General features: G+C 39.2%; 1 pseudogene; it reads right to left on the bottom strand.

Annotated features, from left to right (window-relative positions):
* Positions 1 to 30,332: 30,332 nt before the first annotated feature.
* On the bottom strand, positions 30,333 to 30,722 carry LOC100769046 (annotated as a pseudogene).
* Positions 30,723 to 72,089: the final 41,367 nt, after the last annotated feature.

Raw genomic sequence — 72,089 nt, 5'->3', positions numbered from 1 at the left:
AGCTTGGATATTATAAGCATTGAATGCCTGTTTTACTGATGAGGAAGCTAAGGCTCAGAGTTTAGGAATTTGCCAAAGGGTTTAAAATGTAAATACTAGAAACCATTACTTAAATCCAGAAAAACTGGGTCCAGAGTCATCATTCTTAATCACAAGTCTTTGTGGTAAGCCTCTGAGGATAGATGCCTGTGAGCCAGCCTGTAAGATTGACCACATGGCTTATCATTCAAACCAAGACACTGTTAAGAATACAGAAGAGTGAAATTAATAGTTAAGCAGATCCCTTACATAAACTGTTGCTCCCTCAAGCAAAACAAGGCTTAGTGCTAACATACCCTACCTATACAGTTCCACCAGCCTGTCTACCCACATTTTAGCTCAAAACTTGTTTGCTGTCCTACTTATCCCCTTGAGTTTCCTCCTTTAGATGCCCCTCCATGTTGCCTATAGATACATTATCTTTGTACATGTTCCCCTTCCTACGTTATTCATTCTCTGATTATCATACATATGCTCACCTTTCAGCCTCCAGCTCATGGTGCTCCTTTGATATGATTAGGAAAACATTTATGCTCTGATTTTGGTAACGTCAGTCTCCTTTGCCTCTTGAGTGTGTCATCATTCCCCAACAATCCCAGACATTGACTAGGTTCAACCCTTCTCCATCCCAGTTAACCCAACCTGGAATAGACTAAATATTTAACAAATGCTTTTCATTTTTTTTGGTTTTTCAAGACAGAGTTTCTCTGTGGCTATGTTGCCTGTCCTGGAACTAGCTCTTGTAGACCAGGCTGGTCTCGAACTCATAGAGATCCACCTGCCTCTGCCTCCCGAGTGCTGGGATTAAAGGCATGCACCATCAGCTAACAAATTCTATTCAAAGGAATAGAAAGGGATGAAACAAGAAAGAGAAAATGCTTAGCTTTGTCTAGATTGTATAGGTATATAATCATTGATTCATTTATTGAACAAATGTGTACGAAGTGCTTCTATTCTTGGTAAAGTTCCAGATGTTCCAGTTATGGTTGAAAAAAGAAGAGTTTGCTTCCCAGAGTATACATTCTTGGTAATAGCCTGTTAATAAAGAAGCAAGGCCATTCCATATAGTCTGGAAAGCATTAAAAATAAAATAAAAATAGGTTAGAAAGAGATCAGAGAGATATTTAAGTTTTGTAGTTTCAGTCCCCCCAAATTCACATTCTGAAACTTAATCCCTATTTTGGTGGTAAAAATGTTGAGACATTTGGGGAGGTAATCATAGATTATTGTTTAACAGGCCTGAAGGGAACTTGTTTAGACATTTGCAATGAGCTCTTCTACCTCTTCCAGCATGTGGATTCATTCACTCTCTACATTGAGTTCCCCATCTGGATTATAATGATTAGGAGCTCTGTTGTAAGCAGAGCCTTATAGGTGGAATTTTATGTCCTGTTCAGTCCTGCAGCCATTCAATCACAAATAAGCACGCAGAGGCTTATATTAGTTATAAACTCATTGGCCTATTGCTCAGGCTTATTACAAAAAAATTCTTACAACTTAAATTAACCCACAATTCTTATCTAATTTTAGCCACATGGCTTGGTACTGTTTCTCAGTATGGCATTCTCATCTTGCTTCACTTGTGACTCTGTGGGCCTTTCTCTTCCCAGAATTCTCCTAGTCTGCTAGCGCTGCCTATACTTTTTGCTTGGCTACTGGCAATCAGTGTTTTATGAAACCAATATGAATGGCAAACATTTACAATATACAAGAACATCATTATCCCACATCAAAGCCCTCACCAGATACCACCCTGCCGACACCTTAGACTCCCATTCTCCAGAAGTGAGAGGAGGCATATCTCAATTTTAGAGTCTTGCATTCTTGTCAATTTTATGGATCAGCACAAATTACCTAATACACTACACAGGAGTAGTTCTTCCTGGGTGATATTTGAGATGAAACAGAATAAAATATCTGGAAGAGCAAAGAAAATTTTCCCAAGAGCACCAGGTAGATGGATATGTTTTACTGGATACGTTATTTAGAAAGGCTCATGTGGTTGGAAATAGACCAGAAAGGTGGAGATTCCTTCCTCTAGGTGTCTTAAGTGATGGCAAGACATTTGTGTTTATGGAACATGTAGCATACTGCTGAGTTTTAAAAAGCCAGGGAGTCCATTTTCTGTTATTTGTCCCCTTTTTTTTTCCCCCAAAGACTACTCTGGTGGCTGAACTGAAAGTAGACTACAGGAAGATAAAGCTAAAGACTGGGGACAATGACATAATCCAGGCAAGTGCTGCACACAGAGAGATGTTTTCCAGCAATGTTTCTCAGACTTTAACAGGCAGACGGGTCACTGGAAGTTTACTGTAAAGCAACTCTAATGCTTCAGTCTGAATTTCAAATAAGTTTTCTAATGAGACTACCATCGCTGCCCTGAAAACAATAACAGAGAAGCAAAAACAACAGCAACAAAACAAAGTGCTCAGAGGTGGCTGTTGTTTTTTTTGAAAGAAAAGAATCATTGACTGTTCTCTCTGTATTTGGAAAAGTACATAGTACAATGATTGAAATAGAAGTTTCATTTCTCCCCCTGCTTTATAAACCATCTTACTCCCTTCTGGTGGGACCAGAAAGCTTTTCAGGATGGATGAACATTGGCACACTCTGTGAAAATGATGAAACATGATGGTATCATGATAACACAGCACATTTAAGGTACAAATGGAGTAAGATACACACAAGCTCTTATGATTCCTAGCTCTTGGCTCTTAGTGATCATTTTCTGGTAGTTATATCTATGCATTGATAATTTTATTGTTTAAAATTTATATTTTATGATTTATAGATTGTTCTTTCCTAGAGATATCAAGTGCCCTTAAAGAGTGCTGAAAGTAAGATGGCTTGGGGGAACCGGTTGCCAGGGGTAGGAACAAGAGGGAAAGGGAACAAATGAGAGCAAAGTAAAATAACTATGTATATGGAGATTTTGTTAGGAAATCCATCTTTTTATATACTAAGCTTAAAAAAATTTAACATACAGTGTTTGTTAAAATTGCAAAAGAAAAAAGGTGGGAGAACTAAGGAAATAGTTCAGTCAGTAAAATGCTTGCCTCACACTTACGAAGGCCTGAGTTCACACCTCTAGCACCCAAATGAAAAGATGGGTAGGGCAGTAAAAGCCTATAATTCCAGTGTCAGGAAGGGGGAGATCAGAGGTTCTCCACCCTTACCCCCCAGCCAGTCTACCTTACTTGGCGTGCTCTTGGTCAATGAGAAACTCTATCCCCTAACACACACATATACATACACTGAGACACACAGAAACACACAGGCATGCCCCCCCCCCCAAGTAGAGAGCCATAGAGAGTAATAATCAATGTCAGCCACTGGCATCCACAAACATACACATACAAATATACATTCACATGCATATACATAGTATAAATGTGTCTCAGCATGTGCAGGATAAAGGTTACCATTCTTATACATTGACAGATATTGCAGTACAGTTGTCCACTTGTTCCTAATAAGCCCAAAGTCCATCAGGGAATCCCTTGTAAAACTCCAAAACTGGCAATTCTTTTGCTTTCCAGAAATTGAAGCCCAGCAACTGAGCTGTGAAGTTGCTCATAAAAGAAGACTTTTTCTCTTTAGGAATCTGAAAGCTTTCCTGGAAGTCCCTGCTTTGCTCAAAGATGTATAATGCCAACTAGAAACCATCTGGCCCAGCTGCACATCATAAAGTGATCTGACTTTATAGACCATATAGGGCTTCAGTGGTTGCTCCTAGAAATGGAAAAACATGACAAGGCCAAGCCTTCCTTTAGTGTCATCTCCTTTTCTCCCCTTTCATCAGCATCTATTCATCTGATATCTTAGCACAGCGCATACTTGGTGTTAAAGATGCAAACAAGTCTGCCCTCTTGGGATTTTCTGATTTTGGATGAACTATAACCTGCAAAATATGATTTTCCAACTAGAACACATTCCCATAAGGCCCTTTGGACACCAACAAGCTCTTACCCAAGAACACCAAACAGATGAATCTGAAACATGTGGGTTAAGTTCCTCCCCAATTAAGGGTGGGCACTCACAGTGGGTAGGGGCAAGAGTGAATACAAGCAACAGTGTGTTGAAATGGTTTGGAATCTTTGTTAAATCAAAACCATATGAAAAACCCATTTTTAGAAAGAATTTGAATACAACTTAGATTTCAGTTCATTCTCATTTGAAATGTTAAATTTATTATAGTTTAGACAGTTGTTCTCCAGTCTTGATTTTTGACAGTGACCTAATACACCAGACAGAAAATCCAGTTTTTCTACATTTCTCTAAACTGTTCCATTGGGTTCCATTCACTAATTTCTGTGAGGAACGGTAATCTGTAGGCATTATCTCTTATTAGAATAAAGGTTAGAAAGTTTTGTTTATTCTAAGCAAGGCATCTTCTCTAGTGCCATAAAAGAAGAATCAGTAAGTCACCTTTTAAGAGTTTAACACTTGGGGAAGAGATTTGACATCTAAGACCTACTCTAAGCACCCAGGACAGAACATAGATCAAGAAAGCCATGATCCACTATCCCTGGGGAGTAGTTGGGGGATGGATGGGGGGGGGTTGGTGGGGAACATGGGAGGATGGGAGGTCGAGGGAATGGGGGGATGGATATGTAAATATGAGTAGTAATTAAAGAATAAAAAAAGAAAGTTATGGTCTCCATTTACTTCTTGATTCATTTTAATACCAATTACAGTAAAGCAAACTAACAAAAATGTGACCTTGATAACTCTCCCTAGGCAGAGTCAAGGTCCATTCCAACTTGCATTCTTTTCTAAAAATGCTGTTTTATCACATTGCCAAGGACAAAGGAAGGTTGAGTCCAAGTGTATATCTTTTAAAATCTTGGCAATGTTTTAACGAATGTTTAACAAAGCAAGGAAAATTTCTCATAATTACCATATGAGATGTCTTTAGTTCAAATACCTGATGTGCTTCTGAAGTTTGAAAAGCTGAGCTGTCTTTTAATCTCAAATTTTCCCCTTGCTTTTTCCATGTTTCATCCAATGGACAATGTTAGACAAACCCAAGGCAATGCCTGACAACTTGCCATCATATCCGTCTTAACACAGAGTAGGGAATTTCTTCCATAGCTGCATTGTTAACGTCCCAAACCTCTTATAAGGTTGGATCCCTATGTACTATGTACTTTGCTTTTAACTCTTAAGTTGACTATAAGTGCTTGGATGTTGTTCTTACATTCTTGTGCAGCTTGATGCTTCATGGCATCTTAGTCTCTGTTTAAGTGCCCGTCTCTGACAACCACTGATCCCACCCTCACCTCATTCTACAACCTATTTTCAGTCTCTCAAGTTATTTTGTTGTTACAGTTAACTATTAGTTTGTTTTTGTTTTTGCCATAACCATAGACACATATGGAGACCTAATATAGGTATCTGGTTTGTACGTTGCACCATCTGAGGGACTTCACTAAATATGTTTGACATGGATGGACAGCTGAATTAGTGCATGATGCCATGTGATAATTGCATGTTGCCAGATCTGTCCACCATCTCTGTTCATCTCTAGCAACTGTGTAGTTCATACCACTGAGGATTCATGCCTGCAACACTATCAGGAAATCCTCTTGGACAAGCAACCCATGAAGCTAAAGGGATGTCAGCTTAGGTTGACAAGTGATATAGTCATCCTTTAAACTGGAGAGTGGGGTCCATCTGAACCCCATGGACATTTATACAAGTAGGTACTAGATAAATCACCCTTATGCCCAGGAGAAGAAATTAAAAATTTCAATGAATTATGTCATATGATTGACTGGTAGAAATAAAATCTTTTATTTAATCTTAAAGATACTTTTTTCCTTGATGCAAAAACCTCCAAATTTTTGTCAGTAGGAAAAAATACCAATAAATAATTATACTGCTAATATTGTGCAAAGCAAACTCTTTGAGGATGTTCCATCATTGTACATGGCTACCTATCATTATTATGATAGATGTGCTAAGTGTTCTGTGTAGATCTGCTTGTTTGTTCTGGGCACTCATCTCATGGCTATTCAAGCAGAGGCTGCTAACAGCACTTAGCCACATCTTCCTTTAATAAGGGGGCCTCACATGCTCTCCAGAGATACCTGGAGTCAGGGTGAAGACACACCTTTGCCTGATTATCTCCTGTCCCATCTTACTGCCCTTGATACTTTGTGGGTTTCTCCATTGAGCTGCCCCTCAACATAGCACTTGTATCAGAATTCCCATCTGGGTTCTACTTCCCAGGAACTGACCTCATATAACCACAGACACATTTCTGTGAAGTTCAAGGGCATTCAGCCATTCTCCTCTAAGATCTTTGAGGGGTTTGGGGAGTGCCAATTGCTTTCGAGGAATGGAAGCTGAAAGGATGCGAAAGGCAAAGATGGGCTTAACTGGCCCATCTGCTTTGCTGTGGGCTTGCCCTGTTTGTTTTCTCTGAAGTCCTAAGTGCCTGCCTGGAATTCCGTGGCTTACGCTTTGCTGAACAAATATCCATCGCTATATTATACTTTGGAACTTTCTTGGGAAAATCAAGGCCTTTTATTTGCAGTTTTCATAACTTGTGTAATCCTGCCCCCCTGGAGCCTTGGGACACAGAGGAGAAAAAGAACATGCCTTTTCTTTACAGTGTTTCCCTGTAAAGAAAAATAAAAGCCTCTTAAAATCAGACAATCTTAATATGGTGCATGTGGTTATGTTTTAGCTCAAACCAAAACCAGCCATGCAAATGCCAATGATATTCAGATTCTACTTTTTGTTTCAAAATATATTTCTGTTGCTGAAATTAATTGGATGGACTCATTTACCTGGTTTTGCAAGTAACTGGGAATTTTGTAATGGTTGCCTATGGAGTCTCTCTGAATGACATGTTTTAAATCACAGTGCAGCTGGACAGGTTATTATATTAAGTAACAAACGATAAACAGCAAGATCCTGCTAAGTCCCCCAAATATCATAAGCTAAGGGCTTGTTTATTCAGTCACTGTATGCATTGGGACTCTTCTGATTTGGCCTCAGAATTCCACTTTTCCCTGTATAAGGGGTATCATAGAGGGAAAGTTGAATGAGAAGGGTTGTCCATGCTACCTCTGACCTTTGTCTGGAACCTCAGTGAAGTTTTACAGTCTGGCACTCTGTTTCCTTAACAAAATAATTACCAAAAGGGAGTTTAGTCTGCTTTAATTTCCACTGCAGGGCAGGGATTTGGAACTGAGAAATATCTGGAACTGGAAATAGCTTCCAGCAAAGTTATGTTCACCACAGAATGCTTGTGAATCCAGAGAACCCCCCCCCCAAAGATATGCTTCTTAGCCAGGTACTGGGGTGATTATGAAGAAGGGTGTGAATCACGGGAGGAATTCCTTGCGTCTTATGTAACAATGCGATCTATGCATCATCGAATCTGCTAATAAAGGCTTTGGTGTATTTCTGGGCCACACCTAACTTTGTCTCTCTGCCATGTGTGGTTACACCCTCATGCAATTTTCCTAGTGCCCTTTTCCTTGGAGTACCACATTTTAAAAATTCTTTTGAAAGTATTTCTTTTTCTCTTTGGAATTTTATTTTTTCTATCCATGCTGAGGCTGCATTTCATTTGTCCTAGGAGTATATGCTGATTCCAATCTGAAACACCATGTTTGTTTCTTTCTTTTGTAGTATGCATCTTACATGGAGAGTTTTCCAGAAGCACAAAGGGAACTGAAGCAAATGGGCAGTCATGTTGTTTAGACAGAGAACTTAAAGGTAGATTACTCCTACACACACACACACACACACACACACACAAAAAAAAAAAAAAAATGCGGTCTTTAAATTTTGATTTTGTGCTAATTTCCTGAGTTTGGCATGCGGAAGATACAGTTTATCTTCTTCCCTGAGTGGGAGGGATGGTGGTAAGAACAGAGGTGGGCAAGTAGAGAATATTATTTTGTGACAACAACCCAAGAATTATTTTAAAGATTTGGAAGATAAATTACACAGAGGGAAAAAATGTAATGATGAGTGCAGCTTAGCCAAGAAAAGAATGGTTTTTCAAATATTAGGATGAGGGTTCTAAAAAATAGAGTATACGTGGTAGAAAAAATACAATAGTGAGAAAAATAAATTTAACAAGATTGCCCTGTTTGCTTTTTATTGCTGCCATAAACATTATGACCATAAGCAACTTGGGAAGGGATGGAACCCTTTTATTTAGCTTACACATTCACATCCCAGTTCATCACTGAGGGAAGCCAAGGCAGGATCTCATGGCAGGAGCTTGAAGCAGAAACCAATGATGGGATGCTTCTGACTTGCTTGCTTTCAGGCTCACATTTAATTACCTACCATATACTCCCAGCATCATTTGCTCAGGAGTGGTGCTACCCAGGGGAGGCTGCGCCCTCCCACACCAATCAATCCCAGGTGACTCTAGTTCATTTGAAGTTGACAAGAAATAACCATCATATAAGGTTTACCCAGAGATGAGCACAAAGTTGAGAAAGGTTATGCAGAAATGAATGCACCTGTAGAACTGCAAATCAGTATGCTAATAGGTGGCCTTGCTTCATAGGTCTGATGATGGTTAACACCGCTGTAGCATCAGAACAAGGAAATTGTCAGTTTTCACACACTGTCTTGTGCAGTTGCCTTCACTGTGATATGCTACCCTATTTCTTAATAACTTCAGGGAAGTGCTCCCCCTATTCTTGCTTTTTAATTTTTTTCCCTTAGGACAGGGCCAATCAAATAAGTATTTTGAGTTCCTTGTTAAACATGCATCCCTGAACTGAGTTAACATTTATATTTTGTAGGTACTTGAAATTTTAGGTTTTCTTTTACTTTAAGGTTCTGTTGGTCCTTGAAATAGAATTCTCCTGGGAAGACATTGAAAAGCTGGAGAATGATGTCATCTTGATCATTTCCATGAACAACTTCTTTTAGCTCGTGCTGAGCACTAAGTCCAACTAAATGAATAGCGACGTATTACCTAGGAATATAAGTATGGAACTGCATGGCCAGATATACTCCCAAGGTACTCAGCACATTTTATTGACAATGTTAGTGAACTAAGCCAAAGAAACACTTTGGAAACTTTACATAGGGGTTGGCTTAGATATCCCAGGGAGAGAGAAAAGACTGGGAAATGGAAAGTGATGCAAAGATGCATTGCAGGGACCTGAACTGTGGGACAAGTTGTTTAGCAACCCCAACACTTTTCCTGTTTCTATGTTTAATCTACATTTGTGTTCACCAACAAGTGATTTTATTAATTTTTAAAAGTTAGAATACAAAGTTTCATTGTGGCATTTTCATATACAGGTGTCATTATGCTTTGCTCTAATTCATCCTTTACTCTTGTTGTTCAGGTCATATCTACTACCCACCTGGTAGGTCCCCAAGCCTAGATTGTCACTTTTTCTTTCTGTTTCCCCCTCCTTTAAGATCTCTTCTACCTGTTCAAGACACCCTAGAAAGTGTTATATACATATGTATTACATACATATACTCAAAATATGACACACATATGTATGGCTTTAATTAGTGCCACACATAGGAAAAAAAATACACGATTTGTCTTCTAGAGTCTGGCTTAATTTGGCTTGACATTTATCCATTTCTATTAGTTTTCTTATAATGCCATGACTTCACTTTTTCTTTATTGTTGAGTAGTGTTCCATTGTTGTAGGCATACAACATCTTTATCCATTTATCTGTTGATGACTATCTGGGCTAGCTTCATTTTCTGGCAATTGTGAATAATGCAGCAATAAATGCAATGTCCCAGTATGTCTCTGATATATTGACTAGAATCTTTCAGTATATATTGAAGAATAACATACCTGTGTCATATGGCAGTTTTTGCTTTAGTCTTTTGAGGAGCCTCCATAGTGATCTCAATAGTGGCTGGACCAATTAAAATTTCCACCAGCAGTGTGCAAGGGGGTCTTCTTTCCCTACATTTTTTCACTGGCATTGATTGTTCTCTTTTTTCTTGATGATGGCCTTTCAGACCAGGATGAAATGGAATTTCAAAACAGTTTCCTTATGGCTAAAGACATTGAACATTTTCCCATGTATTTATGGGCCATTTGTATTTCTTCTACTACATCACCAAAATCCATAAAGTAGAAAGTGACAAAACTATTGTAGAGTGTATTTTATAAACTTAAAAGTTATTTAGACTTAAGTGCTGAGTTAGTAAGTGAATGAGAGAAAGAAAGCAGGACAAGGAAATAAACAGAAGAAAAACAAAGTTAAATAAAAGAAAAGAAAGAAAGAAGACTATAAGAGAATATGATGGAGGGGAAGGAAAATTAGTAAGAAATTTAAAAAATATATAAAAGCACAAAAGCAAAATTGGATAAATATATGATGGAGAATTTTAAGAAAGACAAGAGACCAAATCAAAATTCTAGTAACAGTATAAGGGGGAGGAATAAAATATGTAGATTTGGGGTATGGGAATAAAGGAATAAAGATTGATAGATAGCAGGAAACAAATAATATTAGATAAGTGTATATAAAGAAATATAAAAACATTAAAAAGCAGATTAAAAAGTTACATAGAGATTGCTAAGTGGTTAAGCATTTGTTATTCTTATAGGGAACATGGGTTTGGTACCCAGAACTCATATGGCAGCTCACAACTGCCTGTAACTCCAGTTCCAGAGGACCTGACACCTTTTTCTGGCCTCTGGGAGCATTTCACATATGTGTTGCACAGACATACATGCAGGCAAACCAGCCATACAATATAGTAAAATAAAAAAAAATCTTTTTATAAATACAAAAGTTAAAAAAATACTGTCAGAATGATAAAAAAGTAGTGCAAGGGTCAAAGAACAAATTAAAGGAAAGATATGCTAGAGTGATGGGAAATTGAGACTGAAGTTAGATTCACAGGTGGGGAACAGTTGAACACGTGGACTCCTATTTCCCTATGGTTTATGGTATTACTAAGGCTGTTAGACAAGTCTGATACACACCAGATATCTCTTCCTATTGGGAGATTCTCTTCTTTACATTCCAAAGGGTTCTGTTTTCTACACTTAACTTTGCAGACTGGGCTGGGCTAAGTCTCCCATCCTCTGGAGATTCCCCTAGTTGCTGCTCCTTTGGATGACTAGTATTCGAGGCAGGTGGGCACTGCTTCTCTCAAGTTCTTTGAGTGTGTCAGCACAATGACAGCACTGAGGCCTATCCTGCAGAAATCCTTCAAGACCTTCTAACTGCCAGTCAACTTTCTGGAAGCATGAAACTACAGGTGTCACTTGCCCTACTACAACTTTAGTGTTCTCAGTATCTGCATCAGTGAAGGGCAGATAGGTGGCTCTAGGATTGTTACACTCACTGACCTCAGGCTTAGAGCAATCAAATTCCAGGGTTAGTCTCAACTGATAAGCTCTACTCCCAGAAACCATGGCCAGGCCCATTATCCCTATGCACTTCCCAGCTTGAGCCAAGCCTTTTGCTGCTTGCATCTTGTGGCTGGCCAACATCTTCCCTTCTGCCCTCCAAACCTGTCTCCCGGGTTAATCCTTCACTCTTGGACTGTGGTAGGCCATACCAGATTCTCTGGCCTGTTGTGATGTCCTGCTCTCATTCCCCTGGGGGTATGTCAATTTTGAATTCTCCAGACGGGGCCCAGCTGATTTCTCCCACTCATAAAGCTTGAGCAAATGAGACTTCTCTGAATTGCTGATCATTTGCAGGGAGAAATTACTGTCTCAGCAAGTCCCACAACTATATTTGATGTTTGTGGGCTTGTGTTACAAGTTGTCTTTTTCTTGGGTACTTTTGGGATGGGGTTATGCTTCTCCTCTCCCCACCAGGTGGAAACTGGAGCTGTTCTGGCCTGTCTTTTCCTGGATACCTTCATGATTCTCATGACTCTTTTTTACTTTCTCCCAATAGAATAGAGTCAATATATATTTTTTTTCATCTGGGCTCCTGTCTCCAGCTTCTGACCCTGTTTGAGTTCCTGTCCTAATTCCTTCAATGATGAACAGTGAAAGTATAAGCCAAATAAGTCATTTCTTCCTCAAGTTGCATTGGTTATGGTATTTCATCACAGCAATAGTAAACCTAATTAAAACAAGACCCCATGGCAAGCCATTCTTGCCTGGCATTCTAAGATGCTACTCATAAAATGAAATAACTACTAAAATTCTTGTATGTCTTGCATTCTTCAGAAGGCAAAATGAACATATTTTACATGAAGTTTACAAGTATCTCAATTTCTAACTCATAATGTTAGTGACCTTTCTTCCCTCATAGTCTAGTCTGGCCTGCTTTATGATGATCCTAATTCTGGACAAATGTGTAGAGCACAAGAAAGAAAATGAAGATGATAGGTGATTAATCTTCAACAAGATACTGCTTTTGTGACTAATTTATACCATGTGTCTCAATATCTAGAGGGGTTAACAACATTGCCATGTTAAATTTGGTTTTTCTTCCCACTCTTTCTTTTGTACTAGACATTGAATCCAGCGCCTTAGACATGTCAGGGAAGTTCTCTAACATTGTGCTGTGTCCTCATCCCTAAGTTTCTCTGTTCTTTTAGGCACACTGTCCACAAAACAAATATGACTTGGCTTACCTTTTTTTACCTGGCCGTTGTCTACCTTGAATATAGAGAAGGACATGTTCATGGAGACTGTGTGGAAGTCTTGTCTGAGAGCAGCATAAGCTCAACAGATCATCAAGGCTCACATGGTGAAAAGAAATTCACACAAAGCTGGCATTTATAGAGTAAGTTGCTTCTGCAATGCTTTGACTTGTTGAAAAAAAAATTTTATTTGCTAAAACATTCTATGACAAACCTTTTTCCAATCGAATATTGGATGATGTAGCACCAACAATTTGAATTGCAGATTAAAGTAAAAAATAACAGGAGCAACAGGAACAGTTGAGAGTTGGAGACTAACTGGTAACTTATTATGTAAACTAGAATATGTTTAAAAGTGAAAGCAGGTTATTACTAATGATCAAGAAACCTTAGCAAGTTTAAACCTGAATACCTGATAGTTCTGAGTAATAGGGAAATTTAATGCATTCATTCATCTGTACCACAATAGCTCATATCACTTAGGAAAGGACTAATGTGTGCACATGCATATGTATGCACACAGACACATCACAATGCTCAGACACACACACACACTTTTGTATTCAAGAAGAAATTGGATTATTTGCAATAGTTAAAGTAAAGAATCAGCCTGAGTATCTGTTGGCAGATGAGTGAGTAAAGAAAATGCACCAAAGTGTGAATAATATAAGCAGTGAACAATGTTATGCATGAAAGAAAACATAACAAATCATGTTGTTGGAATATTAACATATACATATATATGAGATTAAAATGTAATTTATCACATTTTTCTTCTTTTTCCTCTCTTTTCATATACCCATTCTTTTTTTTTAAATACATGGCCTCTTTCATTTATTGTTATTCATGCATATATGTGTATATATTTCTTACTATAAGTAGCTCAGTCCATATAATGTTCCTTGTACATGTGTTTTCAGGGCTGACCATTTGTCACTAAATAGCCAGTCAGTGTATTCTTTCCTGGGGAAGTTACTGTTCCTGTTCTCAACTTTCTCCAGTTGCCTATAGTTCTTTGTATAGGGATGAGGTCTTGTGGGCATGTCCATTAGCATTATCTTTGTTCAGTACATGTTTTGGTGGTTATATTGGTGAGACATTGTGAGTGTAGCTTCTAGTATTACTAGGAGACACAGTTAATTTTAAGAATAAAGAAGTTGGTCATTTATGACAACATACAATGTCTAGGAAGACATCTTGCTATGTGTTAGGAAGCCAATCTCAGAAAGCAAAATACTACATGATCTTCCTTATATGTGGAATCCAAATAAGTCCACCTCATGGGAGCAGAGAGGAGAGGAGTAGTTACCAGGCATTGGGAGTAGGAGGAAAGGAAGAAGTGGATCAAACAATCAGCTATGTAGGAAAAATGCATTTTATGATATGGTGATCCTAGTTAATAACTGCATTTTACAGAAGAAATTTGCCAAGATAATAGATATTAAATGCCCTCATTATAACTCTAAAACCATATAACTGTGTGAAGCAGTGGATATGTTAATTAGCCTGAAGGCGGTAACCATTTCACAATTGAATACACCAAATATGACATTATACTCTACAAACATAAACAAATTTTGTCACTTACCTTCAATAGAACTGGAGAAAAATAAAATTGGAAATAAGTCCTTTATTTACACTTTGTAAGTGCTGTGGGGAATATGAAAATACACCCTAAGAATATAAGCTCAAATTTCATTTTAGCAATTTTATCATGTTTCCCAGCATATCAAAAAAAAAATGCTTCTTCTCAGTGCCCCTTATTTAAAGATTCTGAACTCCGCTTAGCTTGGACTCCCCCCACCCCATGTCAATTCTGTAACACATAAGCCCCAAATATCTCTTTGGCAAGGCCATATTCTTCTGGGAGAAAGAGGGGGGAAGCAGAAATTAAGCTATTCCAGGCTAATACTTTTTACTAATCAGGGAGTATGCAGGGAGGTTGCTATTCATCTGATAATTGTCTTGGTCCTGTACCAATACCTTGCTGAAATCAGAGAGTTTCTCTGTGCGCCTGGTGCTATGATGAAAACTTCAAACCTCATTTGTATTTTATAACGATCTTGGGTATAAATGCTCTTGATATCTTGGATATGAATGCCCTTTCAGGGAAAAAGACTTAGCTGGTCAACGCTTGAAACTTGTTAAATTGTAGAAAATTGTATCGTTACCTGGTAGATTAAGTGTAGATGCTCTGCCAATTTCAGCTTAGTCATTGGAATTGCTTAGCAGTCATAAACCCCCTCTTTAGATGTTCTATAATAGGGTGTGTTCAGCTGTAGGTTCATAATCATGTTAGCAAATGTCCTTCCCTGCTTTGCAAATCACTAGTATGAATGGACTGTCTATAAATCCCTCTGAAAAATGAAGCCAATCCAAAAATAAGTACATATGAGTATAGGCTCTTTGGCATCTGCACAAAAGTGAGCAGAACACACAGTGAGATTGGGCTGTTTTTCATCCAGTTGGAAAGGTCTGTCATTGGCTGAGCTTAGGTGCTATTGCCAGAAAGACATCAACCATTTCTAATACACAGACTACATTTTATGGCAGCCTGAGAGATATCAGATGAACTGTCTGTTGTAAATCAATAACAATTTGCTTTAGAATAACGAGGAACTAAAACTGTTTCTAATTACTCTCCAAATGCTTAGCATACTTTGGAAACCAATTATTTTAAAAATTTAGGTTTCTTCTCTGTCTTTAGAAAGACCTGGGGGTGGAGGATGGAAGAAAAGGAGTGAAATGTTTTGGAATGACAAAGGCATGTGAAAGCAGGGAAAGAGTATAGGCATTCCAGGCTGTGTTTTGTAATTTGAGAAGCAGTGAATCCTAATACCACACCTTACAGCCAGGAGGATGTTTCTTTGCTCTCCTGGTTCCTTTAAGCCTATTGGCTGCTTAGTGGTTGGCTAGTCTTCATTATCAACTAAGGATTATGACTGGAATATATTGAAAATCTCTGCTTTTGAGTCCAAAGCATGGTCTTTGCATGCTGGCAATGCTTTGTAGTGATTGGGTAACTAGAGCGTGTCTTGGAATGTGGATAGATGGGTCCTGCTTTCTGTCTAGTCTTTTTTCAGTATTTAGACTGCATCATGGGAAAAGAAATATGTAGGCTCAATTCATCCATTAATTTGATACTGTTATAACGTCTATTTTTCCCGAGGACTTTCTTATGAAATTGGAAGGGGAGAAATATCTGCTTTGGTGAAGAGAAGTAAAGAATGTTTTTCCCTCTAAATGTATCTGAGTCTATCCAAAGTTAAGCCAACATTTTAAGAGTAAGCTAGTGGTTAATAAACTGTTATAGTTGCTATCTGTTAAAAAAAAAAGAAAGAGAAAAAGTAAGTAAGTAAGCAAGAAAGAATGAAGAAATGGTTTTTTACTTGTAGACTCTCTGTCCTCTAATCCCAGGCTTATTTAGGGCAGGAATGAAAATCCTGCAGAATATTACAATAAGACAATAGTGCATTCTGAGCTGGGTTTTCTGCCCTAAGAGAACTTTTCTTTAGTAAGTTGCCATGAATGTGGGAATTTCAGCTTCTGGGTGTTCTAATGTGTGCAAAGCATTTTTAATTATCTTTTATTCAGTAATGAATGCAATATGGGTGTATTCTTGTGTTGGTCACTTTTTGAAATGCAGTGTTTTTTTTTTTTTTTGATGTTGTTTTTTTCTCCAGAAAGTGCTTAATCTCCACATTTTGATTCTGTAAAAAATATGCTCAGAGTCTGTGGCTAAAATTTCTTCTATTTCTGCTATGGGGGTACAGCTGCATGGTCTCCCCTTTACAGCTTGATGTGGTCGTCTTCCTATGCTTTGTTCAATGCGATGTAGGCAAAAATGATAGCTGTGCTCCTAGGCCTGGCTCATAAAACCCTTTTGTTCACATTTCTTGCTTCTCCTTGTCTGTGTGTAGGCTGAATGATGAGGACTCCTAGGACCTAGAAGAGAGTACATTCATGATTTGGAAGGAGCCTGAGTCACTGAATAGCCACTTTGAAGACCACTCCACTAGAACAAAAAAAAAAAAAAAAAACAAAAAAAAAACCAAAACCAAAACCAAAAACAAAACCTATGCTAGACAGTGAGCAGCATGAAAATGAAAAGGCTGTAGTTTTAGCCACTGCTATGTGGATGAAGTTTTTATAAGCAACTGGTCCCCCTTCCTTTGCTTAATGTAATGACTATGGTGATGATGTCACATGTTGAGGTGATCCACTTCTCTATCAGGCTGTTCAGATTCCTACCTTCACCTCTGCATTTCAGTGTGATTTAAAAGAAGATAACAAGGCTTCTGCTCTGGCTGCAGTTTTCCATTAGAAAAATATAGTTTGGACCAAGTGTTCAAACAACTTACAGTTACACAGTAAGTCGGAATAACTTATACAAAAAAAAAAAAACAAAACAAAACTTTTTATGAGGATACAGTTGACTGATAGCATCAGATGTGCTGTTTAAGAATCAATCAGTTCCAGGGATCCAGGTGTCAAGAATATTGTCATAGGTACCAAGTATCAGTTATACCAGAAGAATAATTTGTAGTAAGCTATTCCATGTCATAATCACAGTTCATGATAATGTATTTTATGTTACAAAATAGCTAAAATAATCAAATTTTAATACCTTCATCTCAAAAATATGGTAATTGTTGAGCTAGTAGATATATTTATTAGCTATCTGTAATATCTTCTTAGATCAAAATATTGTATTTTACTCCATAAATACACATAACTATTAGTTAATTAAAAATAAACTAAATCCTGTCACGGGCCTTCTCAGAGGTTTATCATGTTTCTTTCATCTTTATCTACAGGTTAGAGTTTTTAAAACCTGTACAATTTTTTTTTCGGTTTTTCGAGACAGGGTTTCTCTGTGGCGTTGGAGGCTGTCCTGGAACTAGCTCTTGTAGACCAGGCTGGTCTCGAACTCACAGAGCTCCACCCACCTTTGACTCCCAAGTGCTGGGATTAAAGGCATGTGCCACCAACGCCCAGGTAGACCTGTACAAAATTTTAATAACTTTGATGTCAAATATTTTAACTTCAAAACATTTAATTTTTTTTATAAAACAGCAAAAATACATCCTTACAAAATATGTTTTTTTTCTTTTTTGAAAAATGGAGGTCAAGCAAGTATCTACAATACTAAGCATGGCACCAAGAGTCTGTGGTTCAACAGAACATTTGGGTAGGTCACTGTTTTATAAGTTAGAAATTTAGATTGGGCTCAACTGAACTTCTCAGTAAATCAGGGCCAGGAAGAGATCTTTCATGCAGCAATCATCAAATACCATATTAGCTGTTCAGTTGTGAATGGTCCACCTGGACGGTGTATTTCACTATCAACTTCTGTTGGGTGAAGTTTGCTTACATGTACGCTAATCAGGATGATCAGATCTGATCATTCCACTAGGATGATGTGTTTGTATTTCTGTGCCCTGCACACTCTCTCCTTCCATCCAGTGGATGAGAACTTGTTCACCTGGCATTTGAGCAGGGATCTAAGACCATTTTGCATATCTGCAAGATGTCTTGAGGTCCGGGCTCAGAAGGTTGTTTCCCTCATTTTCTATTAGGCCAAGAAAGTCAACTCACAAATCCAGCCCAGATTCAAGAGACCAGGAAATGGACCCCGCTTTTTCATGAGAAGAATTTCACATTTCATATTGAAGATGGAAAGAACCTTGGCCATGTTGTAGTTCATCTAGTCTATCTCAGAAGATATGTCTGCTTCTTGGTAGGGGACAGCTGATTGATTTCAAGCTCTTAAGAAATTTGGAGGAGGTTCTTCTCCAAAGCATCCAGAAGGAGGGGCATTGTCTGAGCCATAAAGTCCTGATTTTGAAATATATCATCTTAATTGTATTTTACTCCATAAATACACATAACTATTAGTTAGTTAAAAATAAACTAAATCCTGTCACGGGCCTTCTCAGAGGTTTATCATGTTTCTTTCATCTTTATCTACAGGTTAGAGTTTTTAAAACCTGTACATTTTTTTTTTTTTCGGTTTTTCGAGACAGGGTTTCTCGAAAACCCTTAGAAAAACACAGCAATGTTTTGAAACTGTGTTGCCACCTATTAAGTGGCCTAAGTTATTCTTGCAAGGTTGTGGGGCAGAGATTATGAAAGTGAGATCCACTAGTTTTTACCTGAGTTGACAGTGGGAAGACAGATGTATATATTTCAGAGAACATTTCCTTTTGGTTCCTCAAAAAGAACAATGCAGTGAAGCTCAAGCTGGGTTTATTCTTCCTGTAACAGTTAGAAGCATTGAGAATGCCTTCACCATCAACCAATGACTAGCTTTAAGCAGGTTGATAGAGTTCAGGTGAACTCTCCCTACATACAGTAGCAAGGCAGTGCAATGGGCGGACTCTATTTGCTTGGCATCCCTTGAAGTCAGAGGCAACAGATAACTGGATTTCAGCCAATAGAATGCTAGCGAAGCAATGTATTTTACATCCGGGAATGGCCCTGAAATGTTTTACAGTGTCTTCCAGTGACCCCGCTTTCCTTCCTACCAGCTTCTCAGAAATGGATTTCTATGAAAAGGGTGTTTTAGAGTAGACCAAGTGGGTCCTGATCAGATTCTTGGATGACTAGCAGCCCTCCCTGCAGAGTTGATTTGAATGCATATGGATGTGAATACAATGTATGTGTAACCATGCCTACCTAGTGTTAATCCATTCTGATGTCTGATGCAAGTGCTGCTAACCACCATTAGGACTGTCTGTCCTAACTGGATTATCATCCCACTGTCTCCCAGGAAAACAAATCTCAGGAGTTTTCTTTGCCTCATTTGATCTTTTTCACTTTCTATGTTACTTAACGCTGCTTTGAGAGATTTCTAAGGAATAAGGAACATTAAACCAACTGATTATGCAAATAATTTGTGTCTTTATGGTGTATGGATAAGTAGGTATACAGTTATCTTCTGGGCCTATTTGAATTATGCTCTTGCAATAAAATGTATTAAAGAAACAACTCATGTTAAACATGATAGCTGTATACTGGTATATGCAGCATGAACTGTGTCAAGAACCTGCATAAGCACAATCCTCTAGGGAGGTTTTGACCTAGAGGATTTATTAGCTTCCTTTTTATAACTTGGGACACTGGGGCTTCCAGAGCAGAGAAAACATGCCAAAGTTCACTCAAGTGAAAACAGTAGAATAAGCATTTGCACACATACATATTTGCCTCCAAAAGCTTGATCACTGTATTAGTCACATTTCATCATTAGTCCCAGGACAGGATCTTGCTCTATTTCTCAGGTTGGCTTGGAACACATGATCCTCCTGCATCCATCTCCCTAGGTCTAGAATTACAGGTGTGAGCTACCACACCCAGACCAAGACCTCTCAGATCTTACTATGACTCATAACTCACGATGATGATGACTGACATTTTTGCATACTCACTCCTGAGCCATGGGCTTCTCATGGGATAGTTTAAATGCTCATAGCAATTGTCTAAGATGGACATTATTATTGTCTGTTGTGTGTATAGCCTGTTTCCAGTGCTACCAAAAACACTCATAAATATAAATCAGTTTCTAGCTTACAGCAGAGAAAACTGAAGTGAAGCGTGAGTCACTGGCCATACAACCTTGTGAAAGCTTTCACAGAAAGTGCCTTAGGCTTCTGAAGTCTGTCTTCCTAGTTTGAATCTGCTTCTACACACACACACACACACACACACACACACACACACACACACACACACACACACACACACACTTACACTTTCCATAATGCCTCTGTTAGTCACAGAGAATCTGCTTTTGCTGAAATCGAGGAGGCAGCAGTGTGGCTTCCTGAGACTGGCCAGTGGCTTCCCAGGAGCTCTTAGTAAGAAGGAAAAAGCAGCAGACACCAGACCAGGAGAAAGCACACTCCCTGTCTGGCTCAGTTTTCACTATGTTCAAAAGTGATGAGGAGAAAAAAAAGAGGAAAAAAAAAAAGGTAGAAAAACAAAACCGAGACAGAAGGTAGGAGGAGACAGGGCAGCTCCAGCTCCAGCTAGCCGGTTTGGTTCAACTTCCTTTTGATTGTCCAGGAAAGCTAAGAAAACGAAAAACAAGGCTGCAACTTGGTGGAAACAGCCCCGTGGAAGCCTTATGTTAAACAATTAGACTGTGGGTCAATTGTGCAGGGCGTTAATGTGTGAGACCCCGATAAAGAGATTTGCACGAATGGTCACAAAGCATTTTGTATTTAAATATGGGCTTCAGGTTGTTCTGCCCAACAGTATAAATACAACTAAGGTGGGTGGGGAAGGGATTTGGAAATCAGCCGATTTTAAGGACGCCAACACAAACACTCTAACAAACGCAGCATTTCGCCCAGCCTTTGTGCTCATTTCTAGTTGTTGGCATGCACTCATAGAAACAAAAAGGGGCCATGAGCAGAGTGGTAGAGACTGTGTATGCCCTGCTGGTAAGAAAGCATGTGGTTTATCGGCAAACAATCTTCTTGTCACGTATGTTGCATTTGCTGAAGGTAGCGGGATTGCTTGTTTTGTTTCATGGTGGTCGTAAAAGCTTAGAAAAGACTTCAATAACTTTTTTTTTTTTCCAGCAGCATCCATCTAGTTGTGTGGTAGCTCAGAGAGACCAAAGAAGGCTTTTAAAAATGGGTGTTTAATATAAAAGCATATATTTCAGCCTTTCTAGCAAATCTATTCTGAATAAAAGAGTACTTTAGACTAGACCAGCCAGGCCGTCTAAAATTAGGCAAAGCTGGATGTGGTGCCTCCAAATATTTGGCAGACTTCCCTACAAAGCCACATTTGAACATGTTTGATATATATTATGAGATAGAAAAGAATAATTATTTTCTACTGAAGTCCTCAAGTGAGAGAAATGTATTTGTATAACCCTTTCAAAGAAAACTGTTGTATTGTGAAACTGTTATGTTTGGGATTGTGTCCTCTACCTGTGGTTTGTGGCAAGCATGGCCTAGCCATTAACCCTTTCTTTCATGAGACTGCTATCTTGAGCAAGGTGTTTTGGCCAATAGCCTTGAACCTTTGGCTGAGAGATTTCCTGGATAAATAATTTTGGACCCTTTCAGTGTCATACCGTGGAGGACTTGGAGGCAAAGTATACTTTGGGTGACACTCTCTCTACTTCATCCCATCCTGGGCACTTGGGTTAGAGAACATTGTGTTTCTTTCCCTCTGCTTTCTTTCTCTGAAGAGTGGCATCTTTCACTCAGTGCACCCACATGTGCCCATAATATCACTCCTGGCTAGTCTCTAGTTACTGTGGCATGCCTCAGAGATCCCCAGATAAGAATTTGGGTGTTGGAAGATTATTTGGGAATAGATCTGGAGAAACAGACTCAGAGAGTTGGGAGACAGAGGAGGAAAGGAAAGATAACTAATAAAGTGTTTTTTTTTTTTTTTTTTTTTTTTTTTTTTTTTTCTAGACAGGGTTTCTCTGTGTAGTTTTGGAGCCTGTCCTGTCACTCTGTAGACCAGGCTGGCCTTGAACTCACATAACTCTGCCTGCCTGTGCCTCCCAAGTGCTGGGATTAAAGGCATGCACCACCACTGCCCAGCTTCAATAAAGTGTGTTAAAGATCTAAATGACTTCCATAGAGCTTAATCCTGCTAGGGAATGTATGGGTCACCTGCCATAGAAGACAGCTGACAATTTTCCCCCATAAGTTAAAGCAGCTCAGGTTTTCCTTCTGTGACTTACATTCCACTGTGTAGGTGACTAGTGAGGTGTTTATTTTCCATTTGAAGCTGTCCAGCATGCCTAAGGTTGACAGAGCTTCCTTCAAAGCCAGGAGGTGACTTTAGACCAAGACATAGAGGAGACTTGGTTGTATCTTAATGGGACTCTGCAGTTTCCCTTGAGAATAACTCAAGGATTTTGGTTATAACTTGGGACATTAGCAATAGCTGCTATCTTCATTTCCTTTCCTATTGCTATAACAAGAATACTCTGATGGTGGGGGCAACTTGAAGGGGAAATGGTTTGTTTGCCTTACCATTCCACCTGTGGGCCATCCTTGCAGGGATGTCAAGGAGGCAGGCACTTTCAGCCCACGCTAACATCATAGTTATAGTCAAGACCAGATAGCAATGAATTAAGTCACACATGTTTGCTGATCAGCTTCCTCTTTCATCCAGTTGAGGACCCAGCCCATGAAATGGTGCTGCCCACATTTGGGGTAGGTCTTCCCACCTCTACTAACCAAATTAAGAAACTCCTCCATAGGATCAAGCACAGGCCCATCTAGATTTGGTCTGGTTGACAGTTAACACTGTCCACCATAGCTACCATCACTGGGGCAAAGACAGTTCCTTGTAAAGGGAAAGTCCTTATTTTTCATGGGCTATCCCATCTGATTGTATGTTCTCATACAAATAGTTCGAGTCTTTTGGAGTAATTGAAAAACTATAGCCTTTAGCAGCATTAAGTACTAAAAGAAGTAGTAATTATTTATCATTTAGTGAGTGACAAGCATAGTAAATGCATGAATTTATCTAATTCTCATAGCAGCAGTATGATATAGGCATTATTATCTTAGGTTGGCCAGTAGAGGAAGTCTCAGAGAGTGGTAGTTCCCACAGGATAGAGTAAGGATTCAAACTCAGGTTCTACCCAAATCCAAGGTCCAAGGCTTAGCCATTGAAATTCTACACCATCACAACCAAATTGAAAAACAATATCTCTCTAGGTGGCTAGGTGTAGGGTCTTATTGGAGGGTGGAATGACTGCATGCAAAGCAGTTTCCAGGATGAGCTGTAATGGTGGCAGTTGCCAGATATCCCACTTCTATGAGAGTATTTCAACACTGAGTCAAGATTTTCTTGCAAAGTCAACAAACAGCTAACAAGGCTACAAGCTGGGATTCAGAAGAAACATGGAAGCCTCTTGGTATGTTTGAGCAGGAGAATGCAGCTGACATGTCAAGAGGACTCTGAAGCTGCCTTGTAGAAATACCACATAGTAAGAAGCCAAGGCTTCTGCCAGCCATGGCACCAGCCTGCCAACCTGCAGCCGAGGTACCTTGGAAATGCATTCTCTAGTTCCTGCTTGGGATATTTTGTTGACCACATCCCTAGGCAATGTATAGAAAACATTGCTAAGAGAAATAAAGAAATATCTAAATATTAGTGGCTAGTTGAAATACTAGTCAATAATGTTAAGTAAGATACCTGTAGTCTCCAAATTGATTTTAATAAAATCCCTATTAGGCTTTTTACTCAAAATTGAAAAACTAAAGTTTATATGGAAAAACAAAAGACATGGAAAAGCCAGGTGTCTTGAAAAAGAACAAAGTTGGAGAGCTTACCATATCTGATTTTAAGACTTCTAACGGCACACAAACTCACGGTGCAATATTACTGTTTCAGGAGCCATATCAATTAATTGAACATATTAGCAAGGGCAGGAATGGGGACAACAGATAAGTAGTAGAAACTTGTTAGACGTGTGTGAGACCATTGGTTGTTCTCTCCAGCATAGAAAGGAGACAGAAAGAAAATAAATTAAAAAAAAAGAAATAAAAGAAGCCCAGAAATGCCAACTGAATTTTGACAGAGGGGCTACCATATAATTCAAGGAGGAAAAGAGACTTATCAACACTTCCTTCAGGGACAACTAGATATCTGGACAGAGAGCAAAATGAATATCCAATCTCCCTCTCACACACACATAAACAGTAACTCGAGTAAACATTTAGACCTAAATATAAAACATAAAAATCATAAAACATGGGGCCCCCAAGCATAAAATTCTGGAAAGGATCCTTCAAAAGGCAATCAATATATGACTTTCTTTAATTACATATATGCCATCAAAACTGAAACCTCTCCTTTTCAAAAGATATTATGAAGAATATGTGCAGCTTACATGCCCTGACTAAATAAAACATCTTAATAAATGTCTCATGATGGACTTGGTTCAAAAATATATAAATGATGAAATTCAATGAGAAGCTAGACAATCCAATACAAAACAGGCAAAAAAAAAAAACCCACCATGAATAGACACTTCAAAAATGAAGTTAAAAAAATAGCTGGTGTTACAGACTAAATATTTGTATATGTCAAAAGTTTTTATAATGGAACTCCAATCTTAATGCAGCTATAATTTGGCAATGTGAACTTAAGGAGGTAAAGTTATGGTTAATTTAGTGCCCTTACAAATTCTCTCTATTTCTTTTCTGCTCTCCTTTCTCTCACTCTCTTGCGAGGATACAGAATGGAGGTCATCATCTGCAAACTAGGGACAATTACCTTCTAGAGTTGAGCATGGTTGGCTTCTGATCTTGAACTTGTAGCTTCCCATTTGTGAAAAAAATAGACATCTGTTGTTTAAGACCCAATTTTATAGCATTGTGTTATGGTAGCCCATGCAAAGCAATACTGCCAGTAAGCCTCTTGATAGATGGATAATGCTATTAATCACAAGGGAAATGCAAATGTAAAGCTTAATGAGATTTCACTATATACATGCTAGAATGATAAATTACTAAATCCTGAGGATATCAAGTTTTGGCAAAGACCTAAAGGAACTACATGTCTCATACATGGCTGGTAATTGTGTGACTGTTTGGAAAAATAGCATGCTTTTTAAGAAGTCAAACATCCGCCTATCTTACAACCAGAGAGGTTTCCCTTGGCTCTCTTCCCAAACAGAAACAAAACTTTAGGTTTGTACATGTTTACAGCAGCTTTATTTGTAGTGTCAAAGGCCGATCATAGGCCAATAGAATGGACGAAACCTTATGGTATGTCTGTCTGAAGGAACATAAGCCAGCAATAGAAAGAACAAACTCTTGATACATGCAGTAGTATAAATAAACCTTGCAGACGTTTCACTAAGCAAGGGAATCCAGACAGAATACAGTACATTCTTTAGACTCCATTGAATTAGACTTCTAATACATATAAAATTAATCTGTGTGATTGAACTAGATTGGCATTTTCACAGTGAGAGGAGCAGCTGATTAAATGGGAGGATAAGGGGACTCCCTAGAGTGATGGGGTATTTTATATTTGATTGAGGTGGGTGTTACACAGGTGTTCTCATTTATCAAACTTAAAATTTATATGTTTTATTTTCAATAGCCTATTCCCTGCAGTGGGGAGAGAAGACTGGTCTAACCCAGGTGCAGAGAGCTCAGAGCAGGGAGGCACCTGCCTAGGGGAATAAGCTTTTGTCCTTCCCTAGGACAGATGGAGGCCTGGCAGGTACCCACATGGTTACCGTAGTGCTTTAGTGCTTTCACCCTGTGGGAGTGTGCATTGTCTATGCAGGTCTGCATACATGCCGGAAACGTTCCCAGTGTATTCTGGTGGTGTCTAGTTCTCTTGAGACTTACTCAGAGACTTAGTCAGAGGGTTTTAGACATTCCTATCTGGGTATGAAACATTCACCTTCTAGCTGAATTCACTTTCTCTAGCTAAAGGAAATTGGCTCTTTTTTTCCATCATCTGGCATGTTCACAAGTTGCTGCTATAAGATCTGTGATGCTTTGGCATGCCATCCACTCCCTCACTGTACCTCTGCCCTCACTGGAATGTATTAGAGTGCAGTGGGAGAAAATTACTAGAGTCATTGCTTTATTCTGTTCTCTATGCTGTTCCACACACAAAGAAGAACAGAAAATTTGGGCCTTTCTACTTCCCTTTTTGCCCTAGTTACCACCTTGGTGGCTCCCAGTGTGATTAGCTCAAAGACCAGAATTCCTCAAGGGATTCTCACATGCTAAGACCTGGGTGCCCTCCCTGGTTTCAATGGGTTGGATAGGCTACACATTTTGATATTGTGTGTGTGTGTGTGTGTGTGTGTGTGTGTGTGAGAGAGAGAGAGAGAGAGAGAGAGAGAGAGAGAGAGAGAGAGAGAGAGAGAGAGAGAGAGAGGAGAGATGCACTTGAAATAGTTCAGGCTTGAAAACCAGTTCGTTAGGAAATATAAACTAGATGAAAACAAGCTATAATGAAAGTGAAAAATAAAACTGTATCAGTTAACTGATGATTGAAAATCAGGAGGACCAAATGAGCCTGTGAGGCTTGGTGCATTTAATTTATGGGAGGAATTACCTGAATGGTTAAAAAAAAAAAAGCCTATCCTGCGTTGGCTGCCTTGAGCAACATGGTTTTTGCCTATGCCTTTCCTCAGTGTGTAGAGCAAAATAACTGGCCCATTTGAAGTTCTTTGCCTTTCTATGTCATGACACATTTCAGTTCCTTATTTCATCTAGGATGAGAAGGCAAGGGACATCAGTAGGCAACCTGGAAGCTAAAATTTGCCTTCATGAAAGCACTACAAGCCAGAGATAGAGAAGGGAAATATCAAGAGGCAGGTAGAAGGCTCAGTGGAAGAAGGGGGTAGTCAGGCTGCTTCAGTGAGCTCAGCAAGGTATTCAATCCTTCCACAATCATTCAAGGGAGCTGGAAAGTCATATGGGCTAGGAGTGTTGAACAGTGCTACTCCTGATGTGGTCCATGCACAACAGCATCAAGCATCATTTCGAGCTTGTTAGGAAATGTTTATTCCTTGTTTTCAGTTCTTGAACCAGAATTCCTATGATTTGTTTCCTCAGCGTTTTCATACTGGCAGCCAAAGGCCACTTTAGTTCTTTTGTTCAGGCAAAAAGGATGTTGGCTTGCAAAATATTGTTAGAAATTAAATTTGTTGCCAACAGTTACAAACATAGTTTTTTTTTTTTAATCTTTATTACTGTCTCATCATGGCAAAACTGAAGGTCTGACATTACTTAATCCAGCCTACCGTTTGGCCCAGTCTTTCACAGTCAGGTAAACTTGCCCTTTCAGTTTTGCATGGACTTCCCATACCTATAGTTTCTTCCCAGTTCCAGGGTTCAAATGTCTGTTGTCCTTTAGCACTGACCTTGGCAGTTTGCTCAGTGGTTGATGCAGAAATGGGTGTGCAATCCAGCCCACTGGCCAAAAAGTTCCAAAAGAAATCAACTGGAAGTCTTTCTGAGAAAAGATTTTTTTTTTCTTCTCTTGGGAGATTTCTCTTCTTCCCCTTGACACCATGTGTTGATGTGACACTTGTTTTCATGTCATAAGCAGTCTGTGAGTAAAACCAGACCAAGCCAGAGTAATGTAAACTTGAAGCAAACTTGGGACCTTGAGAATCCCAAGGAGCTGCTGAACCTCCCACTCTGAATCCCACCCTATCCTGTGCTTCCTGCCATGGATCACTGCACAGTTCCTTATTGTTTCAGAGACTTTATTATTGGCAACCAGAAACATCTTAATTGATTCAGAGGAAAAGCAACTCATCAGCTTGAGTTTGTGTGCTTTTTTTCCAACTGTCATTGTTACTGACGCCCATTGCCTCATCTGGGAGAGAATTTCCAATGTTGAGTCTCGGTGTAATAAACCTTGTTGACTTTGCTCGTTTGGAGTGTGGTTCCAGAGTCATTGTTATATGTAGAATTGCCTCATACCCCATGGAAGAGACTCTCCGATACCACTGTGGATTTAGATTATGGCTTTACTCTTATTACTTTTATAATCATGGCGATACCTTAAAGTTGCTCAGCTTCCATTTCCTTTTCTGTGAACTCCTAATCTACCTTAGTGGGCTGCTACAGATTAAATGAAATGATTGCAATAGTCTGATTCCAGTTTTGGATGTTTTACTGCTGATAGCTTTGACATGGAACCACTCCCTGTTTTCTTTGTGTCTCACATCTGGAAAAGCTGATAAGAAAGTACAGTGTTCCTTCTTAGGTTGTTGATAGGAGGCTGTATGGGGCCCTGTCTCCACATGGAAACTCTGACCCTGCCTGTTGCCATCACTATAAGACCTCTACACCAGTGCCTTCTTCTTGTTGTTTCAAGGCATCTTCAGATCTCCTTTGTGTGTAGTTTGGGTCTGTCCTACTTTGAATCATGTTGTGAATTACATGTTTTGAAATATTTTTGGTATGTCAGACACTATTGTTCTGTATATCAAACCTACTTTTGAGTGATGGTCTACCCCGTTCCTTTGGAAAAGTCATGGTAATGTCATGTGCAGGGTGACTACTACTATTTTAAAAGGCTATATGTTATGACCACTACTATTTTAAAAGGCTATATGCCTGTTTATGCAGGTCAGAGGTCAACCCCAGATGGTGTTGCTCAGGAGTCGTTAATCTTATTTTTGAGGAAGGGTCTCTCAATAACCTTGAACTCACCAAGTAGGCTAGGCTGTCTGATCAGTGAATCAAGAAGATTTGACTGTTACCTCTTTTCCAATGTTGGGATTACAACCATAGTTCACTGGGTCATTACAGGGGTGCTTGAGACTGAACTGTGGTCCTCATGCTTGCATGGCAAGTACCTTACCACCTCAGCCATCTCTCAAGCCCCATTATATTAAATGTTAAGGTTGTTCTCAAATAGTCATCAACATGGGAAATAAAAAGATGAGTTCTTTGTCTTCATCCCACCTCTAACAACCATCTTCCTATCATTCATGTTCCATTTATCGTTACTCCTCCAGACTCCATTTTTGATAAAAAGAAAATTCTAGCACACTCACCTAGAAGCACTTTAGTACAAATCTAATAGAATTTTCTTATCTTGTGTTAGATTTTTATTGTTTATGATATATCTGATATATACACACATATACACATACATACATACATATATACATACATACGTATATATATTACAAACACCTAGTGGAATGATGCCTATAACCAAACATAGCCTCATACTTTTAATTTTTATATTAAGAACATATAAAATTTGTTTTTTCCATGAAATAATACATGATTTATACATATTATATAAAATATAATAATATTTATTATAAATATTTATAATAAATTATATATATATATACCCGTTGAGGGATATTATTTAGCTGTTAAGAAGATATCCTATTTATGACATCATATATGAAATTAGAGGACATTACTGTTCTTATTTTTTTTTGAAACATTTTCATCAAACCATGATCACACACTAAAATTTATATAATTCTTTAACATTAAATACATTGAAGCAGTGTCAAGATTTCCTTAGTTTCTTTAAAAGTATCTTTTATGATCAGATTTCCAAATAGAATTCAGTAAGAGAGTCTCGGCTATTTCAAACTCTTTAGGAAAGATGAGCTGAGAAGTGTCTCCTTCTATGTCGCCAGTCTGGGGATCGCTGCTGCTGGCCACCATTGCTTCAGGATGTCACCTGTGTCTTTTTATAGGCGAGTTAAGACCATTAATGTTGAGAGAAATTAAAGACCATTTAGTGCTTATTCTTGTTTGTTTTTGATTTTTTGTTGGTGGTATTGTGTGTAGATTTACCCTGATTTTTGCTTTGCCTTTTGATAAAGTGGGATTATCTATTGCCTATGTTTTGTGAGTGTAGTTAACTTCCTTAGGTTGGAGTTTTCCTTCCAGTATTTTCTGTAGGGCTGAATTAGTGGCTATGTATTGTTAAATCTGGTTTTGTCACGGTATATCTTGTTTTCTCCATCTATAGTGACTGAAAGCTTTGCTGGGTATTGTAGTTTAGGCTGGCATCCTTGTTCTTAGTGTTTGTAGACTATCTATCCAGGACCTTCTGGCTTTCAGTATTTCCATGGAGAAGTCAGGTGTAATTTTGATAGGTTTGCCTTTATATGTTACTTGGCCTTTTTCCTTTGCTGCTCTTTTTTTTTTCAGTGATTAATAGAAGATTTATTTATGCAAAAATTGTCATCCTTGCCAAATTAGTATGACAGCTTAAATGTTCAGTCTAGTTTTCCTTCCTGGATAAGTTTTTCCTTTCTGTACCTGTCTGTTTTGAAAACGTAATACCAGAAGATGAGAGGCCCAAAAGCAGCCACAACACCTAAAAGAGAGTTCTTGGGAGTGGTTCTGAAATTGGGATAAATATTTGTTGATCTTGCATAGGTTCATCGAATCAAGGCAGGATCTTCTATGTGCGTTTAGCATTTGGGGTACTTGTACTGAAGCAGATATTCCCGTTAAAGTCTGGCCCTTATGCTCAAACGCTGGATCTGAGCCTTTCAGGTCTCCGGAGACAAGTCTTATTCGGCTGGATTGAGGGTACTGGGGAAAGTGGCTAGGGGCTCAGGCTTATACTTGGAACCCACCATCTTGGCTCCCTTTGCTGCTCTTAATATTCTTTCTTTATTCTGTATGTTTGGTGTTTTAATCATTATGTGAAGAGGGGACTTTCTTTTGTGGTCCACTCTATTTGGTGTTCTGTAAGCTTCTTGTATTTTCATTGGCTTGTCTTTCTTTAGGTTAGGAAAGTTTTCTTCTATGATTTTGTTGAATATGTTTTCTGCACCTTTGAGTTGTGCTTCTTTACCTTCTTCTATACCTATTATTCTTAGGTTTGGCCTTTTCATGGTGTCCCATATTTCCTGGGTATTTTGGGTTAGGGATTTGTTGGACTTGAGATTTTCTTTGGTCGATGACTGTATATTCTCTAGAGAGTCTTCAACAACTGAGATTCTCTCTCCCACCTCTTGAATTTTATTGGTTATACTCACATCTTTAGTTCCTGATCATTTATCCAGCCTTTCTATTTCCAGCATCGCCTCATTCTGTGTTTTCTTTATTGTTTCTATTTCAGCTTTCATGCCTTGAACTGTTTCGAGTACTTCCTTCAATTGTTTGGTTGTTTTTTCTTGGCTTTCTTTAGATTCTTTAAGAGATTTGTTTATTTCTTGAATTTTTTTGGTTTGTCTTTTCCTCTACTTCATGTAATTTTTTGCTTGTTTTTTCTTCTATTTCTTTAAGGGATTTTCTTGTTTCCTCTGTAAAGGTCTCTATCATCTTCCTAAGATAATTGTTGAGGTCCATCTCTTCTTCATCTTCTGTGTTGGGCTTTTCAGATCTTGCTGGTGTGGAGTCCTTAGATTATGGTGGTGTCATATTGGTCTTTCTGTTGTTGAATGTGTTCTTATTCTGTCTTCTTCCCATATCTTCTCCCAGTGGGTGCAGGTGGGGTCTCTCTATCTCCTTTTGTCACCCGGTGGTGTGTGGGTCAAGACTTCAATGTCTGAAGCTCTGGATGATCTTCCCTCTCTTGGTAGTCTCCTGACTCCGTAAGGGTCAGGTTGGCCGAGGAGGGGGAAGGAAGAGTGAGGTGTTTCCACACTCAGGGAGCTCTTCCCTGCCTGGGTGGGTCCACTATAAGCAGCTGCAGGCCCAGAGAGATCGGGGTGAATGGGAAGTTGGGTAGGAATAGGACAGGAGCAAAGGGTACACTCACCTTGGTAGGGGTCAGGCCGGCAGAGGAGGGGGAAGGAAGAGTCCAGTTTATGTTATTAATGGTAAAAAAAAATATACAAAATAGACGGCCCCAACCACAGCTCAGGTAATCAAGTACTGGGCTGTTGCAATGGTCTCTCAACATCTAATAAAATGATTCATTTAATCTATGTACTAAGAATCATTGTTTTGAAGGCTCTTTAATGCATAGAAACTATTATGATCTGGTTGAAAATGTTAAACAAATTAAAAATGCTGTTAACCTAAAAAATTGCCATGTTTTAGGGGTCACGTTGGGAGCCCATTCAGGTCTTTCCCTGCCTACTGGCTAAAGGGAACAAGTCAACAGATTGATTAATAAAATTGGTTGATTTGCTTTAAATAGAGAGAGTTCTACAGTCTCAACTTTCATCATTAAATAACAGTCTAAGTAAGCTTTGGTTTAGCTAGAGACACTGTTTCTCAAAATTGCCTAACAATGAAGTGTACCCACAATGCTTATCTGTAACTAATTTAGGTATGAACCCAGATGTCGTAGAGCCAGGGTGGCCATACTGGTCATGCCACCTGTCCAGCACATGCTTAGAGAGAGGCTATTCCCCAAAAAAGGGGATTGAGAAGAATTTTACAGGATAAACCCCTGTCAGATAAACCCCCAGAAAAGAGGGCCCCTGGAGACCAGAGAGGATTAGGACATTTTTATTGGGGACCATTGTTCCAGAGCCTCATACCTCCAATTCCTATCACCTGGAAAAATGAACCCATTTGGATAGAATGATGGCCTCACCGATGTCAGCAGAGATTTCAAATAGTTTTGTCAGGATTTTGAAATTACCCCCAAAACTGGCATTCCTTACAACCCCCAAGGGAACGAACCATTCGTACCTTAAAAGCTTATTTGATTAAAGAAGGGGGACCTCGAGGGTCACCTTGGCACCCCTTACTCTACTCTACCACGTATCTTTATATTTTAAATTTTTTAATAGTGGATAATTCTAATAACTCTGTAGCAGATCATCATTGGCGGTCTTCTGTACAGAAAAGGCCTCTAGTTAAATGGAAAGATTTTCCCTCAGGCCTTTGGAGAGGACCAGATCCGGTTTGAGTGTGGGCTCGGGGGTCCGTTTGTATCTTCCCACAAGATAGTAAATCTCCAATCTGGGTTCCGGAGCATTGTGTATGCCCAGTTCCTACTGATTCGATTCAGCCTCCTAATGAGCCATTAGATCCTAATGAGAAACCTGCCAGTCTTGGCGCCAATGGATTCTCAGAGGCAGGTGTGACTGGTTATGATCAGCTCCAAACTTAACCCGGAGAAGGCAGCCGGCAGTAAGGATTTAAAAAGAACAAATTACCTGATGGTTGGCTTTAAGATCACCCCCTCAATCTGGCCCAAGGTGTTGGCCGGATCTGTTTAATTAACCTGGAAGTCAAGCCAACCTTTTTCCATGTGTTCCTTCGCAGGCTTTATGCCTACTCAGACAGTCTCTTTGGCTGCACGAGAGGATAATTTAAAACTTGCAATATGTGTTCCTCCACCCTTTTCTTTGTTATGTTCAGTAACTCTCCTTCAGGAGAAATGCTTAATTGTTTCCTCCAGAAATGCCACTTGGAGAAGCTGTCGGGATGATGGGATTTTAGCATCGGTGGTTCGTGGTTCGGAGTCACGCCAGTGAATCACCGGGAGAGAACCAGCTCATCCTTACACGACCTCGAGAGATTTTTGACATCGGTAGCCGTATGGCATTGGCCTGGGCAGCTATAGTTTCCAGCTTAGCTGCCCTCAGTCACTTGCAACAGCAGGCACACTGGGTATTTCTCAGAGGAGGTCCCTTCTGTTTTAATTCCCCCCCCCCAAATTTTGTCTATTCTCTAGTCTAAAATGGGAACCTTAAATTTTAATTGGCATATTTTTCTCAAATTTTTCAATTGGATACTCAATTTATTTAAACTTGTGAGATCAGGGTACCTCCCCTTTAGGGAGACACCTCTCCTCTTGGAACTGTGGATGACAGGTCATTTAGGAATGGAGTGGATCCCTAGCTCCTGGGATTAAGGCCCTGAGCAGCAACGTTTTAAGTCCTAGTCTACCCTTGCCTCCTGAAAGGCGGCGAGTCCAGAGCCATTTGCAGATATAGCTATTCCTGCTTTCCTTGACTGCAGACAACCCCTCAGTTGCAGGTCTAGTTGAGCCTGCAGGACAAATGAGTTATCAATGACGGGTAAGATTTGAGTTGAGGGGGGCATCTGTTAACCTAAGACAGGGGTTCTGCAAGGCCTGGACAGACTTCCCTTTGATGGGTAAAACAGATGTTAACGTCCAGGACAACCTAAGCCAGATACTCATTTTTGTTTTTATATAAAAGGGGTGACCTGTTGGGAGCCTGATGGGTGACCTAAGGTGTCCTTGGTGTTATCTGCTCTGCCTGATGACTAGGCGTTCCTGTTGAAGGTGTCCTTGGTGTATCTAACCCCCTCCAGATCAGGCGTTCACCTTCCTCCTTCCGCCTAGGCCTGTGTAAATATCGGCCCATTACTGAGGGCTTAGAGGCAAGAATCTTGACCTGAGTGAACTCCCACTGTGGCTGCTGTTGGTATATAAGTCTTCTCCCTTTGGAAAAGAAATAGCATTCTCCTTGTAAGAATGACCCACTGTCTTGTCTTTATTCAACCCTCAGATTCCCTCGCCCAAACCCGTGAAATGTTGTAGCGCTGGCCACTACTACATAGTGCAGTTTGTATAGTAGCCTGAAAATGAGCAGCTGCTGAAAGAGTGAATTAATGCATGCGTGTGTCAGTTACCCTGTTCACATGTCACTGGTGTGCATTTATAACTTCCCTTGAGGTCTTCAAATCCACAGGACTCATGAATTGATTTTCTTTTGCTCTTTTTGTTTTCTTTTTTAAGATTTATTTATTTTTATGTTGTGTGTTTGATTGTTTTGACTGCATGTATGTAAGTGGACTAGGTATGTGCCTGATGTGTATGGTGATCAGGGGAGGATGCCTTACCCCTAGAACTTGGATTACAGATGACTTCGAACCCACATGTGGGTGTTGGGAACCTGAACACCAGAATGTGGATCCTTTGCAAGAGCAGCAAGTGCTCTCAACTGCTGAGTCATGTCTCTAGTCCTTGCCTTTTTACTTTTTCTTAAAAATAAAAATAAAAACCGAGTTGAAAGTCCTTAGATTTTCATGATTTATCTGAAGATTATACAGACTAGGCATATGTACTGACAAGACTAAATGATAATCAATGGAGATGGCCTTAAGATGGAAAGAAGATGAATTAACGAAGTTGAATCATCTTTATCCAGAGGATTTAAACAGTAACTGGAGACAGAAGATGCTGCTCAGATCCTTATTTTTATCAGTATCTACAAAAAGGATTCTCTAGACTCCTTTAAGCCAGTCTTCAATGTAATTCAAAGAAACTTACATGTGAATTTTCTTAGTCATTACAAATTCCATATGATTTATTATTCAATCCTTAAATTATTTCTTTGAAACAACATACAGTTTTAATGTTAATCTGTGGGGACATGGAATATATATTCATGAGCTTTCTAGGCTGAGTATTTTTGCTATCATGGCAAAAATGTTATACAGTTAGCCCTCTGTATCCATGGGTTCCCCATCAGCAGAGTTAAAGTTCCAATTGGGTATGGGAATAAAATTGCATCTGTACTGAACACAAGCAGACTGAATGCTGTCAATTAGTCCTTAACAATATAATATAGAATCTATGCATGTGACAGTGTCAGTGTGTTAGGCATTTTTATTAATATAGAGACAGGAATATATAAAGAGGAATGGAGTAGAAAGCATGCAATGATCATACTATTTTTCTCAAATGAAACGAGCATCTATGGGTCTCTTAGACTCAAGAGTTTCAGAACCAATCTCATGGTACTGAGGCATGCCTGTACTTGTATTTTATTTTATTTTGAGACAGGTTCTCATGCATCTCAAGATGGCCTATTTTGCCAAGAATAGCACTGAACTCTTGCCTCCACCTCCCAAACACTGAAATTAAAAGTGAACACCTTCTTTTTGGTCCTTTTTTTTTTTTAAATTCAGGAAAATGTCAAAGAATCCTTGTGAAATTGACTGACTCAAAATTACCATTCCTTTTGTTACCTGTAGAACTGCCATTTCTCTGAAAGCTGCATATTTTGGTCTTAAGGACAAATGGCACATCCTGATCTTGTAGTTGGTTGAGAACCAGCATGGGTACTATACTACTAAGGATAAGTAGAGAAGGGAGAATGGAAAAACAAAAGAGAATTTATTTGGCGCTCAGGACAAAACTTGGAAAAAAATTTCAGGTTTTGTTCTCTCACCAAGAGTTATTGAAAAATGGATGACTTAGTGTAGCATGAAAATGTGTATGCACAAAACAATACACATTTCCCATTTCTCCCCCACATGATGCGTGTGGCTGCTAAGCATAGAAGAGGGTCAGAGATGCCAGATTTACCAGGGTCACACAGAGGCTGCTGTTTCAGATGATCTGAACATTTTCAGTGATCACACACATAGATCTGAGAGACCCAAAGACACACAGCTGTGGCTTTAGAACCCGGCTCCATTTACCATCTGTCTGTTAGCACCATGAATCTTGGCTGAGAAGGCTGCTTTCAGATCTGGGAATTCCATCTTTTCCAAGCACCCTAGGCTGGGGCTTTCCAAGAGGATTAATCAAACCTAGGAGATAGAATGCTTTTACCCCTCTCATATCTGGGGCAACATGAGGGGAGGTTTTTACCCTAATGTTAGTTGTGGGGATCTTTTGTTTGCCTGTAACTCCATGGTAGAGACATCAGTCACACACCTTCCATTGAGACAATTCATGTAGATGCTCAAGAAATTCCACATTCAAGTAGGGTCACTATTGAAGCCAATGGTGGTGGGTGGGGGCAGGAGAAATCTCTGTATTTTTTCTGGCTAATACAGCATTTCTAGATGCTCATCAAGCTGTTAAAAAATGTGAAATGATGACTCATTTGGGAGCCCCTCCCGGCCCCTCTCCATGTCCCAATTTGCCTGCGGGTTGAAGGAATGTATACTGAGCTGAGCTAAAGAAGAAACTTGTGGTTTCCATTATAGTCTGTAAACACCGATTTCTGAAAGCCTCCAGCGTGCTATCATCTCCTGCCCCACACATGCTTTATATACAATCCATCTTGGAAAAGAGCTTGGGAGAGCACTATGTTTACTACTCCAGAGCAACCCAACAAATGGGGGGCTGATCTGCCCTGAGGGTTGATTCACAGCAAAGTGGAGGGCCTTCCTGATGTCTTTTAAGCCAAAGCATCAAGAGAGAAAACAAGGTCCAGTCTTTGGAAAGAAAAGTCCTTGCTGGTGCCTGCAGTAACCCCTGGCCACCCTTCATCAAGAACACAGCTCTCTAAAAGTACCTTGTCCTAGGCTCACCAGAATGCTTTTAGTTTCCCATTTAGATTTTATGCTTAAGTCTTATCCTTAAAGTTATTAGAAAAGGGGAGGAGTGTGCTGCCATTTTGATTTAAGATAGTTTCAGTGGTGCCGGGATGGGGCAGTATGCAAGCTATCCTGGAGAATCTTCTGGTAGTACAACAACACTTAAAGATCACTTGGAGCCAGAGTGTAGAGAGTATGTTTGCCTGGTTCTCAGACCATGGCACACCCCATTTTCTTCAGGAAGCAAGAATTGTACCTGTAGAATGGGTGGAGAAGTTTAGGATGCAAGCTCATTCTGTTTGAATTTGTTTTCTGGCTTTGATATTCTCTGGCTCTGTTACCAGGGCACTACAATTTCTATTTATGATTTAACATCGATAAGAGTTACTTAGGGGTTTTCTTTGGATTTGCGACTCAACAGGTGTGAGTAGAGTTGAGAAACTCTGCCCAGGAAGTTCACCTTCAAACCTCACTGACTAGTCAACTTTGTGGGTCTCCTCACCAAGGAAAGTCCCAGCTTCCTCTTCAGGTAGAGTATGTTTAGAATAATGCCTAACTTCTGGGAATATTTGGGGGACTCACGGAGCTGGTAAGCATGTTTGTGTGGGCCCTGGACCAGAGAGGTATTGCTGGAAGTGAGCATGAGATCCTGGAATAACAGCAACAGAAGTCATTTGAAGAGGATCCGGTTTTAATCCCTGGTTCTGCAGGAAAAGAGACCAAAGTGTGTGTGTGTTGCTCAGGAAGCCACTGTGAAGTCATTTGCTATTCTAAATGAAGATGGACAAAGGCACGGGTCATACTTTGGGTGGGTATGCCCTAACTAGCACCATCTGACCACTGCTTTGATTTCAGTCATTGACACAAATATTTCATTTTGCAGCTCTTCTCCTATGGTATAATGCTATTACTTACTTTCATTCTTTTACAGGTTAAGAATGTCCTATTGCTAGCCGTACTAGCCTCTTTCATTCAAGGACACTGGAGCATGGTGTCTTATTTCTTTCATGTCTAGTCGAAAGCATTTGCTTTTCCTAATATCCATCCTCCTGCCCCTCCTAATGCCCAGCCTAGTTCTAACTCTTTTCAGCTTTGAGGAATATTCCACAGGGGTCAATGTCATGATTAATCAAATAACATGAACAGTAAATTCCTTTAAAATGTACCTTTCTGTTCGCCCTGTTCTGCAGTACTAGTGGTTGGGCTAACAACGTAATGAAAGGGCTAATGAAAAACATGACTCCCTTAGTACTGGGGTTTAGTGAGTGGCCCATGAGAAAGGCTTGAGGCCACAGCTTGCTTACTAACAACTAGGCATTCCTTGTTAGGAAGCAGTTCTCACTGTCTGCTTCGCTTTGCCGAGACTAGTGACATAAGGTTGTTGAAAGGGCCTCTGCATGGCTCAGTTTTGAAGAGGTCAAAGCTTATGAGGTCTCCCATTTTCAAGTGTTGGGTTTGCTCTCACCCAGTTTCAGTTGTCGGAGATGGTTGTCTGTGAGTGTGATGCTAATGTTGCTGGAGCCTTCACCCCAGGCATGTTTGTACAACTCAGCACAAAGAGACAGCTTATTCTCTGACCCAAGACTATATCACACATATCTGCCTGTTTCCTCTAAACATGAGAGGAGACAACAGATGGCTGACTTGAACAAATCCTGACACTTCTGGAGTGAGAAAAATCTTGGCTCTGGAAAAAAAAATGGGTCAGTTGACTCTTAGCATACAAAGGGCATCCCTCCCCAAGAAGTAGATGAGAGAGGAATGAGTTGTGCTGTTCTGTTCTAGAATCTCCAGGAAAGGATTCATAAAACTTATATATTCAGAGAAAGCCATAAAATGGAATGGCAAAGATGCCAGGGATAGCATGACTTCCAGAACTGAGTGTGAACAGTGGTACCTTTGTTTTCTTATTTTTAGCTGTTCATCAGGATAACGACTGGCATCCCCTGAACCAATACAGGGTACATCTTGCTCTTCATCACTGGTACATGTTCTAAGACCCATAGTGCATGCATGGCTGAACCTGTAGTTAATACTGAGTGCTAGTTGTACTGTGTTTCCTTTTTTGTGCATGCAGATATAAGATGAGTCTAATTTAAAAATTAGGTACAGTAGGAGATTAACAGTAATAAATTAGCATAATTGTACTATACACTATAATAGATATTCAAAATGTATGAACTATTTATTTCTGGAATTTCCCATTTAATATTTCACACTATAATGGACTACAGATAACAAACTATGAAAATCTTTGCCCTGGATTCCTGTAAAATCACATAAACACCCCCCACTACCCTATAGGAGGGTGAAACACAGAAGTGAGCCATCACAGGTACTATTTTGGAACAGTTCCCTGTGGAGCCACCATGAAGTATGGCAAACTCATCTAAGAGTCAATATAGCCCATCCAGAAACATGGGAATGCCTGTGATTGAATTAACACTTGATTTTATTTTCAACATTTTAAATGAAAAATTTCTAACAACAAAACTGATTTTTTTCAGCACACAACCATATATGACTACTTAGTATTTTTCTATATTTTTATCACCAGGTACTATCCATGTACTCATTTGTCTATTGATCCATCCATACATTAGCATCTTTTTTGCAATTACTGCATTATCCATTACATTTTGGAATCATTTGTTAGATAACGCTCCTTGTTATAGAACATAACTGATGCAAAGAACTCAGAAAAGATTAGTTTGGGTACCAAGGGAAGTAGTTTGAGAAAAAAAAATGACTGATTTCAAATTCTTTGCTTGGTGTTATTTTCTAATGGGTACTGGTAAGATCTACTTTTCTGAGAAGGTATACATTAGCCATTGTGAAATGGCTTGAGGTTTACAGAAACCTGGAGAATGACAAGGATGTTAGAGCTAACATGACTATCATAAGTGAGTGTGAACAGTGGTACCTTCATTTTCTAGTTCTTGACTTTTCATAATGATGTCATTTCCTTGTGCCCAGTGACTGACTCTCTAGCAACTAGAAATGCTCAGAAATATTTACTGAATAAAATGGTAGGAAGCAGATGCCTGTGGGTTTGGGGAAGAGGATGATTCTTATACTCACTGCCACTTTTGTGATCTTCAAGTGTCTGTCACACACAGCATGCTCATTTTTATGTCACTGTCATTCAGAAAGAAACTTCTATGCTTTGATATTAAAGCTCAGAGGGGAAAAAAGAAAGAAATATGGAAGCCAAGAATGAAGCAACACAATTATAAATCACTACTTGACTTGGCCAGAAGGATTGAGAGTCTATAGCCATCCTGAGATATATAGAAAGACACTGTCCCCCAATAAATACATTAAAAATAAAGCAAGAAAGATAAAAAAGGAAGGAAGGGAAGGATAAAAGAAGAGGAGCAGGGTGTTGATTGTGTGATAAATGATCAATTTATTCTGACCTATGGTTTCTACCCAAAATTATTTCACCAGCTTCCAAATATTTGACACTGTGTTGGGCTCATTGAATGACTCCCATCTCAGAATGAATTCTCTACCAGAGAAACTTACAGTCAAGTCAGTGTGGTGAGACACAGAGCAAATGCCTCTGGCATTGCTATCACCGATTCACAACCCATATGTGGCAGGTAGTTCCATTAACTGAAGCTTGCCTAATTGCCAGCATCTTTCTTTACGGGTATGCCATATGCCATTCTCTGCCAACTCATAGAGCTTGCTTGATTTTTAAGTGCCACTTACAGGACCTGGGGTTCAATATCTCAAGGCATGCTCAGTCAGTGAGAGATGCAATATAGTAAATAGGTGCTTCAGCCTCTGTTTTCTTTTGGTTTGCTGTTTGAGATAAGGTCTCTATTATAGCCTGGCCTTGGACTTCACCATGTAGCCAAGGTTAGCTTCATACTTGCCATCTCCTGTCTCAACCTCCAAGTATTTGGATTTTAGACATGTACCATCATGTCTACCTTTCTCCTTCTTCACAGTGTGTACTGTTGATTCAAGACTTAGTGTCTTCTACAGCAACCCTTATAGTACTGTATTCATTTGCATTAGCTCTTCATCTTTCCTTGTTCCATTATTTCAGTTTTCTCATTCCTAGTTCCAAGGCTACTTGTCAAACATGCTATCTAAGTCCACATCTAGTCTAAGATCCTCTGTTTCCAGGGCTCATATGAGGATGAAACACAGTCACTTAAAGTATAGTAACATACTATTTATCAAGCAGCCTAATGTGGGAGACATCCATTACATGTACACAAGCACACATGGTTATAAAATAAACAGATCATACATGATATAGGGATTTAGGGGGAGGAAAGCACTGAACACTTGGAATTGTGGAATTGAGCCTTAACATGAGATTATGATTTCAATATATGGTTAAATGGAATCCTGGGCATGGAATCTACGGTAGGCATTTTTTTTTCTGGATTTCTTATAAACCTCTGTGTTTTTATTCCCCTTTCTATGCAAAATGCCAGCCATTAGCAGTGCTTAAGTATCCAGTGGAAACTTTAATCACTAAGTCCCAACTGTGAAATAAAGACTTGTTGATGGCTAATGCCATTTGAAACCCAAGTTGTCCATTTTTTCCCTGTCTTTGGTTGTAGCATCATTTTATTCAGGTTGGCCCTTTATATTTTCAGGATGATCATGTAGCTCTGTTCCCTGGTAGGGTGCTTATAAACATTTCTAATGCCAAATTCTATAAAAGTCCCAGGGACAAGTAGAATAGGAGAGCCAGGGTTGGTTTGTGATTGAACTTGTCAGTCAAAGAGAAGTGCAAATGCCATGTGGTTGGCATTTAAATCAAGACCAGATGATCAACAGTATTTGGTGGGTTTTGGTTATTTTCCAGTTGCCTAATGCTCTGAAGTCTGATGAAAAGGAGAGATGTTTTTGCCATATTCAAATCCTGGCACGTTAGCCACTTGCCTTGATTTCCATGGATAGAGAGCCAGTTTGGAGGCACATCTCTCTGAGGAGATGCTGGGGCAGTTTGAAAGAATGAGGGTGGCCCCTTTGGAATGCTGATTAGATTTGAAAAAGGGCAGGGGGCAGGTGTGTGTGTGTGTGTGTGTGTGTGTGTGTGTGTGTGTGTGTGTGTGTGTATGTGTGTGGTGTTGGATCAGGCTGTGATTTAGAACACTGGACATTGTTTTGCTTTAAGCAGGTAGTTTTGTTTCTACGACTGAATTCTCTCCCAATCTCTATCAGCACTGTACCATAAAGGCAAGGAAGCGATGGAAGAAAAAATGGGTGATAAAATTCATAAGAGAGAGCAATTAGCTGCACACAACAGTTAACATAAACAAATGTAAACCCTGAGTACCATGCAGTCATAGGCAGGTGAAGGCAGACATTGTGAGACTTCTCAGTCCCCCAGTGGCACTAACCTCTGTTACTACTTTTGAAAAGCTTCACATGTTAACTATTTTGCTGTTTTCAAAGTTTACAACCTTTTTCCTTATGTTCAGCTGTGTTCTAATGATATTTTTTCTGTTAAAGAGGATCAGTTTATGAGAACAGGATGTTTGTATTAAATATTAAATCATTAGGACTTCTTCCTGAAGGTCTCGGCTTGGCTTCAGTTTTGATGGAAATAGACAAACGTACATTCCTGTAGCACTACAGAGAGTACAAAGAGTTTGTCAAATCTTGATAGTGTAACTCGGCATTGGGCCAAGAACAGAATAATTGGTTAATGTCCGCATAATGCTTTGAAGATGCAAAGTCCTGTGTAATTTCTAAGTGATGCTGTGAGGCAATCTAGCCTTCAAGGGATCAGGACTGTTCCCCCAACTGTATTTTGAGGAGCAAAGACCCTGGCTTGTGTTGATGAACTGATTTTCTGTTGAAGCTCTAGGAATTCTCAAATCTGGCCCTTAATTCTGGATTTCCTACTCCAGTCCCCTCTTGGAGCCTAATTATATACTCAGCTGCATATGGGAGAAAAATCAATGTCATCTTTGGCCTTCAGAGGCCAGGCATTATCCTTGAAGCTGTCCTTCATTTCATGTGCAAACATTCTGGGTTTGGTAGGTGGACACTTGACAAAACAGACAAATATATAATGGTAGAGTTTTCCAACTCTTCTGAAAAGAGTCAATAATACAACATTTAAAGTGTAAAACACATGTGATAGACAAATAAAGGATGGAATACTAGGGGTAGAAAGAAAGATTTAGAATGGAATATGGGGAGTGAGATGTATTGGATTGATGCACAGGTAGATGGGTACATGAACAAAAAAATGGATGGATAAAAGGATACGTGCTTGCTCTGATAAGTGGATAGATGGATGGAGTAATAGATAGAAAAGCAGATGGATTGATTGATGAATATATGAATAAATGAAAGAATTCCTAGACAAAAAAGCATATAGTGCTGTGGGATATTTGTTCACTGTGAAGATGTATTGTTGACATGATTGTAATAAAGAGCAGAATGACCAATAGCTAGGCAGGAAATGATTGGCAGGATATCTGGGGAGAGAGAGGAAGAAGAGAAGGAATTTAGGCATATGAATTTTGCCTGCAGACTCAGAGCAAGTCAGACATGCAGTACTGAGGAGAGGTAACCCAGACATGTGGCAGAATGTAGAATAAAAGTATGGGTTAATTAAGTTATAAGACATAGTTGGGAAAAAGCCTAAGATAAAGCCAAACTTTCGTAATTAATAATAAGTCTCCAAGTCATTATTTGGGGGCTAGTGATCCAAAGATAGTGTGACAAAAAAGCATACTACAATAAAGACACCTCCTTTTTTGTAATGTAACTGAAAATAATATATTCTTGCATTTGTTGTTGTTATTATTTGTCCTTCCTTCCTTTCTTCCTTTCTTTTTTAGTTTAATGATCCTGCATGAATCAATAACATTGGTTCCATAAGTCACATTTAAAAAACATAAAACTTCTATTGTGTCTTTTTTGATTTCACATCATGAATTCCTATTGCAATTATCTGCTAGTCCTCTCCCATCCGGCCCCTACCCTTGCAACCTCCAAAACCAAATTTAAAAGCAAAAGCAAAACCAAACCAAACAAAAACATAAAACAGCATAACAAAACAAAACACAAAACCAAAAGTGAAGAAGGAGAATCTTGTGGAAGCTGTAGTGTGACTTGTTGAGTAAGTTACCTGAAATTACTCCAAAGCCAACAACCACCTTTTCTATACTCTGAGACTTCTATCTTGATGATTGGCCTTTCCTTGTACTATTACCATTTCCTCTGGGTGTTGACAAGGCCTTCTCCTCATGTATCTTAAGTGTTTCACAGAAGCAAACATGTGCTAACAGTATGCTGCTAATAATTCAGATACACATGCACGCATTTTTTGACATGTTGTGCACTCCTTACGTATCCTTTTTAGTGTCTATATAAACATGTGCATTGTCTGTGCATATTTGCTTATATTATGTCAGATGTGTGGTTACTACCAAGCACAACATGGGTCCTTGGGGAGAAATTTTTCTCAAACTTTTCCTGCCATATGGCTCTTAGAAAAGGATCTTTTAGAATGTGCTGTCCTGAGTCTGGCCTAGAAACTAGGCATCAGAGGTAGTGTACCATGCCAAGGAGGTCTTTAGAAAGTAGGCATTAAGGAATTGCTTTGCCTCAAAGGGTGCTATTAGCTCTTAAGCTCAAATTTAGTAGATAGACACAGATACATTTTGCTCAGAACCTTGGTACAGAGTGCCTTGGTTGCTGTTGTCCAATCTTGTTTAGTAGTATCAGAAGAACACTCCTAAGCATCCACAGAAAGATTCCGAGACTCATATCTTTTTATCCCTGGGCTCTGTCTTTGTCAGAGAATCTACACATTCAACAAGGCCACCCTGTGAAAATGGAGCACTAAACATCTCACCAAGTTTGACAAGCAATGTGGGTAATTTAGAACTTGACAGTGAAATATTTTGTAAGGTGTGGTATTATGTGTGGCTTTGTTCTTCTCTGAAGATGATTTTTCCAATTTCCCCTCTTTTGGTCTGGATATACCTCCACTATTTGAATCAGCTCTTCCATTTAGTGGTTAGTCTGACTGCCTGAAAAGATATTAAGTCTGTAGTCAAAATCTTAAACTTCTTCATTAAATGTAATCTCCCTTTCTTCCATTTTTGCTCAGATCTTTCCATATCCAGTTTTTTCCCTGCTTCTCCTCAGTTGACATGAGCCAAGAAGCTGCAACTCCACTCAGTATAACTCTCAGTTTTTGCCAAACTCAAACCCACCGACTCATGGCATACAATGATGGATGGCTTCTCTAGACTAGTCAGCTAATTTTAAATTTCTCCCAAATTCTAGTCTCTGGATTTAGAATTCAATTCAATATTACACAATAAAATATATGATAAGGTGATAAGGAAAGTGAAAGAATTAATGACTATGGTTTTACCTTGAATTAAAAACCAAACTACCATAGAGTATGAAAGCTGTCTGGAAGTGACATGAATGAAGTGTCCCATGTTTGTTTTCAACTTTGTATCTTGAGCCTGCTGCTCTGGACTTGTAGCTAGAATCACTCTAGCTGGGATAGTTTATGGAAAAACGACAGAGGGCTGTTCTTGAGATTGCCAGCTGGACTAAAATTGGGAAATCCCATGGATCTTACAATAAATGTGGAGATATTCAGCCTAATTTCACTGTCTTGGAGGTTTTCTTAGAGCTTAGACTGGGTTGTAGATCTGGGGCGTACCTTTCTGGTCTTATGGTCACTTCCTACCCTACATCAGAGGAGTTGTCTATGAAATCCAGTCTTGATTATCTACATTTTTTTAAAGACAAAATCATGGTTTTCTTCAGCTTGTTGAATGAACAATGGCTGGAAGGCAGGCTCTGGCTCTGGCTCTGGTGGACAATGGGAAGGAGAAAGTATCACCTTGGTGAATCTCCAAAGCCAGTTGGGAAACCATTTGGTGTGGTTGAAATCTGTACACAGAGGGAAAATCCTGCCACTTGCTATTCCCTTTAGCAGTACTGGCACAACCTGAAATGGTGGTGGTGGTGGTGTCACCAGCAACTCAATGTGTCTCTGTAACAAAAATAGTTCCAGGAACCAGAATCAGTGAATTGTAGACAGCACAGACCTGGAAAACTCCCAGGGGTCCTTTGAGAATTTTCTGAATTCTGTTTGGCTGGTGAATAATGAAGGTGTTTTACTTAACCATACTTAGAGTGTGGACCATATCATTTCTGCAGTATTATAATTCTACAATACTTTCCTCGAGTTGATTTCCCCAAATCTGTAAATCTGTCATGTAAGTCCTCATGTTCTCAAATTGCTCTGCTCAGAACCCGTTCAGACTGGAGAGAGATGGAAGTTAGTCAGTGAGGACATCAGACTCATCTGAAGCTCAGTACTCCACCAACTAGCTGTTTGGCAGCATTCATGTTTTCTGACTGTGTGGTTTAGATTTGCTTTGCTGTGGACCATATTTAGCTGCTCATGTGTCTGCATCCTGTAGTCCCCTTTCCCCTCCGAGTTTATAAACCTTTGTTCACACTGGCCAACCAGAAAGCATGTGTTGCTTCTGCTGGGCTCCCATTTGATCACCTAAGTTAGATCGGGTTTGCATACACAGGGTAATTGCCCCTTTTATTGGTTCAACTCAGCTGCTAGAGATCACCTATCTACAAAATTCTTTTGCTCTATAAGGTAACACAACTATGGGGTTGGTAACCTGTGACATTGCTGAGGCTGCACTCAAGGAGATTGATACGGAGCATGCATACCAGGGATAATTAGGCACAGTGGAATTCTAACTAACACTGAGAAACACACACACACACACACACACACACACACACACACACACACACACACACACACACACACAAATATGAATCACCTATAATTTATGTTTGGATAAATTATAGGATCATGGGTAAGAACTCTTTAGTGTAAAGTAGTGTTTTCCTAGTTTTATTGTATTACTCTTACATACTATTGGTTACATATATTTTAAATTTTGAACTTCAAAGTACTCTCAAGGGGAAAATTTAACGCCATGAACATCCATCACAACATGGAAGGTAAGAAATAGTATAAACTCAAGAGCAATAGAACATTATCAAATGGAATCTATTGTCTGAATTTGAAGTGGTTATCTGATGTATGCTTTTCTTTGTTAAAAAGGGAATGTAACTGGTGTTTAGAGAGGGCATAAGATATCCTAATTCCAAACCAAGTCTCTCTTTTTATATAATTAGTGGCTGAGAAAATATAGTCACAGTCACTTTCTTACCATGTTATTTTTGTTCTTAATGCTGTACAATTGCCACGTAGCTAAGACCTACACTTTGAACTATTTCAGGTTTTAAATTAATGTGTTTTGGCCATAGTAGAATAGTAAGTAGGTCTTATGCATTTACCTTACGGTGTCAGACTCTTTTTTTCCCCTTCTATGTCAAGCATCCATAAAATATTCTGACAACACCAGAAATAATCAATCACTCTTTTAATGTCTCCAGGATCTTCAATTAAATGAAATTAGAAAAGTAGATGGACCACCTATAATCTGATAATTGAAATTTGAAAGCCTGTAAAATTGAAAAAAATTTGAAAGTCAACTTTTCACTTCACAAATGGATAATTCTAAACCAGGCTTCCTGTGATGAACTACATCCAAATGCACCAAAAACTTTATGTATAAGATTATCTTAAAGTGTATTTATAAGGTGGATAAAAAACACAAATGTATTTTGTGACCACAACTGGGTCTTATAACAAGATATCATATTATATATATGCAAATGTTTTAAAATATTAAACCTGAAACACTCTTCTCCTAGGTATTTTGGATAAGGTACACTAAACCCAAATTAAGTATTCTCAACCTATTTATTAGATGGGGTAGTTGGTTGCCTAATAAGGAGTGGCTTCTGTTGGAGGATTATGATGTAAGAGGAAGCAAAGAGAGCTGCACAGAATGGGGTTTCAAGAAAGACAAGCCTTAGAAAGGCCACAGGAAGTCTGGGTAATGCAGAATAGGGAATTGATGGTGGTATAGGAAAATCTTCACACATTGCGATGATATGCCTACAAACAGGGGAGTAATGCATCATAGAGAACTTCTAGTGGCGTTGTAGACTCCTCACACATTGGAATGATATGCCTTCAAACATGGGTAAGGCAGCACTGCTGGTGGTGCAGTTTCCTCACACTTTGGGATGATATGTCTACAAACAGGTTTAGGGAGCACCAGAAACCATTTAGTTTGTCTTTGGATAGTGCAGAATTTAGCACTGCACAACCTAGACAGTATCTTTCTTCAGCTGCTTTAGGTCTGTAGCGACCACCACCTACTTGGTCTGATCCCTACAGATCTTCCCTGACTTAGTGCTGGCCATGAGGAGATGACAACATGGGAAGACCAAAGGGAAACCATGTCAGGGCACGTATTCCTTGACTTAGTTTTGATCACAGATTGACTCATAACACCATTGAAGACCATAGCTCTCTGGGGACTGCCTTCTCTTCTCTCTGTCTTTCAGTTTAGGAACAGCCTCCTCCACACAACTTTATTTTCTGTTTAGAGTTTAAAAATAAGCTCTTGCTCTTTTGTATTGTTCTCCTAAGAGCTCCCTTACCTAAGATTTCATCACCATACTCTGTGCCACCTTTGTCCTGCTGGGATCTGCACACACCATGAGCAGATTTGAAGAAAATGGGCTTGACATACTTCAAATCTGAACTTAAAGGAAGCCTCTGGTTAAGACATGCTTTTGTTCCTACCTTGGATTGCCAAATAAGGTGTAAACCACAGTTCTTTGAATGTCCCACCCCAAGTAATTTAGTCTGTGTATTTTAGATTACAGAGCTGAGATGTATATGAAACGGCAGTTGGAAATAGTAACATTATTTTTGTCATATTAGTAAAAGTTATTATCTGAAGGTATAAACTAGAGGTTTATTGTGCTAAATTACTGCTGCCCAATTTCTGCTTTAAATTTAGTCTCAAATGACAGAAATGTTTTTGAACTTTGTACTTGTACTCTTGTACAATGACTTCTTCCCTTTAGTATCATACAGACTTAGCTGAGCCATATAAGCCTATTGAACCTTCTCAATTTTGCCTGTGAAAAGGATCAAAGTCATGGTTATAAGCCTGAGACAGGATGCTGAGTGCCCCATAAAGGAAAGAGGAATGAGGCTAGATGACAATTATCCTAGCATTCGATGGTTCTGATTTCAAACAGGATAGGGATTGAAAGATCTTTTTTAATTGAGCAATTATCATATTCCAAAAGAAGATTAGGTAGGATGAACCTCAATCTGGAGACCTAAAGAAACAGACATTTCTTTAATAGAACACTAAGCTTGTCGTGTCTTATTCCAGTAGTCTTTGCTACTGGGGACAGGTTTGTTCTGCTTCTTGGTGACTCAAACTGCCTTTAGTTGGAATAGTCTTAAGGGCTGTCAATGGAGACATTTCAGCTAGAAAACTCTGACAGTTCTCTGACAGGTCTAATAGTTTGGACTTTAACTACAGCTTTCTTTGAAGGATTTGTTTTCTTCATGAGAACAATATTTTGCATTGCATGAAAGAGTATGATCCATAGATGATTTAATAAATAATATATTATGCAACCTTTTCCCTTTTAAGTAATCTTTCAGGCTAGCAGTTCATACTAAGGACTCTGTCTCAGTTTGTTGGTACCATATTTCATGAGTTCTAAGATGCACATAAACTTGAATGTTAACAGCATTAGAATTGAAGTAGGTCTTGTAATTTGATCCAGTTCAACATGTTAGTTATATGGCAGTAAAATGTAATTGATAGCCATTGTGTTCAGTTCAGTTTTTATTAATACTATTGTCACTTCTACATCTAAGTGTGAAAAATACTTTAATAATAACATAACTTAGATTTTACATGACATGAAAGCATTGCATTGTTTAAGTGGTAGCAGGTTCCTTGCATTTGCATAATATTTTATAATGGTGTGCCTTGCCTTCAATAGCATCAGAAAGTCTAGTAAGGTACACTCTAGAGGGGTTAAGTAATTTTTCTGCTGATTGTGAGAGCATCTACATTGAGGCAAAAGGCTGGGGATGATTTGACTTTGTCTAGTTGGTTCAACTCCCTAAGCCTCAGTGACATTTTCATTAAGAGAAATAATGTTCTATTAAGGTAGAAGAAGTGAACTTGTTTTTAAGTATATCTTTATAAAACAATATGCTCAGAAATATCCTTTACAATATACTATTCATTTGGAATTAACCTTGATACTCCACAACAGATTCCTGAATTGTTATATCTCCATATAATAAATCTTCATATAGTGCCAAAGTACCATTTTATGCATAACTTTTAGTAGATAGAGGGATACCAAAGATGAAACCTTCCAAGGGAGGATACAAAAGTGAATTTATTAAAAGTAAGGTAATTACAGCTATCCTTTGGTATCCTTGGGAATTGGTACCAAATTCTCTTCATATACTCAAATCTACAGACTCACATGCATATAACCTATGCAACCCTCCTATATATTTAAATCATGTCTATGTTACTCATGATACTCAATGCTATGGAAATGCCATGTAAATGATTCTCATACTGTATTTTTGAGCAAATAATGGGAAGAAAAATTCTGTATATGATCAGCACAGAGCACACGTTTCCACTGTTCTCTATGTGTACTTGGTTGAATCTGTAGTGTGGAGTATGCAAGTGCAGAAGACTGGCTGTAATTTTAGTGTTTCTCAAGTTATATGAATAAGATATCACTTAAAAACAATAAGCATATTTCAATTGTTTATACAAAAATTTCATTTACATTTTCCATTTAATTTTCTGTTCAAAACTTTGCAATGTTGCAGACATGGTCCAAGAAATGACATTAACCCCAGAGAGCTGATAGGTGTCCACATAGTCACTGAGTTGCCTTTTTGCCCACAATGATGCATGAGTTAACAGTCTGGTGTATAGTGAGAAAAAATGTGTTATTTGCAGGCCAGGTGCTAGAATACGTTTCTTTTTACCTTTCTGCAATCCCGCAGTGCTCTGCCATGTGTTATGTTAAGGTTTGGACAAATTATTGTAAAGTCTGAAGTATATAACTACTGTGATGGCTTGAATGAGAAGGACATCCATGGGCTCACATATTTGAATGCTTGGTTCACAGTTGATGGAACTGTTGGGGATGGAATAAGAGGTATGGCCTTGTTGGAAGAGGTGTGTCACTGGGTGTAGCCTTTGAGGTTTCAAAAGACCATGCCATTCCCAGCCAATGCTCTCTCCCTCTCTGCTTTGTGATTGTGTCTCAAGATGTAAGCTCCCAGCTATTTCTCTAGTGCCATGCTTGCCTCCCTGCTGCTATGCTTCTGCACATGATTATCACTGACTCAAACCCTCTGAAACTTCAGCGACCATCAGATGCTTTCTTCTAAAGTTGCCTTGGTCATAGTGTTTAGTTGAGGTAATACAAAAGTAACTAAGACAAGCTGGAATAAGAAATAAAAGCATCCTAGACTTGTCCAAAGTGAATCTGACACTATTCAACTTACACATCTAGACACTTTGTACCTTAGCACAAAATTTTATATTATTATTGAAATCTTTCCCCTGTTTCATCTTTCACATCTAGGTCTTGGTTAGCCCTCATTGTTGACTTGCTATATCTTACAGTCATCTGTGAGGAGAACCCTCAATTTAGCTCTTGTCTAGATCAGGTTGGTCTGTGGGGAGATCTGTCAAGTAATGTCTTGATTATTAACTGATGTAGCAGTGACCTTACCTATTATGGGTAGCACCATTTCTTGGACAGGTGATCTTGGGCCATATAAGGAAGTTAGTTGAATGTGAGCCTGTGGGCTAGCCAGTGGTGGATTCAGATAGCAAGCAGAATTTTCCATGGTTACTGTTACCCTCTTTCATTTGTGAATTCCTTGTTTGAAGTAATGTGGCATGGGATAGCAAGCAATCCTGCATTAAGGTTCCTTTATTGAATTCATGCCTTGACTTGTAAGGTGAAATTATTCCTTTATTTTCATAGTTGTTTTTAATGAGTGTTTTATCACAAAAGAGAAGTAAACTAAAACAACATCCTTCTGCTCAGTTCTCTAAATGGTACCTTCTGAATTTACATCTTCCTGTGGACATCATTCTAGACATTCTAGACATATTGTCATCAATATAGAAGTATATAACTCATATTATTACTTTGGATTATTGAATATATTAATCATTTTTGCATGGCATTCTCACCAATTTACTTGCTTTTTTCCTTGTTTTTCTTTAGTAACAGCTTGCTACTTCTCAGTTGCTCTGCCTAGCTTTTCTGACGTTCCCATAGCATTCAGTCATTACCCCATCTCTCTATATCCTTATGGTGCCCATATGTTTCTACCCCAGTGGTTACCCTATAGCCCCACCCTTCTGGCCATTCTAAGAATTTCTCATCTAGTGATTCCCACACATTTACATCATAGTCATTCTCTAAAACCTACAGCAAGCCCAAAATCTCTACCTCTCCACTGTTTAGAACCTTAAACAAAGAATTCAGCTCTCTCCTCGGTACTGGTTGATAACGGATAATCTGTTTGCTAATTCCTTTCCACTTGAAGCAATCACAATCTCCTTCCTGTCACAAACAAATAATAATAGTTCAGTGGTGCTTTGAGAATCAAGCAGTAACACTGGAGAGTAGACCTCTAAGATGTGCTCTTTCTCTGTGCTGGTCTACAGGATCACCATAATCTTTACATCAGTTGTCAAAGACTTTGCTAGGCATTGAGCATGCCCTTTAACCCCTTGCAGTTGCTCTGGCCCTAGTTTCTGTGTGTTTCATTTTTAGTACCTTTGTACCTTTTTCTTTTATGAAGTTTTTTTCCCCTACAAGGAGAAGGGTGCATCTGGGAGAGTATATCCTTTCCATTTAGCTTGTATCCCATAATTTCTGGGTGAGAGAAGATCAGCTCCTTCCTCTGAGTTGTGACAGTAGGGTTCAGAGTATGGGACATGCTTAGGATCTGGCTCAGGTTCAGGCATCACCCAGATTTTCTTTGATTATGTCTTCTTCCCTGCTGCTGTTTTCATTCATGCATCAGATCCCCGTTGAAAAACTTAGTAGTAAGTCGTTTGCTGCATATCATTTCTTCACATCTACACTCGAGAACTCATCCTAACACACCACTCTCCAAGGCATGTTCAGAGGTGTGACTTTCATGGAGCAAGGCATTTCACAACTCATTTCTTCAAGCTTATGTTTACATTCACATACTTTTAATTATCGTATGTAGATCATTGCCTTAAGTTGCAATTGTAAAGACTTGAACTGCTTATCTTACAGATAAATGCATGTTCTTTCCTCTTCTTTGTGTCTATAATAAAAGATACTCTTGTATGTTCCCTGGTATGACTTGAAAGCTTAAGTCATTTGCAGTTGAAGGACTTTCCAAAGTAATGGTAAAGCAAAGTAATGTTAGTGTTCTTTCATCAAAACTGCTTTTAAAAAATCTTACAGGCATAGTTTGCTTTTCTTTTCTGTTTCTGTTTCCTGTGTCAAACAGGGTGAATCCAATCAGTCAATATGTGTGTGGTTCCTCAGTTAATTGTGTAGTTAGAAAGAGCATTTAGAGGATGTTGGGCCCCACAGCAGATGTCCTATTCTACAGATGGCTGACATATTAGACAGTGGAAAAACCCCATTTATGGGATTTTTGGTAGATTCTTTTATATCAAAAATGATATCACAGAGAGAGACAAAAGATTTGAACTACTGAGCCCAAAGCCATGGGTAAAGTATACGGATATTCTGAAGTTCAAGTGCAGGGAGGAACAGCAGATGGCTTGGGATTTTCCCATGACGTCAGCCTCCTCCCAAGGATAGGCAGCCAGAGCAGACACATGTGGAGGTTTTGAGGGCTGAGCTGCCAACAGAATCTGAGTTTTCAGTTTCTTTATAGCATATTTAGAACAGTAGTTTAATGTTGGGAAAGTACAGGAAGAAAACAGTGCAGACATAAAGTCCTCCACATTGATCTTAAAACACTCAGGCCCTGTATAATTTATATTTTCACCAACCAATTTAGCACTCCTCTGGGATAAATCACTTAATTAGAAAGAATTAAAAAAGCTGTTGTTTGATGTATATGTCTTCATTATTTTCAAGTGGCAGAATTGATTCCTCCATCCCCCGTTATGAATTTGCCTCCATTTGTGAGACTAATGAAGCACCATTAAAGAGAATGGAAGGTCAGAGGTCAGCCTTTCTTTACATTTAATGCCCTTGAGCTGGTAGATTATTTATGAGGGTTATTATGCCTTGGATAATGTTCCTGTTTTTTTTTTTTTTTCAGAAAGGCTCTATGGCTGTGTAGTGATGAGACAGCGCACATCTCAGCCTCATGCACTTCATCTCCAGATGTCATCTGGAGAGAAGCTGAACAGCAATGTCAATAACGGCTGTGAGCATTGGCAGTCGTCAACATGGCCTTCAGAATCTCAGTTAGATTTGGCCACTGTGGGCTGTAAAGATTATTACTGCCCAATGTTGTAAATGTTACCTTATAGTCATAAGAAGAAGATACCATGGCAACTCGCACACTTCATTCCAAGGTGTGTTTTTCTTAGGATGCCACGTAACATATCAACCCACAGCACAACAGCATAGCTTTGGAGAAAGAAGAGTACAGAGTACAGCCTTGCAAAAGACTTGAGTTTATTTTTCTAAAGTGGACTCTTTGGATTCAGATCCAAATCTGTTTCCTACAATTCATGTGACTCTGGGGTAGGTTCTTAATATCTTGCACTTCAGTTATTTCACCTGTAAAATGAGCCTTAGAGACAACTTATTTCACCTGTAAAATGAGCCTTAGAGACAATGTTGAGAGTTCAACAACCAATTTCATGCACAATGGTGTAGAACATTGCAGATATACATTGCGTAGTGTTAGCACATACTGTTACAGAATTGAAAATCTACCATGGAGTTCCTTCCCACTCTGTATCATTGCTTCTTTCCAGGACTGGGCCAGAGGGCTGACTGCTTTATCTGCTTGCATTTTTCTCAGTTCCACTCTCTGCTGCCCACGCTCTCTGGGCCTAGCCACGATTTCTACCACCTCCTAGGGAAGTTATTTGTTCTAGGGCAGCTCTCATGAGGATGAGGAGTGCAAAGCTGTGATGTATCTCTGGTATTTATTCATTGTTGGGGAATAGTGGTTGGACCACTGCAGCATGAATAATAAAAACCCAGAGATAGATATTGGGGTTCAAACTGAAGATTAGAGAAGGAAAGCAGCCAGCCACTATAGAGTTCTCATTTCTACCAACGCTCAGGCTGAAGAGGCAATTCATTGAACCTCAGATTGCATCTCCAGACTGCACTGCTCTCCACCAAGCCTCAGAATCCTAGACTGCCTTGCTCTCTTTAATGTGGCTCGAGACTAACGGACACATGAGACCCTTTGCTTCCTCCTTATATACCTCTCTAGTGCTGGGATTAAAGGTGTGAGCTCTGTTACTCTTTTAGACTGATTCACTCTTGTGTAGCCCTGGGTGGCCTTGGACTCACAGAGATCCATCTGCCTTTGTCTCTTGAGTCCTGAGTTTAAAGGTGTGTGCCACCACGGGCTAGCTTCTATGGCTAACTAGCATGGCTGGCTTTGTTTTATGATCCTTCAGGCAGTCTTTATTAAATCCTAAATAATATATCATCACAGACCACATATTCTGCACTCAGATTAACCAGGTTTTTAATTCCCAGCTATGAGACTTTGGACAAGTTATATCCCCACTCAGAGCCCTGAGTTGCAAATCTTCACCTACAAAATGAGCATAATTCATAAAGCTGTAGTGAGAACTAAATGCATCAAAGTGCTTAGCATAATTCCTGGCATGTGAGAAACTTTTCATAAGTGCCAGATATTCTTTCAGATATACATATACCTGAAGCATATAGTTGCTATCTAATGCCAAAATTCCTACAAGGAAACAGACTGGTAGGTAATTAGAAATAAAACTATTGATCCATGAATGGATCACATCTGTAATCTTAGCATTGGTGAGGTCAGAGAATTGCAAGTTCTAGCCAGCTTGGATGACATGGGACCCAAACAAAGCAAATTGCAAATGTGCCACCCAATCTCTAGTCCACACTTCCTGGTCAGAGTTGTTCTTGTCACATGAGGACACTCACTGCATTATGCAAAAGCAATTGATACCTTTTGTCACTGCTAAAGCTTGGGGTCTAGATAGTACTGCCCTTCATTTGTTCCTCTGCTTTTTCAGAAAACCCATAGGTACATTGAATGATACTCATCACAACCAATAATGGCCTGGTACATTCCCCAGACAGATGGCAGGAGCTGAGTCCTCACACATTTGTTATTGATATAATGGAAAGCACATTTGGGCTTGAGAGAAAAGGTAGGTCTTATCCCTTTCATTAAGTTTGGTGTCTAGAACTCCATGCTTATGGTTGACCCTGAGTTAGGTGCTAGGTGATCTTTTATAGCTGTGAGGGATGGGATAGGAGAGACTCAAACAAACAAACAAACAAACAAATAAACAAACAAACAAGCTACCTGAGTGTGCCTAAAGGTCCATTCTCTCGTTATTCTATGACCCAGGAGCTGACGTTGTTTATCTCTGAGCCATACTGTTCCTAAGGTCTTGCTGGTCAGTGCTGGAGAGGTCCAAATTGAGAACATTTCTGAACATCCTACCATGTGTTGTGGCAGACTTTGCAGGGCTCATTTTGTAGTTCATGGGTATTTGTCTAAGCCATTTTAAGAGTGAAAGATTTGAGGTGATGAGGGTTCAATCTCAGGAGACAAATTGCCTCCCAGATGATGTGTGTATGTTAGACTAGTTAAAATTTATTGAATGCTTGCTATGTAGCAGAGGGAGTGCTTTGTGGTCAAACTTAATTTTACAGCAACCTGAGAGGCTGCTGTTTTTGTTCTTCTCACTTTACAGATAGGAAGTAATGCTCAAGGGGAGGAAATCTCACCAAGTGTCATAGTTAAACAAGAGTGGAATCACCCCTAGAGTGATGTATAATTGGAGTAGCTGTATAGAGCATTCTCAACCTTCCTAATGCTGTTAATCTTCAAGTAAGGTTCCTCATGTTGTGAGGACACTAAACCAAAATGTTATTTTCATTTCTAATTCATAACTGTAAGTTTACTACTGTTATGAATCATAATATAAATATCTTTTGCAGCTAGAGGTTTGCCAAAGGAGTCATGACCCACTGGTTGAGAATTGCTGGTCTAAGGCATTTTAGTGGATGAAAGGAATCTCTATTCATTATAATGCCAGGACAAGACTACTACAGGGCCACCTATGCAAATTATGATACAACTACTTCATTGGTTAGCTCCCTTTTAATGGTTAATATCAATTATTTTTGAGGCAGAGTTTCTCTGTGTAGCTTTAGAACCTGTCCTGGAATTAGCTCTTATAGACCAGGCTGGTCTCAAACTCTTAGAGATCCACCTGCCTCTGCCTCCCGAGTGCTGGGATTAAAGGTGTGTGCCACCACTGCCTGGCTAGTTAAGAACAATTTTTAACTTGATAGAACCTGGTGTTACTGAGGACACAAGTCTCCAGATATCCCAGTGAGGGGTTATTTAGCATCTGGGCATGCTGGTGAGGGATTGTGCCAATTAAGTTGATCAAAGTAGGAAAAGCTACATAGAATGTGGGCAGTAAAACTCCTTAAGTTTGGGTCTGGACTTTATGAAACTAAAAAATTAGCTGAGCACCAACGTTCATTTCTCTCTGCGCCCAACTATGGCTGGGATGTGAACAGCTGTTTCCCACTGCATGGGACTGTACCTTTGAACTGTGAGTTGAAATAAACATTTTATCCTCTTGAGTTCCTTTTGTCAGGGCATTTTATCACAGCAACAGGAAAAGAAATGAAGGCATTCTCCAACGGAGCCTCTCCCCATCTCCTTGTTCTCTTCTTCCACGTAGCCTGTGTCCACCACCAAAATGTCTTCACTTGTCTTATACCAAGAGCACTGTCATACACTGTCAAAACCTGTCTGTTTTTCGAGACAGGGTTCCTATGTGTAGCTTTGGAGCCTATCCTGGCACTCACTCTGGAGACCAAGCTGGCCTCAAACTCACAGAGATCCACCTGCCTCTGCCTCCCGAGTGCTGGGATTAAAGGCGTGTGCCACCAACGCCCGGCTACAGCAAGATTTTTCCTCAAGTTTACATTATGTTTTTATATACAAGGCAGAACTAGAGGCTCTTCCTTGTACTCAATACAAATATGACACATTGGTCACCAGCAACCCTGTATTAGACATGTTAGATAAACCTCTGAAGTTTCTCTGATATACACAGGGGCAGGGCTATGTCAGATTCAGCGTTAAGGAAAGAAAACATGGGGAGACTCACCTGAATGTAAAATGAGAAGCAGAAACACCAGGCCATGAATGCAACAAAAGTCAGGACAGAAAATGTCTGGTCATTTTCACAGGATCTGTTCCAAGACACCAGAAGACAGGATTATACCAGTTGTGCCCAATGCTGATAAGCCACTGATCTAAGTTAAGTATGGCAAGAATGTTTGCTTTGCCCAAGGGCTTGTCCCTGTAGGGAGGTGATGCCATTCATACTCTTCTTGAAATAAGCACAGATAACCCCCAAATAGGTCATCTAGAACCTGTGTACTGATGGTCAGTGTGAGGAAATATGTGGTGCATGGTCCATGTTTTGAAGTATTCTAAAAGTTAGGTGACTCCCTAAAGACTGGCCTTAGTTTTTTTTTGTTGTTGTTGTGTTTTTTTTTTGTTTTGTTTTTTTCTTTTTTGCTGTCATCACTTGTAAACACTACAAGTCACACCTGATTGCCAAAAAACAAAACAAACAAAAAAAGGAATAAGATTGTGATTTTGTGCTGCACTTATTGTTCTTTTATCTAACAGTTACAGCTTCAATTATGTTTTATGATTATTAGCATGCAATAATCAGAATATTTTATAGGAAAACTGAAATTTTGACTACCTTGGAAATCCTGTAGTATTTCATCGTGCCCAGGAAGAGAACCATCTCTTTGTGTAGCACTTGTGTGCCCTATATGCTATCTGCCAGTTAGTTTCTTGGTAGCCACCTCACTTATTGGATGAACTGATGTGGAATTTCTTGACTTGTGTCCAAATTATAGTGTATGTGTATGTGTGTGTGAGTGTGGGTTTGTTTGGTGTACATGTGTACACATTTGAGTCGAGGTTAGAAGTCAACCATAGGTGTCATTCCTCAGGAGCCATCCACCTTTAGGTGTGTGTGTGTGTGTGTGTGTGTGTGTGTGTGTGTGTGTATGAAGGAGCAGAGGGCTATCTCTTACCAGCCTGGAATTTACAAAGTAGCCTAGGCTAGCTGCCCTAGATATGTACCTGTCTCTGTCTTCCCAGTGTGTTGAGATTATAAACATATTTTTAATAACATAATTCATTCTTTACTGATTCTTTGGGAATTTCTCATCATGTACCCCAATCCTGCTAACTTCCCCATCCCTCCATGTCCACCACTCACCACTGCAGTGTGCCTACCCCAAGAGCAACCCTCCAAATTAATTAAAAACAAAAACAAAGCAAAGACAAAATCCCACTGTGTTCCTTTGTCTTTCCCATCTCTCCAACATCTCTTCATTTGTCCCAGTGACATTGGGAGCTGCAGCGTGTCCACAAATGTTCATTGCGATGAGTCATTGGCTTACTTCAAGGCATCTGACACACCATAATCACTGGAGCTTCATTCAATCTACTTCTCGATATCCTACTCTGACACCGAGTCATAGAGATCCTGTGGCTATCATTCTGTAGGACCAAACCCTTTGTGCACTCCAGCAGGTCATATATGGGGTAGATGTTAGGGCAAGCCAACCCAAGGCCCATGATGTGGTTCTGGGTGGTAGCCAAACTGGTCAATTTGGGCTGCTGGGACCCCCTCCTTCAGGGCGAGGTATGGACCATGCATGTCATTAGGGTCAGCTCTCCCACACCCATGGTGAGGCCTGGAGCTAGCTCTCCTGAGTATGGGGGGAGCACCTCTCCCATGAGGGGCAAGGCCAGCTCTCCTGCTGCAGTGTCCAGCAAGGGACAGGGTCAGATATTCCAGGGTCAGTGAAGGACAGGGCTGGCTCAGCATGGCCCTCAGATTTTAACACACATGATTTCTATGACCCCCCTGTGGTAACATGGGCCATGAAAACTATCACAGTCCCCCAAATGTGGCAGGATCACGGACCCAGGCAAGGCTCTCCGACAGCAGCTAGGGCCAGAGTCACCATGGCCCCAGTGATAGCTCAGGCCACCCAGATCAGTATGACCCTGGCAACAGCATGACTTTCAGACACCAACATACTTCCCTTTTGATGAATAGATTCTAAGGCCTGAACTCAGGTCACTGTGCTGGTAAGTAAAACTCTGCCCATCTCTGCAATCTCTGCAAGATCATTGTTTTACTGAATAATAGTCCCAGGGCATTGCTACAATATTAACAATTTTATATGCCATTGTTAGCATTATTTTATTCTATATAAGAATATTATTATTGGGTGTTGTACATAATTCATAAAGTAAACGTAATATGTCAGCTCAGGGTCTGGGACTTTCTATGGTTTTAGGCATTCACTGTGGGTTCTAAAATGAAGTTCCTATGGATAAGTATGTATATATGTATATATGTGTTTGTGGTGTGTGTGTGTGTGTGTGTGTGTGTGTGTGTGTGTGTGTGTGTGTGATCACAGAATTAATAAAAAGAAACTGAGTCTCTAAAAGTTGATCTGATTTCGAGAGATCTTCCCAGAATGTTATTAGGCAAAACAAACTCAATACTAAGTCCTGTCACCTTCAGTCTGGCATTTCCTTCACAGTGCCAGACTTTATTCTGGTTCTTGAAGTTTTTCTAAGCCAAGGAGCCAGTATTAATCAAGTCTGCATATGGATTTCTCTGCTGTCTTGACACACACACACACACCTGAGTTTTCTGCTTCAACCTTTGTCTTTGGAAGCCTACAGTCTAGAGTGCAAACGTATGGCCATGAAAGTGCCCCCTTCTCCTTGATGCCCCTTCTCCTCTTTCTAATCCTTATATTTAACCCCTACTACTTCTTCCTCCTTTCTTCCATCTTTTGACCTTTTATTCTCATATCCTCTTCTTTTTCTTCTTCAATCACTATTGAATCACAACGCACTAAGCCAATGATCACTGCTTGGATAGTTAAGTGGAAATTAAAGAAAAAAAAAAAACCCAAAGCTTTTGGGGAGGGTAACATTTCATCCCCATGTTTAGGCAGCACTATCTTTGGTAAGAATTCTCTGGGAGCTTAACCTGAGAAGAATTTGAATGACAGTTTTTGTGTGGGGAACTGAGGTTCTCTTAAGACATATCAGAAAGAGTATGAACAATCAAGGATGGCTGTGTCATCATGTGAGTAACTAAAGGCAAGAGGAACTCCATCAAGGCAGTGGGAAACATGGGAATCTGTGTCATCATGCTCAACAAGCAAGGGTCCTGACAGTAGTAGAGGGGTATCTCAGACATTAATTTCATGGGGTTTCTAGTTTAGATTGTACATGTGCAAAATGGAAAGGCAAAACTAACCTAGGATTTCAGGAAGAGGACAAGGCTAAACATAATATAGGTAGAGTGGGAACAAAATCTGCTTCACAGACCTTTGCAGGGATTGGGGGACAAAAGTTGGTGAAGACAGGACTGAAATAATTGGATGAATGGAAGGTAAATCTCTTAGTTCTGGCCCAAATCTACCCAAGGTCATGAGCCCCTCATGGTTATTTTCACAGGATCCGGTTCCCACAATCTACAACTTAGACTTGTTCAGCACAAATCACAAAGAAGAATATAAAGTATATACACATAGGTAGGCCTGATACTGAACTTTTTAAAAATTTGAGGTTGAACTTTTTGATGTTTCAGAAAAGCCCTAAGTGCAAAGATGAGAATTCAGATGCCCATGTTTATTTATACAGTCTTTTTATTCTTAGATGGTTTGCAGATAAACAGAATTATAAACTATTGGTCTGGAATGTACTGACCAAATTCAAATGAGTTTATTTCATTTTAGCTTTTTTGAAGTTTGAGATTATTTACTTTGGCAATTATTTTCATGGATTCTTTTTATTTATGCTCCCAATTTTTGTAATTTCTGTATAACTATTACAACTAGATATATTTTAAATATTCTGGGCTTAACATATGAAAATGAAGCATGGATTTTTAAAATATTATTTTGCTTTGCTTATTTCCTATCACTAGAAATTTCTGATCTGAGAATTTGATAATAAATTTACTTTCCTTATTATATATTTAAACATACTCATCAGTGACAATTTTATAAATATCACTAATGTAACCCCAAAACTACCCCAACCACATATCTATTAAATCCTATATAGAGCATACATAGCATATATAGTCATTTATACCTAGATAACTTAAACCATTATAAAGATATAGGGTATACACATTGTATGGGATAAAATGATAAGTGGCTTGGCACTGGTGATACTGATAAAGCATATCAAATCTGCTTGACTATTAAGAGAGAAATGCTGATCTGGGAAAGAAGAGCATCAGATGTTCAATACTATTCACAGGTTCACTCTCTTTTTCTATAGGGCTTTTGTTGAGTACTGTATGTGTTTTCGGCTCTACACCAGCTGCCAGCTCCAAGTAGCTATCCCACCTTCTTAGTATGCATTAACATGGAGGCCTTGAACCTCTGCTTCCTTCCTCATCTCTTGGCCTTCAGGTAGATAGGCATGTATAGTCTTGTTAATCATTTGCCTGGGCCTTGAACTGTTAGGTGAAGCATTCAAAGTATGGAAAGAATTCTTCCAAGAATTGCCTTGCCTATTGATCATCTACTCCTAAGAACTGTTGAACTGTTAAAGGGTCAGTTAAATAAGCTGTCCATGCAGTCGCAGTCCTCAAAGGTAGTCTTCTCACCTAATGCATGAGAAACATTAAATCCTCTTTCTTTCAAAACTGAAGCAAGCTATGAACTATGATTAAAAAAAGGACTCAGGTTCCATGGGATGCAGCTCTTGGGCAGAAGTCCAGTTATGCCTTCAGACATAGGCAATAGAGACTCCTGAATTTGGTTCTATGTTTTAACAGGCTATATCTTTGTTCTGCTTGACTGTATCTTTTCCCTGAGGCAAGAAGTCTACAGAGATGGAAGGACCTACCCATGTGGAATGCAAACTCTTCCTCTCAGATCATATATCTGGACAATAGATACTGCTAAAATTTCCCTGAGTCATTTGAAGGACCTACAGAAATCTTTTTTTTTTTTTTTTTTTGGTTTATCTCCTAAGGGTGACTGCTGGTCTATGAACTTTTAGGCCAGAGGGAGTAGAGTGGGAAGATGTGAACAAAACTCAAGCAGGTAGCCTGAAATGTCTGCATTTTGCTCAGTCCCTCATGGTGATGGAAAACCACCATGGCATAATTATAAGGGTAGGGGCTTATTTTGTTTTCTTCTCCTGGGCCCATAAATATCAAGAGCAGGCTTATGTCTAATAACAATCAAGTTACATAAATGCTAAGCCTCAGTTCTTCAACATATTAAGGGAGATGATAGTTTCAATGTTGCTGTTATAATTAAACACGACTCATGCAAAGGGGATGCTCCTTGGAACATAGTTAACCTTTAAAGGGTTGCTGTTATAGTACTATAGTGTGCTTAAAAAAGACAGCCTGACTGTAGAAGTAGTGTAACATATCACAAAATTAATTTTTTTAAAAAAATTGCTATCAAGAATTAGATGAGGAAGATCAGTGTGGCAATTGCTTTTATATGGAATCCTAGGATATGAAGTTTTCTCATCTGTAAAAAGGACATGAAAACTTGACCTACACAAGGTGATGGAGTCAAAGCTAACAAACATTCTTGGAACACAGAGAACATTCTGTGAACATGACCGCTGATAGGTAGATATGACTAATGTGGCAAAAATGCACCAACATCCTTCACACCTAAATCCCGATTTCTACTTCTGGTGATGAGAGGGAAAAAGGTTAGCATGAAGCTGAGTCATGGTGCTTGAGTGCATGTATTGTTTTCAGAGACAGAAGTTCTGCAGAGGGTTTCTGCCACAGCTTTGCAGCATAGGAGATGCTCTGATTGCCTCTTATTTAAAAAAAAAAAAAGATAGGCACACTTATATACAAAGGTAGAAACTGAGTTGTGTGAGGCAGGAGAAAAGGTGCTGTGTGCTCTAAAAGTGTTTAAGGGAAGAGGAAGTGGGGGTGGTGGATATTTTGTCCTCATTGAGGCAGCATATTAAACACTTGGTTTGTTCTAAGTGTTTAATATGCTGCCTGGATCAAGTTATGGGGCATTTTCTATGGCCAGACAGCCCTATCACAGATGTTTGTAGGTTTAAAGCTAGAGAAAGATTAGTTGTGGGTCTCAGAGAAGGAGGAGTGATGAGCAAAGGCGTCCAGACCAGGCTGGTGAAACCCACAGAAACAGCTGACCTGAATAAGGGGGAGCTCTTGATCCCCAGACTGATAGTTGGGAAACCAACATGGGACTGATCCAGACCCCAGTAACCTGGGTGTCAATGAGGAGGCCTCAGAAATCATGGGGCCTTCTGTAGTAGATCATTACTTATACCTAGCATAGGTGTGGACTTTGGGAGCCCATTCCACATAGAGGGATACTCCCTGAGCCAAGACACATGGGGGTGGACCTAGGCCCTATCCCAAAGGATATGACAGACTCTCAAGACCCCACATGGAAGGCCTCACCCTCCTTGAGGAGAGAAAGTGTATGGGATAGGTAGGGTTTTAGTTGGGGCAGTGGTAGGGTAGGAGCGGATGGAGAGGGAACTGGGATTGACATATAAAACAATCTTGTTTCTAATTCAAATAAAAAAATGGGAAAAATATGTTAAGTCACTGGAAAAAAACAAAGAAATCAAACCAAAACAAAAAAAAAGCTAAAGAAAGATTATTGTCTCCAAAGAATCATCTTAAAAGACTTTATTTTTTTGACAGAGGCTGAGTAATTTAAAGGGTATATTTAAAATGGCAAGTGCTCTTTTGACTCTTTTATCACAAAGTTCTTGCAATGGGAATCAAGCAAATGAAATATATAATTATATGATAAATTATACATAATAAATTACATATAACAAGTTGTGGATATGACAAATTATATACAATAAATTACATACAATAAATTACACAATTTCTCTCTCTCTCTCTCTCTCTATATATATATATATATATATATATTTTTTTTTTTTCACAATTACCAAAGTGATAGGCTGATTTGGAGCAGGAAGCAGAAATCTCATCAGTAGTATTATCCTTAGTAAATGTTCTTATGTGACACCCTTAAGTAGTGACATTGTACTACTTGTAAATTGGAGTTAGACCAAGAGCATAAGACTTCCATATCTCAATTGCTAAAAAGACTGGGATGAAATGCTGCCTTAGGCAGCATTTGCTAAGAGCAGAATCTGAGACAGGATTAGTCACACATGATTTATTGAGGAAGGTGTCTAGAAGAAAGTGAGTTTGAGAAGCAGGATGGGCCAGAGGAAGTGCTAAGAAAGTGCATGGTCTCAGCAGCTGGGTATTCATCCCATGACCCCACCTTCAGGCAGTGAAATTGTTAACTTTCTCTTTTTTAAATTCGCTGTCTAACATTTACTGTCTTTTCATAGCTACCAGGAGCAGAAAATATAACTTTTCAGGCAAGACTCCTGTAGTTTGGCCAAGGACAATTTTATCCATAATAGGATGTCTAAGCAATGGGCAAAACAGCCTACTAAAGACAACTGGAGTGAGGGACTGAGAATATCCACAGTGAGCATTGTGTTTCCAAATAAATAAATAAATAAATAAATAAATAAATAAATGAATAAATAAATAACCAGTGTGATAAGTAAGTCTGGTACCTATATCTATATGCAAATCCTATATTTAGCTTATAAACCTTTATCAACTATGTTGATAAAGCATGTTTCTGGGCATCATACAGTGCAAACATGATTATATCTGTTTACATATGAACATACTTAGTCTAATGGTTAGTATTGCCAAGATTCCAGGCAGAGCAGGGGCCTTTCAAGATTGTCTAATGCCTACTTTGTTAATAACTATGCTCTCTGGAATGTCATTTGGCTAGCTATGTAAACTTTAGTATCAAACCAGAAACATTTTGCTTCACCTCAAAGATGTGGAATATATTGACTGCTGTGCTGTCTTTGGGGTGGAAAAGTGGGTGATCATTTGCACTGAACCTTTTGGGACAGAACATTGAAGAGAAACTTTTATTACCTTTGTTATAATTCAATGGAAGGAGAGGAATTCCATTGTATGTTATGCTGATGATGCAGAAAGCTCAGATCTTCTCTTAGCTCTCTCTCCCTTGATGTGAAAGTCAGGGGTTCCTTCACTACTAGGAGTCAGAGGAGCCTACCTTTGTTATGTGTGGGTAGAAGAGTCAATATGAATAGAATGCCATGTTTACAAGCTGTCAAGATTTCATACTCGGGCTGAGCCTAGTGGCACACTCCTTTAATCCCAGCACTTGGAAGGCAGAGCAGGTGGATCTCTGAGTTTGAAGCCAGCCTGATCTACAAAGTGAGTCCCAGGACAGTCAGAGCTACATAAAATAACCCTGTTTTGAAAAACCAAACCAAACCAGACTAACCAATCAACCAACCAACCAAACTAACAAACAAATAGAATTCAAATGCTACTGCTTAAAGAATGGAACATTCCCTGCTTTTGATGAAAATTCCAGATGTCTGCAGCTTTTTAATTTGGTAGCCGGCAGTCACTTGTTACCTAGAGCCATGTGAATTTTCTGTGGCATTTCCAGTGAAGATGACAAGTTTTCTGCCACAGATAAACAAAATTGGTACAGAATCTACCTTGCATTGCATATGTGCATCCCCTGCAATGCAGCTAAAGTTGAAAAGTCTTTAAGGGGAAATACCAAACCTATTTTTATTTCACCTCATACATAGAAATCAATACAGGAAAATAAATTAGACATTGGTTTTCTAGTTTTTTTTTTTTTTTTTTTTTTTTGGTTTTTTCGAGACAGGGTTTCTCTGTGTAGTTTTGGAGCCTATCCTGGCACTAGCTCTGGAGACCAGGCTGGCCTCGAACTCACAGAGATCTGCCTGCCGAGTGCTGGGATTAAAGGCATGTGCCACCAATGCCCGGTGGATCTCTAGTTTTTAAAATATTTTGTATGTGTGTATGGGGGCAAAGCTCAGGATCACCCCAAGACTTTTACATATGTTAAGCTAGTACTTAACAATGAACTACATCCCCAAACAGAGTCGTTTTAAAATAATGGCCATCTGAGGCAAAAGTAAAAGCATTATCTGTGTAATATTGTTGAAGGGAACAAAGATTCTTCATGTGGAAATGTTCTCTGCCATAAGCATGTCTGAAATGCAGGGGACATAGAAGCCACAGAACTGGATAGAGCAACACTTTTTTTGTTGTAGTAACATCCTAATAGCATCTAGTACTTAAAAAGTTAGCTACGTTTTTTGATTTTGGCTTATATTCTGTTGTTAGTTCTATTCAGGTCCATAGCATGGGTTTATGAGTGACTCTTGACAGTTGTTTATGTTTTAAAGATCAAAGTCATATATAAAGTATGGCTATCTACTGATGCTTCCATCCCAGAATACTCTAGCCATCATTATACAATTTTAACTACTTTGTTGACAATACTGATCAGCCTAGGCTATTCAATTATCCTATAGGTATGAAGTAGGAACACCATTGGGTAGGATTCATAGCCTACCAAATTTTCTCAGACTCAAGGGAAGAAAGCAGGACTTGTCCGCTAGATAGTCAAGATACTGGTTGGATCACCTACTATGTTAGCATGGCCTCCATGTTCAACCAACTTCTGACACATGTTGCCCAAGCTGGCCCAGGCTGGAACTGCCCAGTTGATAAATGGTTGAAATGATTTTTATTTTAAATTTAGTAAATGAATTGGTGTCAGAAAACCTGTTATAGCCTTGAAAATCCTTTATATATTTCTGAGGTAATTTTTTAACTGATTACTTACAATGGAAATGCAATTTTATTTCCTGCTTCAGTGCTTGAATGGTGCAACATTTTTTTTTTTTTTCAGGTAGGCTATTTCTTTGTGTTTAGCAAGACTGGTATCTGATTAGGAATGCAAGCTCACATGAAGTTTACAGCAGTCTATGTACTATTTTCCTGGATCTCCATTCCCTGCACTCCATGGGAGTCAGCCTCCCTGACAGCACCATCTATACTCCACCTGTGAGTAAATGTTTCATATGGGGATCCTGATCTTAACCATTATCAAGACCTGTCATAGCACTCAGAGTGGGGGTGATGGTGGCTAGTAATGTGGCCTTATGAGCAGCAAAGGTCACTACAAAGCAATGACATGACTGTTAGAATCCAGGCCTCTAGTGTGAGATTTGGATCTAGTACAAAGGAAACAAATTAGCTAAGGAAAGATTATGATTGCTTGTCCTTGATCCACCACGGGTAGGTCCTTACCTACCTGACACTAGTATTGACTTGTTAAAGGGCACATTCCACCTGCAAGAGTCAGCAGGGAGGCCCTGACCCTGGCCTGATCTGCTCTGACACACACTGACTGCTAAGCTGTCAGAAGCTTGCAAGTACAGGGGATATTTTGACTTTTAAGCCACTGCTTCCCTGGCATTTACTTCTAAGATTTTTTTTGTAGATGAAAAATTAGTCTCAGGGTATCAAGAACATGAAGAAGAGAAGTAGGAATCTGGACTTCTTCCCTCCTAAGTTCTGCCAGCTTCTGGATATATGAATATGGCCAATGTACTGTCTCATGGAGGCTCTCTATTTTATCATTGGTAAAAATGAGCAGAACCATGGCTTTTCTCAGGGAGTTTGAAACATATGAATCTTATTCAAATGCCTGAATGAAAGATTCTCCATCAGCCCATTACGCTAGCTTACTGAAGTCACCAGGGAATATTGTTAGAGTGAACACTCTCTTAGAAGCATTGGGACAGGGCTTGAAAACAGCATTCTATTGAGTTCCTGATAATGTGGATGCCATGGGTCCATTGGTTATACTTGGAATTGTAAGGATGTGTCTTGTATAGTAATTTGTGTTAATTTCATAGAGAAAATAGGTGTGTTTATTGACAAACTAACTTGAGCAGAAGCTTGAAATGCTCAAATCACTCAGTTTGTTGCTTTTGAGAACTCAGAGTGTAATGTTCCACAAGATGCCATTCCTCATAGTTTAAAAGAATTAATCTGAAGGCAATGCATCTAGGAGAAAAGTAGCTAATGCACTCAGCTCTTAAAGGAGAACATTTATAGGCTCAAGAGTCATGTGCATAGATTACATCTCAGGAAAGGAAACAGTGGTTAGAGGCCTAATTTTAGTGATAGTTCTAGTCTTTCGTAAGTCACCTCGTACTGTGAGAGTCTATATCTCAATCTATAATTTAAAAATTCAGGCTTTGTTTATTTAGGTTAACATAAATTATTTTTAAATGCAGAGAAATAAGATCAGTAAATTATAGTCATCATATCTCACACTGTTGGATTACTATCAAGGTCAAAACAGTTTTCTTTAAAACTGACAAAAGGGAAGGCACTTAGAAATTTTAGGCAAAATTATAGATTCTTTGAGAAAACATAATAAATATATGCTTGCCTTTGGGTTTTCCCATCAATGAACATTTAGATAGTTTCAAATGTTCAAAAAATAGGAAGCTGAGGGGAAGGTGTGAATGAGTTGAAACAAATTGAGGCTTTGTTCAAGAAATGTACAAATAAGTGTATTTTTCTCACATTTATTAGTTTCCAAGAATTTTGTACAATGCATTTTGATAATATTTATCCCTGGCTCTTACACTTCCCCCATCTAGTCCCTTTTCCATACCCACCCAACTTTGTGTCCTCTCTGTAGTGCTCTCTCTTGCAATCTCTATCTCTTTTAGAACAACACATTAAGTAGAGCTTGTGCCACCCATATATCTTTGGGTGTATGGTACTCACCCAAAGGTAAGGTGATCAATTCACCAGGACCCCTAAACTTAACGAAATTAACTGTTCCTCTCCAAGCAGCTACCAACTGCCAATAGCTCCTTAGCTATATCTGGCCTGAGCCTGCCCAGGTCTTGTGAATCTTCTCTTAATTGTTATGCATTAATATTTGCAACTGCCCTGGTATACTTCAATCATCCACTTCCAAACTGAATTTTGAGTAGCTGTGCACAGGACTTTGAAACATATATCATTATCTATTTTAGCCTCATTGTCTTTAAGATGGTAGGTACAATTTCCTGTTTTAAAGGGGAATTAAGTTCAATAGTCTTTGCTTAGAAAGAGCTGAATTCTCCTTGACTTGTATGCATAACAATTGTGAAGGTTTCCTGTGTCCTTTCAGGATATTTTCCTCTCCAAAACAAGGAACAGCTCAAGGAAAGTTCAAACTGTTTTTCTGTCTACATTTCATACTCGACAAAACTGTTCTGTAGTTTTGACTGGAAGCTGTGTGAAAGCAACTCTCAGAGTTTGGACTTGTTCCTCAACCTTAAATCCATGCCTTGCTTTCATTACCACTGGGACTGCTGTGCTTTTCCTAGCTGAGAGCCTTCCTTGCCCTGAATTGCTTTCCACCGTGAGCAACCCTCACAGAAATGTTTGACTACTTGTAGTCTTGGTTATCAATAGGCGTCACTATCAGCCAATATCAATTAATGTGGTTTTCTTTTGTTTATTCCATCTTTTCTTAAGATTCTTTGTGTCTGTTAAAGTTTTTAGTTGTTTCTTAAGGAAAATATCTGCATTTATTTTAATGGTTGAAGTCTATCTGTATAGTATAGCACCAGAAAGTGAACCCCAGAGGAAGGCCTGTCTTCCCCAGTGTTGTAGAAATAAATATGTAAACTGTAAAGATAAAGGTGACCAAATACCCTTAATTTTGATTGCTGATGATAGAAAGCCAACAGCTTTCTTGACTACACAGTTCTGCATGATTTTGTCATGTTTTACATATTAATTCCATGTTAATTCCTCCATTTCCAAGATCCATTGTCCTTCATCACCTTACATTGTGGAAGTAGATTTTTTATATTCAGAGTCTTTGTTCTGGTGCAATCTGAGATTTACTAGCTATAGAATACTTGACACATTTTTTTCTTAACTGCTAAAAGGCTTTTTAATAGTTCTTTATTTCTTCCAGATAAAGAAATATAGAAGCCAAAATATTTTGTAAGATCACCAAGATGGCCGGATGTTGGTGGCACACGCCTTTATTCCCAGCACTCGGGAGGCAGAGGCAGGCGGATCTTTGTGAGTTCAAGGCCAGCCTGGTCTCCAGAGTGAGTGCCAGGATATGCTCCAAAGCTACACAGAGAAACCCTGTCTCAAAAAACCAAAAAAAAAAAAAAAAAAAAAAAAAAAAAAAAAAAAAAAAAAAAAAAAAAAAAAAAAAAAAAAAAAAAAAAAAACCAAAAAAAAAAGAAAGAAATAAAGAAAAAAAAAGAAAAGAAAAAAAATCACCAAGATGACTTTGGCAACAGTTATCTTCCATGAGAAAAGCTCCATATTATCCCAAACATCCCTATAGAAAATGTATTTAGCCTGTCTGGTCCCCTCATTAGATAAATCACCTGGTCATTCTCACCATCCCTGACCCTGGGTGTTTTCCCTGGGAGATCAGCATCTTCCTTTCTTCTCCATTATGTGTTTTTATTCTCCATCATCTAAATGGGCTTTCTTCATGAACATTTTCTATGGTAATCCCCTCATTATTTCTCAGTATATCCCAGAAACCCTCACTTCTGCCATAATGAA

Source organism: Cricetulus griseus, chromosome 6, assembly GCF_003668045.3.
Source record: "Cricetulus griseus strain 17A/GY chromosome 6, alternate assembly CriGri-PICRH-1.0, whole genome shotgun sequence".
Classification (NCBI taxonomy): Eukaryota; Metazoa; Chordata; class Mammalia; order Rodentia; family Cricetidae; genus Cricetulus; species Cricetulus griseus.
This window is presented reverse-complemented; position numbering and strand designations above follow the sequence as displayed.